This window comes from Schistocerca nitens, chromosome 5 (assembly GCF_023898315.1).
Source record: "Schistocerca nitens isolate TAMUIC-IGC-003100 chromosome 5, iqSchNite1.1, whole genome shotgun sequence".
In the NCBI taxonomy this organism is placed as follows: Eukaryota; Metazoa; Arthropoda; class Insecta; order Orthoptera; family Acrididae; genus Schistocerca; species Schistocerca nitens.
In genome coordinates this window covers 757,514,265-757,586,353 of record NC_064618.1, presented here as the reverse complement: position 1 = coordinate 757,586,353, position 72,089 = coordinate 757,514,265, and the positions used below count along the sequence as shown (strand labels likewise).

At 41.3% G+C, this 72,089-nt stretch overlaps 1 protein-coding gene across 1 annotated transcript; it reads left to right on the top strand.

Annotated features, from left to right (window-relative positions):
- Positions 1-15,640: 15,640 nt before the first annotated feature.
- Positions 15,641-62,435, top strand: LOC126260704 (uncharacterized). The gene is made up of 5 exons (XM_049958039.1): positions 15,641-15,662; positions 26,552-26,859; positions 46,801-47,034; positions 58,688-58,944; positions 62,291-62,435. Exons 1-5 carry the CDS (start codon positions 15,641-15,643, stop codon positions 62,433-62,435), a joined length of 966 nt encoding a protein of 321 aa, XP_049813996.1.
- Positions 62,436-72,089: the final 9,654 nt, after the last annotated feature.

Genomic DNA, 72,089 nt, shown 5'->3' with positions numbered 1-72,089 from the left:
CAGGTAACATCAGTTACATCGAAAATACCATGATCCTCCGCGAGAAGAATGTAAATGCGTTTACGCCTAATTCAGAACCGTTTTATAAATATTGTGATGGTTCAAATCTGTGATCAAGTGGACTGTCAAGAACAGTTAGACAATGACTGATCCAAAATGAAGGAAATGTATGGGGCATTTAATAATTATGTATGTGTTAAATTCTCCAAGTTTGTCTCTGTGAGACACAGCATCATGGCCAAACTGCCACTTTTCCTAAACAGGAATACAGTGTGGCAGCAAGAAGAATACTGAAGAAAATCAGCTAAGAAGCTCTGGAACCCATTTCGAAGAAGTATAAGTATCTTGTAGCTGTACCAGTAAATAGGAACTGGCTGAACTCAAAATGGATGTTCTGATGAATAAACTATCTGGAATATTGGAGCATCTCCATGTAGACTACTATTAACTTACACTACGTCGTGTTGGCGCTTTTAACAAAATGGAGATGGTTAACTGTCTAACTTAAATGCACAACTTCACTGTACAAGAAGACTACCAAGGAAACAGCAATGTGTCGTGAAAAATCAGAAGGTTGTTGGAAACCTTTGTTTAACATGGATAAGCCATAACTGTAAACAAATGTAACTGATTTAGTGTCAGATCACAAGGTCAGGAATAAACAAAGGCATCAGATGTAAAAATCTGGATAAACGTACAGAACACAAGATATGAGAATTTGCTGTAAATACATATGGAAAGTGGTAACACATTGGAGCTCTTAAAGAAAAAGGGGACCTGAGGACGTTTTGTATATTAAGGGGTATACGAAAAATTTGTTTATAAACATTCATTACTATTTGCATCTGCTTCAAAATGATGGTAATAGTGTACCTAGCAACAGGAAAGCCTTTTGCAGGGATCAAAAACGATTGAATAACTACATCTAATGGCAAGTATACTCCAAAAACATGTTAACTTATAGTTTTATGTAGAAATTCTGCAGGAATATGGTGAAGAAGAGCTGACAGTGTATAGCCAAGAAGCTGTGGGATGTTGCAGCAATAGTATGAAGCAGGACATAGAAGTCAATATCAAAATATTTGGAAACTCTTAGCTCGAGGAATTGCAAGGAGGGATACAGGTAACTGTTAAGACCATAAAAGAGATAGTTTGTAGGAGAAGGATGGATGTATATCAGAATTCGAGAACACACCCTCTTCGTATTTCTCAAATTACCGTATGGGGAAAGAATAAGATGATTTGGATATAGAATTAAATCGTAGCTAAAAATTGAGCTAGATGTTGTTAAAACTGCACTGAACAAAAATAAATAAAAAAATTGTTATCTGTGTGTATTTGTGTGTATAAAAAGTAATACTGATTATTTTACAAGAATGTTTGTTTTCTTACTTGTTAACCTGGATGGGGAAAATGTGTAGTTCAGTGACCTTGAAAAGTAGTCATAGGTAAGTAGTCCCAAATATAGTAAACTTTAGTTTTACCAATGTGAATGTGTTTGTTAGACAAAAGTGATTCTGTTTGAGTATAACAACTGACTAAATTTTACTTTATTATGTACGATTCATGATATAACAGTTTGCCTACAAAATGCAGTCAAGGCCATTTCGAATTTCTTAAGATTATATGATTGTCAGAAGTTAATTAGGTAGTGGAGATATTTAAAATATTTATTCAAATTGTAAGAACCTTCTGTTTACAGTAGATCATGTTGTAAAAAGTGAGAAAAATGAATTAGAACGTATATGAATTTCTTATGTTTCCACTGCATATGACAGCATAAAAAGTGATTCTGTTTCAGTATAACAAACCAGCTGTAAGTCTGCTAGGGTATTTTTATAATGTGAAAAATACGAAACGATTAGTGAAAGAGATTTGTGCAATATAAAATCTGAATATTTCTTGTACGTAAATGTGCACAGTCAATCAAATGTGGGTATAACATTCTTTGGAATGTTGTAAATTTTACATGTACAGTATTTTTTTTGTTTGAATTGTGAGTAGGCTGTTTATGTTTTCTTATTGGCAACGTTACGTAGCGCTAAGTATGAAAATCACTGGCTGTGCTGTGTGCAGTCTGTGGCTAGTTTGCATTGTTGTCTGCCATTGTAGTGTTGGGCAGCTGGATGTGAACAGCGCGTAGCGTTGCGCAGTTGGAGGTGAGCCGCCAGCAGTGGTGGATGTGGGGAGAGAAATGCGGAGTTTTGAAATTTGTAAGACTGGATGTCATGAACTGCTATGTATATTATGATTTTTCAACACTATTAAGGTAAATACATTGTTTGTTCTCTATTAAAATCTTTCATTTGCTAACTATGCCTATCAGTAGTTAGTGCCTTCCGTAGTTTGAATCTTTTATTTAGCTGGCAGTAGTGGCGATCGCTGTATTGCAGTAGTTCGAGTAACGAAGATTTTTGTGAGGTAAGTGATTCATGAAAGGTATAGGTTATTGTTAGTCAGGGCCATTCTTTTGTAGGGATTATTGAAAGTCAGATTGCGTTGCGCTAAAAATATTGTGTGTCAGTTTAAGGACAGTCATGTATAATTGTTCAAAGGGGATGTTTCAGAAGTTGTTCCTTTCCCATCCTCCCTGTAATATATTTCAAAGACAGGCGAAATTTACTGATGATTTCAGGCAGTGCCATATTTGGCACACACACACACACACACACACACACACACACACACACAGAGAGAGAGAGAGAGAAGAGAGAGAGGGGGAGAGAGAGAGAGAGAGAGAGAGAGAGGGAGAAACATGTAATAAACTGATGATGACGCTGTGTAATATTTTGTTACAAACGTCAGTGAAGTGTGAAAAAGAAGAAGATGAAATTCGCTGATGAGACAGATGTGAAATGAAATTTACTAGCTTTAGAGTGCAGTATTTGATATAAAACTGAAGTATGAGAACACGTAGAACATTATTTACTGTGAGATGATATTTAAATTACAGTTTTTAACATAAATTTTGTGTGTGTGTGTGTATGTAAGATTTAATTTCACTACCCACCATTATCTTCAATATTTAAACTTCCTACTATCTTTAGTATTTAAATATCCAGCCAGGTTTCAAATATTTCACTATGTGGCATCTTGAATATTTCATGCAACTGCTGCACCATTGCACCATGAATGTAGTATTGACTGGCGGCAGAAACCTGAGCGGGGTGCCAACCAGTTGGTATCCGTAGTACTGACTTAACAAAATTAGTGAAGTCTTCAAGACAGAAACACAATAGAAAAGAAATTAAAAGCTGTGACAGAAGACAAAGATAAACACAACATCTGCAGAATGTCTGAATTAACATATAATAGTCACAACTCTAACTGTATTGGGATGCCTAAAAGAAACTTTAATATCAGAGAGAAAGAACATATAAGGGCATTGAAGAGTGAGTATATTCAATCCATATATACCGAACATCCAACAAAAGGGAATCACCACACTGGGTTAAAAGCAGACATGCCAATCTTGTGCCACAACAACAAAACACACGAAATTTTCAATTTGTAAGCTAAATCCTCTTAACATCAATAAAATCTATAGCAGAACGATAATATTCTCCTTCTTAATCCATAACTTGCCATAAAAACATGCAAACTTTATATATATAAAGTTTGCATATATATATATATATATATATATATATATATATATAAAGTTTGCATATATATATATATATATATATATATATATATATATATATATATATATATATATATATATATATATATATATTGCTCCATTATCCATCATGCCCCCATCCCTACCAAAGCAACCCTCTATACTCTCACCCTCTACACCTGCTATGATCTCTTCATATGCCCTATGGTATATCAACAAGACTATCTGCAATGCACTGCAGGATTTGGTATGGGCAGTGAAATGTTTGAATGTGATCTAGTATTTACAAACTTGTACTATATATATATATATATATATATATATATAGTAAATACAGAAGAACAAATGAGATATAAAAATAATGTTAAAATGATTGCAAATATGAAAAACTTAACCATGTATTTGTAAAAAGATAATTTAAAAGAGTTGCCAAGAATCAATAAATATATTGGTAGTGGGACTGTACCAGTTTGATCTTATGTAAGTAAATTGGCCACTTGCCCTAGCTCCCCTTATGTAAACAGCCCATTCACTTGAGCTCTTAGTTTTCTTTATTTAGGATCCAATTAATGGTCCATAACTGTCACATTAATTACCACAGTTTATGACCCAAGACAGCCACCAAGCAGTGCACTTAGTGTATGTTTACCACCTCTCTGTATGCTTTCAGCATAATCTTAATGACGGTAATTTACAACTCAAAAATGTCAGACTTCCATCGTCCACTCATGTAGTGCATTCCTATTGACGCCCACTTCCAGCCTGCCCCCTCCCTTTCCCCATCGCCACCACCCACTCTTTGGATTCCCAGCACCATGACATGGGACTTAGCATTGATGCTCTGTAGCTCAGTTGATCAGTAGAAGCAGCAGGAAAACCAGGTCATGTTCACAACTTCATTTTTTGCAGTCTCTAGCAGAGTATTGCGCCCGGTAGTATTTTCTGCAGCATGTGACGCTATCGGTTACAATTTTGCTGATTTTCTTCCACAGTTCAAGATGACAGATGTATACACAGAACTTCAGGTTCTAGCCACTCAATAATTTATTCATTAAATTGATTGGTCAAAGTTCCCCCTCCAAAAACGATGAGAGGAAAGGATACTGGTGAGTGTGCCTGTTCAGGAGGTACATACCGTCCTACAAATATACAATTACATTAACTTACTTTAAATGGAAGAAAAAGTTGGTCAAGAAATTGTACAAGGAACGATGATGTATGTTATCACAATTCAGACTTGTCAGTATTCTTAACTTGATATAGGTGTTGGCGATAGTCTAGTGCAAACAACGCTGCACGAAATCAAGTATGCCTCTCTACTACGAGAAGGGGGAAACAAAAAGAACAGATGAAATGTATAATATCGATAAACAAATGGGTAATCGGATGCAGTACGACAACGCCACCTAAGGAGGCAAAGTGGTTAGACAGATGCAACCGTTAAGAAACCTCAATTCGAATGTTTCGGTGCTAAAAAATCAACTGGAACGCCACACACCGGAGCTGTGTATATTACCGATAGCACGGCACAAGGCGGCGTGGTGATGACAGCTGATAATCGTGCTTGGTTCGGCTGCAAGTAGATGGTGAACGACTGAAGCGCGAAAAACCACTAAGTATTTGTCTGGGTAGCGGGACAAGTGAAACTGCGAACCAAATTACTCTGCAGCAAGGGTGGCAAAGTACGCAACTAAATCCTGCGGCGGCGTGAAACCAACTCTCCTCCAATTCTCTTCTGCACCACGACGAGAGAGTGAGGGCTCCGCTCGTCGGAGAACTCAGGCAAACGTCACCGATAAAGAAAGCTTCCGTCAGTTATGTGACCTTACAACAAATTCGTCTAAACTCCCACTACAGAAATCCGTCAACCTAGGCGCCAAAAACGTTTCTTCCCGCTACTTTCCGACTGTGACTGCAAACTTGTTCTAAATTAATAGTCGAGCAGCCGAAAATAGCCACCGCCAAGACGTTGCACAGGAAGCATTTTGGCCATACGCGCCAACGGAAAATGATAGCTCAGGTGCTTCGTGTGCCGCCGTTCTGTTGGTTACACCATGGAGTTCAGCGACCATTTCTCCAAAGTGTCCCAAACAATAGCACAGTCGTGGCGCCGAGCTGTCACGTTCCTGGCCAAAACATGAGGTTTTTTTCGAGAAAATTCCCCCAGCCATTGTAAAAAAACGAGCTTCCATCGCTCCTGCCCCTGAGACCCGACCTCTAAGGAGATAGACGCAAGCCGGGGGTAGGTACTCTGCCTGCGATTTCCAGTGACCCGGTGTCCCCTCATCTCTTGCTATTGTAAGGAGTTGGCCTCCTCACTTCCCAAATGTTCCCGCTCGTCTCCTACGTGAAATGAACAGAATTGAGATATGCAGACGTCTTACTGACCGATCATGTACATGCCGGTATACAGCATCAGATTAAGTGCTTTGCGTGACAGTGCAATAGTGTATCAAAATGACATTAATCTGCGTGCACGCAAATTCAGATTTCAGGAATGAAAGATACGCTGATTTGATGGCCTTCAATAAGTGTATGAAGAGGTCAGAGGGCATGCCGCCTTGCAGTCTATAGCAACCAGAAGAGGCTATAATACGTATTCTAATTCTTATCTGAGACAATATGTTTGTAGCTGTATGATAAAGTGATTATGATAGTATGTAATCCACAGCCTGTCGAAAATGCTATTAAAACTTTGTTCCTATGACGCCATTGTGTCAGTGTGTTGATTGTCCACTAATGTAACCACTCCCACATTTTTATGAGCATACTTCGTTGATGTTACAGCTATGATCAACTATAATTGAATCTCTGAAACCTATATCCATCTGCAAGTTCCAGTGCAGTACAGTGCACCTCAATATGAGGAAATAAAGTTAGCCAAAAGGAAGGTATAATTAATTTTTTATTGGCTCTTTCAAAAGCAAGGCTGAAATTCGAAGAATACTTCAGATGGACAGCATGTGAATAACCGAAAGCGAAGAGGTAGCCAGGTTTCACCTATAGGAATATACAACAGTACAGTGAGTAGGTCGAAGGTTATGGAATCCACTCCTCGTAGAATAATTAAGTGCATCAGCTAAGTTAGTAAAGACTGTCGAGGGGTTCCATACAAGTCACTAAATGGTTTCGCTCTTCAGATTACGTAATAGGAGCTTTATAATAATAGAACTGTTAATAAACAAGACATTGGTCTTAGTAATTCAACCGATCTTTCGCCTAATCACTTTATCCTGTGTGTAATTTTAAACACTTCTTTCATGGACGAACTTTCGTTCCATAACAAAAAGATAGGAATCTTGCTATTTTCGATATTTGTTAATCAAGATGTTATTTGGTCAAATCAAACATTTCAGTACAGCTTTTTAATTACTCTACTGATATTAGGAATAATACGAAAAACACCATGAATTTTAGTTAGTAAAATTGAAATCCACAAACTAATTTGCTGAAAACAAATAAATTGAAAATTAATTTTATTGAATCTGAAAGACTGTTCACTGAAAAACTGTAAATTAATGGGTAAAGTTGACAATACCTTCAAAACTACCCACTATCGATCAATGGTTTTTGCGTCTGCTACATTCCTTGGTTTCACCATTGTGCACTCTAGTGGCTGGAGATGCAGGCTGACAGTTATTACACTACATGAAATAAAATCGTCATAACATCTGAGCGATTTGCGTTAGGATGTTCAAACTGCACATTTGGCCGTGGAGCATGATGAGAATTAGTATGCACATGCGCAGGCGCCCCTTGTTGTTGCCGGCCATTAGCGCTTGAAGGTGTCACGTTGCGGCGTGCCTAAGCGTATAGCGCTTGTGAAGGCCTACTATGCGAGCAATAACAGCCCAACTACGGCTCAAAGGCAGTTTCAGACAGAGTTCAAACTGAAGGCAACCGGTACAACTATGCCAGCAGTCAAAACTTTTATTCGCAAGTTTGAGAGAAAGGGTAGTGTTCGGGATGACAGTGTTGGGAATGTCGTCTGTCCAAAAAGACTCTTTTTGGACAGCCGACATTCCCAACACTATCATCCCAAACACTACCCTTTCTCTCAAACTTGCGAAAAACATTGAGAACACACGCGCAATGATTCAAACCAGACCACGAAAGCGATCAGACGAGCAGCGCAACAAGTGGGGCTCAGTTGACAGACACTGCGACAAATTTTTGTTGAAGACCTGTAACTCTTCCCACACAAAAATCAGCCATTAAGCTATTAAGCCCCAGGGCCATGGAACAGCGATTGTGTTTCGCCATCATTATTGTCCACAGAATTGAGGAACAGGACTTTGATGTGAATATGGTTTGGTTTAGCGACGAAGCTCCCTTTTATTTGGATAGGTTTGTCAATAAGCAAAATTGGCACATTTGGAATACTAGGAATCCACATTTCGCGATCTAGAAGTCTTTCCACGCTCAACGGGTGACTGCGTGGGGTGCAACGTCCAGTCACGGAGTAATCGGTGTGATATTTCTTGATGGAACAGTGACTAACGAATGGTACGTGAAGGTTTTGGATGATAATTTCATCCGTATTATCCAAAGTGACCTTGGTTTCGACAAGACGTGGTTTATGCAGGGCTGAGCTCGACCCCATCGAAGCAGGTGAGTGTTTGGTCCTGGAGGAGAACTCTGGGGATCGCATTCTGGCTCTGGGGTACCCAGAGGCCACTGGCATGTGTCTCGATTGGTCGCCAAATTCTCTGGATCTTACCACATGCTACTCCTTTTTGTGGGGCTATATTAAAGACAAGGTGTACAGCAATAACCCAAAACCATTTCTAAGTTGAAAACAGCCATTCAGGAGGTTATCGACAGCATCGATGTTCCGACACTTCCGTGGGTCATGCAGATCTTCGCTATTCGTCTGCGTCACATCATCGCCAGTGATGGCAGGCATATCGGACATGCCATAACCTAAATCCGAATATCTGTAGTGACGTTTACATGTTGAACGAAGCGTGTGAATTCCGTAGTTTGTAACTAATTTACGTTTTCTTCATATAGATCAATAATTGTCACCCTGTATGTTTGCAGTGCACATCATCACAATGTGATTGTCACCAACCCACATTCCCGATTGTTAATAAATGTTTACGAATATCCTGAAATATTCTACAATGTTCTAGACCCGATTTGGAAGCAGCATATACACAGCTGACCCACACTTCAGAACAAATTTTGCCAATAGATTATTCATGCAGTATAGTAAAGACAGAGAAACACTCATCGAAAAAATGTTTCCACTTACAGATAGAATCCATGTAAATAAAGAATGCTTTTGTGAGCAAAATATGGAGTACTTCAACAAACAAAAGAGCAAATATTGGATGCTACATGAAGAGATGAACGTCATTTAAATCCAATGATATCATGATGAACCAAAACGAAAGATTAAAATTCCCAAAATAAATAAATTCTCTCAATATTCCTATGTCTTCGAAAACCCATTAATAAACAACATCACAGAAGTGGAAAAATGACCAGAAAAGACGAGTCTCTATTCATACCATGAATTCAACTAATTGTAAGTAATATATGATTAGGCTTGAAAAGTTTTCAATTTCCGGGAAGACTAGCGCACAGCAGGATTTCAATAAAGAACATCTGAAGAATCGTATTTCTTGCACGGACATCTACATATAATGTGTTCCATAGTGTGTTCAGGTGTTGGACAAGCACAAAAATTTTCGTCTTGGAACTTAGTCACCTATCTCTGAATATTGGTGCATCGATTTCGATACGGTAAGTGAAAAATATAACACATACAAGTCTAAACGAAAATTAAGTCAGTCTGCAGGCTTTGGTGGTCGTTGTCACTAAAGATAAAATCTTCTGCTTGTTAGGCCGCGTCATATTTCCTTCTAAAATAATAGACGCTTCAACCCCTCTACTGGGATTTTCTTCAGGAAGTTCCGTTGTCCGTTATTGCTAGAATAATACGCACCGCCGGCCTGTGGGGTTTCAGTTGATTTTTTAGCAGCGAAACATTCGAATTGAGGTTTCTTAACGGTTACATTTGTCTAACTACTTTGCCTGCTTAGGTGGCGCTGTCGTACTGCAATTGATTTCCCATTTGTTTATCGATGTTATACGTTTCACCTGCTCTCTTTGCTCCCCCCTTCTCGTAGTACAGAAGTACACTAGATTTCGTGCAGCGTCATTTGTACTAGGTTCAGGCCAACACCTCTATCAAGTTACGACTATTGACATGTCTCAATTGTGATCATATACATCATTGTTCCTTGTGCAAATTCTTGAACATCTTTTTGTTCCATTTAAAGTAAGTTAATGTAATTGTATATTTGTAGGAACGTATTTATTTATCTCTTGAACAGTCCACACTCACCGGTATTCTTTCCCCTCATCATTTTTGGAGGTTGAACTTTGATCAATTAATTTAATGAATAAATTATTGAGGGGTTAGTCACCTCACGTAGGTTCCATATCAGGGCCATTATCAGGCTGCATTACACACGTTGTGTCGACTCAATAAAAAAACCACTAGCGTGTGATTTGCATAACATCATGATTTTGCCCCATAACTTGCTATCAGTTAAGGGTCCCGCGATAACAAACACGTGGCTAATTTACAAGACCCTTGCAAACGTGTAGAGGTGTCGCTTGTCGCGGAATATTGCTTCAGAGCTACTTTCCGCAGTTTGTCATGTGAGGTTTTGTGTCAATGCATTCTATATCAGACACACTGTCGTCAAGTCACAACAAATATGATGGACGGGAGACAGGATGGCAATAGTACTGCTCAGGGGAGTAGACGAAGGAGGGAATAGAAGAAAAGGTTCCTGGAGAATATGGTGTAGGTAGTAGGAATGAAAGAGGAGAAACACCAATTGAATCCTGCAATACATTTCAGATAGTAAGAATCACAAGAGGAGAAGGTATACTAGGGGGAAAAACAGGGAACACGGGAAGATTCCAACATCATGGTCATACTGAAATTCCAAAATCAGATACTGGACTGAAAGGCATACCGAGGAGTAGACACAGATAAACATTTATTAATGGTGAAGGGCAGACTGAATTTTAAAAGAATCGTACGAAAGAATCAATGTAGAGGGAAGTACTACGGAATATTGAGACGCATCTGAAGTTCGCAAAGGATATGGATACTACGGTAATTAATATCACAGTAAGCAGTTCAGTTGAAGAAGAGTGAATATCTTTAAACAAGGCAGTCACATATGTTGGACAGCCAGACATGGGTACGAGGAAGGTAACTCCGAATAAACCTTGGGTAAGACAATAAATACTTCAATTAACCGACGAAAAAATATTCAGGGAAAGGCAAAATAGAGCAATATAAATCACTTAGGGATGAAATAAGTGGAAAGTGCTGACATGAAAGGTCAAATGTCTGTAGAAAAAAATGTGAAGAAGTGGAAGGAGAAATGATCGGCGGGAAGACTGACTCGGCATATAGAAAAGGCAATACAACCTTCTGTCAAATTAAAAGCAAGTGTGTTAACACAAAGTGAAACGGAAATTCCACTGCTCTAAACCCTGAGCGAAGGGTGGAAGGATGAAAAGAGTTACTGAAGGCCTGTATGACTGTGTGTGTGTGAAATCCTCTATAAGAGCCAGAATATAAAAGAACTCTGCATGCTGCAAATAAAATAAAGCAGAAGGTATAGCTAACACTCCATGGAAATCTCTATAATCACTGGAGGAAATGGATTAAAAAAAAAAAAACTACTCAAGCTAGTGTGTAGAATCTCTGAGACTCTGGATTACCAACATACGTTCAGGTAAATATCAGCCACAGAATTCAGAAGATAGCAAGGGCACGTAGGTGCAGAAGCTATCACGCAATCAACTAAATGTGCCTCCAAGCTACTGAAAAATATAAAATGCAGAAGAATGAGAAAGAAAACTCAGGATCTGTTAGATGACGATCAGTTCTGCTTTAGGAAGTGTAAAGGCATCAGGAGGGAGTTCTGACATTACGCTTCATAGTGAAGGCAAGACTGGAGAAAAATCAAGACACTCTCAGAGTATTTGTTGCTCTAGAGAAAGCGTTCCTCAGTGTGAAATGGTACAACATGTACGAAATTCTGAGAAAAATTGGAGTATGCTTCTGGGAAGGACATGTGAAATGCAATATGCACAGGAACCGAGAGAGAACAGTAAGTTCTGAAGACCAAGAACAAAGTATTCGGATTTAAAATGGTGTAAGACAGGGATGCAGCCTTTCGCCCTACTGTTCAGTCTACACATCGAAGAAGCAGTGACGGAAATGAAAGCAAGGATCAAGGTGGGACTGATATTCAGGACGAAAGGATGTCAATGATAAGACTCGCTGATGACATTGCAATCCTCAACGAAAGTGAAGAAGAATTACAGGATTGTTGAACGGAATGAACAGTTTGATGAATACAAAGTAAACGGGAAAAGCTGACAGTAATGAGAATTATCAGGAAAGAGAATAACGAGATACTTTACTTCAAAATTGGTGGTCATGAGGTAGACGAAGTTGAGAAACTGTCCTACCTTGAGAGCAAATCGCCCATGACAGAGGAAGTAAGGAGGACACAAGAAGCAGACTGTCACATGCAAGAGGGCTTTCTCGGCCTAACAATTCGATTGTATCAAACATAGGTCTTACTTTGAAGAATTATGTTCTTTAGAGCACAGCATTCTATGGTAGTGAATCATGTACGGTGAGAAAACCAATGAGGAAGTTCTCCGCAGTATCAGTGAGGAAAGGAATACAAAGTAAACACTGACAAGAAGAAGGGACAGGAGTATGAGAGATGCGCGAAGGCATCCCTTGATGTTGTTCAAAAATGGTTCAAATGGCTCTGAGCACTATGGGACTCAACTGCTGAGGTCATTAGTCCCCTAGAACTTAGAACTAGTTAAACCTAACTAACCTAAGGACATCACACACATCCATGCCCGAGGCAGGATTCGAACCTGCGACCGTAGCGGTCTCGCGGTTCCAGACTGCAGCGCCAGAACCGCGCGGCCACTTCGGCCGGCCCTTGATGTTGTACCAGTGCTTGTAGCTCCAGCTGCTTCAGGTTGTTTCGCGATAAAACCGAGGGTTTCGGGACTGTGATTGTTTTCATTGTGTTGGATCTCTGTCAATTTTTCTGCAAGCTGGATCGTTTAAAACTGCAGCCGTCTTCTCAGTGTATTTGGCTTTGCGGAGACGCAGGGTGGGCTCCCTTGCAGCTGGAGGCACGATTATGTTATTGTCCCGGCCTAGCTTCTTTAGAGTTGCCATTTATGAAAGTGAAATGCTTGATCTGGGAGGTAGCGGTAATTATGATGTAACATGTTGTCCAACGGATTTCCTCGGCCGCTTCTGGTTAAAAGTCCTCTGATCGCCTCCTCTTTGAGCTGATGATCTCTCGACTTTGAAACGTTGTCTGTGTTGATGAAAAGTTCACGTATTTGGCTGGATCCGTAGATGTTGCTCTTTCAATTTCTGTTCCAGTCACGTTGAAGACAGTTCTGCCAACGCAGATCATTTGATGCACTCATACAGAGGAAGCAATTACCAAAAAGTTCCATGTTGTCGAACAGTCGTCCTCCGTTGTCGCAGATGACTTTGGGAGGTGTACTCTGCGCCCACTCAGTCTGGAGAGGAATAGGTAACGAGACAGCAGCTCTCTGATAGTTCTGTCCAGTTCTCTGCGAGTGTGTGGGACGCGCCTTCTTACGAGTCCTGGCGCTGCGGGAGATGTGAAGCTGTGGTTTTGATCGGTGGTGGAGATCAGCGAACCGCGGAATCGTACCTTCTTCACGGCAACGTTGACGGAAAGCCACTGTAAAAAGTAATTTGATTTTCCTTATCCACTGTTTCTCCAGTTGGCCCTCACAGCAAGGTGTCATCCCAGTAGATTGATGGTTTATGATGATTTTGACGGCTTATGAGTCTTCACCAATACGTGTAAAGAGTGTGTAGGCATTCCGATAAGTCAAGTGCACAGTGAGGTCTTATGCAACAAGAAACCTGTGAAGGTTTTATTGCATTGTCATTCCGCGAAAACCTTTCCAAAAACATATGTTAAAACGTTCGTTCGATACCTGCGAGTAATGTTCTACTTTATTAATGCAATTGTTTCACAGTCTGTCACCAAAGCAAGTTCTTTAGGTTTCGCTCACAGCTGTTCGCGAGAAGAAAGCCATCCTGCTGCTATAAATATCTGTGTAATACCTCCAAGCATCTCCCTACTTCTGTCATACTGCCAAGACCAGCTGCATGAAATCCAGTAGCTTTCTTTTTCTTCGATGTTGTTTTCAACATTACGCCCTGTTTATCACACACACTTCAGTAACTAATCGCACAATAGTATCCTATGAGGTCTAATGGTTTGCAGCTGTCTGTTGTTGTGGTCTACCGGTTCAAATGGTTCAAATGGCTCTGAACACTATGCGGCTTAACATCTGAGGTCATCAGTCCCCTAGAACTTAGAACTACTTAAACCTAACTAACCTAAAGACATCACACACACCCATGCCCGAGTCAGGATTCGAACCGGCGACCGTAGCGGTCCCGCGGTTCCAGACTGAAACTCCTAGAACCGCTCGGCCACACCGGCCGGCGTGGTCTTCCGTCCGGAGACTAGTTTTACGAAGCTCTCCACGCTATTCGACACTTATGCAAGTCTCTTCATCTCTGTATAAACTTCGCAGCTTAAATCTGGTTACTGTAACCAGTCTGTGATCTCTTTCTAAAACTGTCAATATCAATTCTCTCTTCCAGCATCAAATTTACTATTACTTGGTGTCTCAGGACGTGTCCTACCAACCGATGCCTTCCTTTTTTAGCGACATGTTATTTTTTCTTATAGAAGCCATCGTACAACCAGGAGGTTATACAGAAATTTCTCTTCAGAAAGGATTAATGCATTTATACCGTTCTTTAGCCCTCTTGGCCCGTAATGTAAAATAATTGAATTTAAGACCACTTGAGGTATCATAACGATGTTTTGTCATCTGCTACCTGCTCTTCGTAAACTTATTTTATCATCTTGTGGAACACTTAATGTGGTAAGTACTGACTGCATCGAACATACAACAAATGAAAATAGTAATAACGACAGTTCAACAATATCGGTTAATAAGTGCAATATGGTGACTAGTGTAAGACATAAGCGTCCGATGTTATTTAAAAATGTTTATTAATCTCTGCAACAGTCTGAAAGACGTCTGTACCGTCTATAAAATCCATAGGCCGTTTTGTGTAGCTATAAACGTGACAGACGAAACTAAGGACGGTCCAAATTTAGGGCACTGTTCGAATAGTTTCCTTTCTCTGTACTGCGTGAAGTATTGACGACGCATTAGGCATCTCCTACTTTTCTAACTTATTATCCGTCGCCGGCCGGAGTGGCCGTCCGGTTCTAGGCGCTACAGTCTGCAACCGAGCGACCGCTACGGTCGCAGGTTCGAATCCTGCCTCGGGCATGGATGTGTGTGATGTCCTTAGGTTAGTTAGGTTTAATTAGTTCTAAGTTCTAGGCGACTGATGACCTCAGAAGTTAAGTCGCATAGTGCTCAGAGCCATTTGAACCATTTTATTGCCCATCGATTGTGTGATATCGTACACGTGTCTGCGACAAGTGCATTGTTAGCAGGCGATCTCCGTTTTCCTTGTTTGAAAACCAGGAAGTACACCTTGAACGATCAGGGTGCAGAGTTTCTAATTAGAGAAGAGAAAATAAAGGTTTCAGAACCTTTCCCGTTACTCTCTTCGACGAGCAGTCATCCAACAAAAGGAATAGAAAGTAACAAATCAAGTTGACCTGGAAGGAATTTTTTTCGTCTGGTCACAAATCTTGAAAAAAATCTGGCCATACAGAGGTCAATTTTTCATTACATCCGTATTCGGAAGAGGTTGATATCGCGTTAATACGAACGCAAAGGGAGAGAGGTGACAGAAGCAAAGGGAATTGTAAATTCTGCCGGTCCGTAGACTTATAGGAGCACTCTCTGAGGAAGCGACATTGCGACTCAGCACTGCGGGCAGGGAACTTCGTCATGTCGAAGCTCTCAGAAGCAGGTAAGGCTGTAAGTTCTGAAGGAGTAGTGTACGAGAAACTGCGCAGTGTATGTAGTTGCGTAGACGCAACTGCTATCAGAATATGATTTCAACTAAATTAAATGCCGAGAGAAAAATGCCTTGCAAGAAAAGTGAACGGCCCCGTAAGCCAAATGAATCCGAAGGACATGATTGTAGCAGCATTTCAAGTACTGAAAGCAGTGCACAATTATCTTTAAGAATACTGTTTTAAAAATAAATGAATTGTGGTTTTACTATTTAAGAAAAAGAAAAATAATATCGTAGTTCTAAGACGTTTGCTAAACATAATGTGATGATCACTCATAAAACGGGGACAAAGTTTACAATGGAATCCCGAAACCCAGCAACGAATGAAATCGATGTGCAACTGTGGATCAGCTGCTGTAAGTAAACACCAACAGTTAGTAGTGAATATTTCTTCAAGTAAATAGTGCGGTGTCGCACAGTATGCAAGATTAACCGACCCTTCAGAAATCAGAGAGACGTATGTAACCAGCTGATTGAAAACAAACGTAATCTAATTTTTATTTGATTATACTAAGACTGTCGAACCGATAAACAACCATAGAATCAGATCTTCCATTCCTTGGTTTTTAAATAGCCGTATTAAAATATGTAACTTTTTAAATAACTTTTATAGCTGTTGGACCAACCAAAATTTTTGTTTTGCAATCGTAAGGCTCATATTTAAGTTACTTATTTGTTGTATTTGTTGGCTTCTTTAGCAGTAATTGTGCTCATGTTAGGTAAAAAACATACAATCCACTCTACGGTCACCCGCACTTGGCAAAATGTTCTGTGCCCAGAGAGAAGTGACGTGGTCGGAACTACGAATTTCAGAAAAGCACTGTACATAAGCGCTCATCACCTACCATAGTGCACTTCATCTCTCAAGTGGAAGTCGATGCAGAACACTCTACCACCATTCAGAGTAACGTGTAGCGTACTGAAATCTGGACGGATGTATTGTCCATTATTATGCGTTATTTAATTGCTGAGATAGACGATGTTACTTGAGTAAAATTTGTGAGTAGTATTGCAAGTGAGTATCTGCTGAGATTCTACCCAAACAAATCCTTCATTTACTAAAAAGTGTTAAGAAATCGAAGTGTTTCAGGTGTAAAATGGTTCTTCTATTAGTGTACAACTTCATGCAACTACAACAACATCATCATATTCGTTTGCACAGCGGCGTGGTTGTTCTTATGTCAGACAGACTGCATAAGAACGCTGCTCTGACATGCCATTTTCAGTTCGCTAGTGACTTCTTGAGCTAGGTTATTTGTGCAGCTCTGCCCAGGATTCGCACATACGGCGCAGTGGTCTGCACCAATAACCCTGCTCCCAGGTACGGTGTGGACAGCGACCCGTTCATCTTCACCTGTGATTTTCCAGAGTACAAACGAACGTGGTCAGGACCTGTTACGTGGATCAACTTGTACATCTTAAAACATATCGCTTCTGTGACGACAGTGACTGATCGTCAGAGAAGTAATTATCCTTTTCCGATGTCAGTATGGAGAGTAATTTTGGGCGTGCCTTAATTGCAGACAATGCCTAAGTTTAGAAGGGCGCGTGCCTTAGCGGGACCTCTGGAAGACTTTCTGAACTCCATAACGGCTAGAAAAGTCCCTTTGTCAGTAACGTGTCTCATTTGAAAGGTCTCCAAATCCGAACATAGTAAGGGATTCGGCAGTACTTTCACTGAATGAGTATTCAAAGAGCTTCAACTGACACCATGGGAAGATTTCTGGTTGTTAATTTGCCAAATGTGGCTATTAATGTGAAGCCGGCATAACCTGTGAGTATGCTCATGGATTTTAAATAAGCTGTCCGATCTACTGCTACGGCGCTGATAGCTTCAAAATCCTGAATGTTCAATAAAGTACGAGACTGGCTCTGAATCGGGAAAGAAGAATTGGAGGTTAAATGCATTTTGGTAGAGTTCCGTCTGTAAGTGGTTCAGATGTGTCAAATCTGTGACTTTTTAATCGTGTCTCGTGGGTTAAAACTATACTTGGAGGCGTACTATTAACTGTTCCAGTTGTACGGAGTGACAGTTACTGAACTATATGACATAAAATCGTCTTAACTTCTGAACGGCTTGCGTTAGGAGGTTCAAACTGCACGATCGGCCTCAGGGCACGATGGGAATTAGTACTCCCGTATGGTTTGGTTTAGCGACGAAGCCCACTTTCATTTGGATGGGTTTGTCAGTAAGCAAAACTGGCGCATTTGGGGGACTAAAAATTCGTATTTCGCGATCGAGAAGTCTCTTCACCTTCAATGGGTGACTGGGACTAAGAATTCGCATTTCACTACCGAGCAGTCTCTTCACCCTCAATGGGTGACTGTGTGGGGTGCAGTGTCCAATCATGGAATAATCGATGCGATATTCCTTGATGGCACGGAGACTCCCGAATCGTACGTGAAGGTTTCGGAATCATTATACAAAGTGACCTTGATTTCGACAAGATGTAGTTCATGCAAGACGGAGCGCGACACCATCGAAGCAGGAGACTGATGTCTAGAAGGAGCACTTTGTGGACAGCGTTCTGGCTCTGGGGTACCCAGAGGACGCCATATTCTCCGGATCTGAACAGATGCGACTCCTTTTTGTGGGGCTATATTAAAGACAGGATGTACAGCAATAATCCCAAAACCACTGCCGGCCGCGATGGTCTAGCGGTTCTAGGCGCTCAGTCCAGAACCGCGCGACTGCTACGGTCGCAGGTTCGAATCCTGCCTCGGGCATGGATGTTTGTGATGTCCTTAGGTTAGTTAGGTTTAAGTAGTTCTAAGTTCTAGGGGACTGATGACCACAGATGTTAAGTCCCATAGTGCTCAGAGCCATTTGAACCATTTGAACCAAAACCATTGCTGAGCTGAAAACAGCCGTTCAACAGGTAATCGACAGTATCGATGTTCCGACACTTCAGCGGGTCATGCAGAATTTCGCCACATCATCGCCAATGATGGCCGGCGTATCGAACATGTCATAAAATAAATTTCAATATCTGTAGTGACATTTACATGTCGAATAAAGTGTGTGCACCCCACAGTTTGTAATTAATTTACGTTTTTTTGGTATAGTTCATTAATTGTCAACCTGTATAACACAGCAGAAATGCGGTCCAGCGGCAAGGATTAACACTAATTGCATTACCAATAGTGATGGCATAGTGAAATAGCATCACGTTACTCGATAAATCACACTAAGGAGAACCGGACTGTAACAATTTAAATGTGGGTATTTAGTGACCAAAACGTATCGTTTGGTTTCTTAAAGTTTTTCGTAGTACAAAAGGACCTTGTGATATTTGTTGTATTTGACGGGATTAGCTGGCAACTTGCATCCAACTTTTCCCAAGCGCCTGAATGGTAATAAAGTTCTGACCCAGGGGAAACGAAAATAAAATAGGGCTCAAATTCTCGAAATTCCCAAACATGCGCAACGGATAACTGACTAAACTGTCTATCTGTGGCCCTGAAGGTGTATCTGGCTGCACGTTAAATAAGACTGGAGAATATACTGAACATGCTGACTGTCGACTGGTAGTGATCACGAGTTATTTATTCAAACTAGTCCACTTTCTGGATAACAAAATGAAGGTAACGTGTAAAATGAAATTTATATAAAACTGTATGACAGTAATTTTTTGTGCTTTATTTCTACACTGAATCTTAAAGTCGTTTAAATAGTCGTCATACTACATTTCTATTATTTCTGATTTTTTTCTGTAATCGTACTAGCGCTCCTATGACTGCCTATATGCTTCTCTATATTCAGTTTTTCCACTATTATTTCCCTACTCTCAGCAACGTGTTCGATTCCTGTCACGGAAAAAGTCTCTTCGATTTTTAGAAAGTTCAATTTGTTTAAACCAGTTTTACTAATATCTTTGTGACCTGTTGCTGTTAGTCCCATTACAACACCAGAATAAACTAAAACTACTCCTAGCACTGCTTCAACTATTACTGCGACCGCAACTATTGTTACTATAATAATAATAGAACAGCATATTACTACTACCAGCAATTTAATTGTACTACATAAACTACTTTTATTACAACTTATATTACAATACTGATTTCATTCTCATGCTATACTTGGACTTCGGTTACGTTTGACGGTCTTCTGACTGGTTTGATACGACCCGCCACGAATTGCTCTTCCGTATCAACTTCTTTATCACAGACCAGCACTTGGAACCAAATACCTCAGTTATTTGCTAGCTGTATTCCAATCTCTGTCTTCCTCTACAATTTTTACTCTCTACGTTAACTTCGATGGAAGTTATTCCGTGATTTCTTAACAGATGTCCTACCATCATGTCCCTTCTTGTCAGTGTTTTCCGTATATTCCTTTCCTCTCCGATTCTCCAGAGAAGCTCCTCATTCCTTATCAGTCCACCTAATTTGCAACATTCTTCTGTAACACCACATTTCGAATGCTTTGATTCTCATCTTTTAAGTTTTCCCACAATCCATATTTCACTACCATACGATTCTGTGCTCCAAAAGTACAGTCTCAGAAATTTCTTTCTCAAATTAAGGCCTATGTTTGACGATAGTAGACTTCTCTTCAACAGGAATACCATTGTTGCCAAACCTAGTCTGCTTTTGATGTCCTCCTTGCTCCGTCCGTCATGGGTTATATTCATTAACTTCATCTGTGTAGACTAAACACCAATCCTGATGCCGTTCTCATTTCTGCCACTTCTCATTACTTTCGTCTTTCTTCTATGTACTCTCAAACCATATTCTGTATTCATTAGACCGTTCATTCCATTCAGAAGATCGTGTAATTCTTCTTCACTTTCACTGAGTACAGCAATGTCATCAGCGAATCTTATCATTGATAAATTTTCACCATGAATTTTAATTCCATTCTTAACCTTTTTTTTAATCCCGTAATTGCTCTTTCGATGTACAAATTGAACAGTGGGGAAGAAAGACTATACAACTCTGTTACACTATTTTTAATCCGAGCACTTCATTCATGGTCTTTGTCTTATCGTTCCCTCTTCGCTCTTGCATATATTGAATATTCGCGTCTTTCCCTATAGCTTACCCCTATTTTTATCAGAATTTTGAACATCTTGCAACGTTTTACATTATCGAGCTCTTTCTCCAGGTCGACAAATCCTATGAAGGTGTCTTAATTTTTCTTTATTCTTGCTTCCATTATTAAATGCAACGTCAGAACCGTCTCTCTGGTGTCTTTACCTTCCCTAAAGCCAAATGTTGCCATCTAATGTATCTCCGATTTTCTCTCCCAGTCTTATATATATTATACTTGTCAGTAACATGGGTGCATGAACTGTTAAGCTGATTGTATTATAATTCTCGCATTTGTCGGCTCCTGCAGTCTTCGGAATTGTGTGAATGATATTTTTCCAGACTCATACATTCTACACACCAAAGTGAATGGTCGTTTTGTTGCCACTACCCCAATGACTTTAGAAATTCTGATGGAATGTTATGGAACTATTCTGCTTTATTCGATCTTAATTGCTGCAAACCTTTTTAGAATTCTTATTCAAATGCTTAATCCCCTACCTCTTATGTATCGATTCCTCTTTCTTCTTCTGTCACATCATCAGACAAGTCTCTCCCTTCACAGATGTCTGCAGTACACTCTTTCCACATATCCGTTCTCTTCTCTGCAGTTAGTTGTGGAATATCCATAGCACGCTTGTTACCAACGTTGCTTTTAAGTTGACCGAAGTTTGTTTCGACTTTACTTTATGCTGAGACAGTGCTTTCGACAGTCATTTCTGTTTCGTTTTTTTCAGATTTATGATGCAGCCATTTCGCCTTAGCTTCCCTTCACTTGCTGTTTATTTCATTCCTTAGTGAATTGTATTTCTGTATTCCAGAATGTCCATGAACGTTATTGTACTTCCTTCTTTAGTCGATCAGCTGATGTATTTCTTCTATTATGTATGGTTTGTTCGCACCTACCCTCCTTGTATCATTGCTATTTTTTCAAGTATACGTAATTGCTCATTTTAGAGAATATTTATTTTTCTTCAACTGTACTTCCTATTGAGCCATTCCTTATCGCGGTATCAATTGCCTCAGAGAACTTCAAGCGTAGCTCTTCCTTTCTTAGTTCCTTAGCACTTCCTTATCCCCCTTCTTTGCACACTGATTCTTCCTGACTAGTCTCTTACACTTCAACCTCCTCTTCATCACTACTAAATTGTAATCTGAGTCTGTATCTGCTCCTGAGTGAGCCTTACAATCCAGTATGTGATTTCGGAATCTCTGCCAAACCGTGATGTAATCTAACGCAGAGCTCCACGTATATCCCGGTCTTTTCCAAGTATACCTCTTCCTCTTGTGATTCTTGAAGGATTATTCGCTATTACTAGGTGAAATTTATTGCAGAACTCACTCTTTCTCCTCTCTCGTTCCTAGTATGAATACCATATTCTACAGTGACCCCCCTTCTACTTTTTCCCCTACAACAACATTTCATCATATTATATCATACTATTAGTTTTTCGCCTCCCTTTCCGCCTGAGCTACCGGTTGAATATCCTCATATACTTCCTTTGTCTCTTCATCTTCGACGTCCGACATTGGCAGGTTTACCTGACCTGACGTTGTCAGTGTTGGTTTACTGTCAGTTCTGATGAGATCACTGAACTGTACACAGGAACTTACTCTCTGCCTTATCTTCCTACTCATAATAAATCCTACTCTTCTTACATCATATCCAGACTCATTAATGTGACAACCACTTATATTTTACGTGAACGTGCAATTTCCCGTCACAGATACAGCTGGCAGCACTAGTAGTGGAGTTTATATACGTTGGTCAGCCAGAACATTGTGACCACAATCCCAATAGCCGGTAAGCCCACCTTTGGCACGGATAACAGCAGCAACAGGTCGTGACATGGAGCAATGAGGCCTTTGCAGGTCACTGGGGGAAGTTGGCACCACATCAGCATACAAAAGTCACGTGATTTCCGTAAATTCCGGGGAGGGGATGGATGAGATCTGACGCCACGTCCAATCACATCCCATATATGTTCGATCCGTTTCTGATCTGGTGAGTGGGCGGGCCAGCACTGGAAGTACCCACTGTGTTCTTCGAACCACTTCATCACAATCCTAGCCTTGCGACATGGAGCATTATCTTGTTGAAAAATGCCACTGCCATCTGGAGACAGAGACGTAATGAAGGGGTGGACGTTGTCTGCTACCAGTGTACGCTACTTCTTGAGAATCATGGTGCCTTGCACAAGCTCCAATGGACTTATGGATGCCCACGTGAGTGTCCCCAGACCACAATGGAGCCGCCGCCAGTTTGTCTCCGCCCCGCTGTAAAGGTCTCTTCCCCTGGAAGATGACGGATTCGAGTCTTCCCATCAGAATGATGAAGAAGGTATCGGGGTTCATCATATCATGCGGCGCTCTGCCACTGCGCCAAAGTCCAATGCCGACGTTCACGTGCCCATTTCATTGGTAGTTGTCGATGTCGTGGTTCACATGCATGGGTCGTCAGCTGTGGAGGCTGGTCGGTAGGAGCGTTCGGTGCACTGTGTTTTCAGACTCAACTGTACTCTGTCCAGCATTAAAGTCTGAGGTTAGTTCCGCCACAGTTCGTCGCCTGTCCTGTTTTACCAATCTGCCCAGCCAATGACGTACGACATCTGTAATGAGGGGTGGCCACCGAAACTGACGACGTCTGGACTTGGTTTCGCCACGTTTTGAAGATGTACACCGCAGCACTCCTCGAAACCCGAAAAGTCGTTTCTGAAATGCTCGAGCCGAACATCCGGGCAATCAAAGTCGGCCTTTCGTCAAGATGAGACAGATTGTGCGGCTTTCCCACTCTATATACGGACAATACGCTCACTGATACTGCATGCACCGTGCGTGTGTCTGACTAGCAGTCGTTCCTCGCCAGGTGACGCTGCTATCGCCTGGACCGGTATATATCGCTAGTAGGTCTGTGGTCGTAATTTTCAGGCTGATCAGTGCAAAGTGTGTCTGAGAGAAACGGGAAACATTGCAGTCGTTGTCGTAATGCGAAAACGGAGCGATTCATCTGATGTCCAAAAGTGACAAAATGGCTCTGAGCACTATGGGACTTAACATCTGAGGTCATCAGTCCCCTAGAACTTAGAACTGCTTAAACCTAACTAACCTAAGGACATCATACATATCCACGCCCGAGGCAGGATTCGAACCTGCGACCGTAGCGGTCGCGCGGTTCCACACTGAAGCGCCTAGAACTACTCGGCCATTCCGGCCGGCCAAAAGTGAGACGATCGGCTTTCGGGCCAAGGGTGAGGCATTTCCGAAATGGCTAAATCTGTGAATAATTCGCGTAGCATGCATTGAAAAATGGCTCTATCCAAAATGGCCGCCGAGGCAGTTGTGGTGCACCACAGGCCATAGATGACAGGTGTAAACGACGGCTGCGGAGATGTTAATGGGCGAATAGAGGTGCAGCTGTTGAGCAACTGACGGCCCAGATGAACGAAGGGGGTAACAATAGTCTCTCGTCAACGATCGTTCAACGAACTTAGCTGTGTATGGGCCTCTGCAGCAGGCGCCTGGTTCATTCACCCATACTGACTGCTGTTCATGGGCGACGAAGGCCGGACTTTGCACGCCAGTACCGCAACTGGAGTTCACTGAGTGCAGACCGGTGACATTTTCAGATTCACTTCTTAAGCTCCACCGGACGGATGGCCGTTGGTGAGTACGGCGTGAAATGGCTCAAAACAATCTCACTGCAACCATAAGGGAGCGTCCTGCTATGGGGAATGTTTTGGTGGCATTACCTGGGTGATCTCGTCATTCTGGAAGGGACAGATGATCAACAAAAGTGTTTACTATCCATAGGGACTATGTACACTCCTGGATGCAGTTTGTTTTTCCTCGGCACGATGATATCTACCATCAGGATAATTCAACTTGTCATACAGTTCGCAGTGTACGTGATGGGGTTTGAACAGCACCAGGATGAGTTTACACTACTGCCCTGACCATCAAACTCTGCGGATCTAAGCCCAGTCGAGAATCTGTTAGGTTGGGCACTGAGCACTATGGGACTTAACATCTATGGTCATCAGTCCCTTAGAACTACTTAAACCTAACTAACCTAAGGACATCACACACATCCATGCCCGAGGCAGGATTCCAACCTGCGACCGTAGCAGTCGCGCGGCTCCGGACTGAGCGCCTAGAACCGCTAGACCACCGCGGCCGGCGAGAATCTGTGGAACGACTTCGATCGGGATATTCGCGCCATGGACCCTCAACCGGAAACCTAGCGCAGCTGGCCACGGCACTGAAATGGGCATGGCTCTACATCCCTCTTGGTACCTCACTGACTCTCTTCCTGAACGTCCAGCACTGCTGTAAGTAGGCTGTTTAGGTTTTCATATTGGTAACGCCACGCAACGCTCTGTATGAAAATCACTGGCTGTGCTGTGTGCAGTCTGTGGCTGGTTGGCATTGTTGAAATATTCGGTATTGTAGTGTTGGGCAGTTGGATGTGAACAGCGCGAAGCGTTGCGCAGTTGGAGGTGAGCCGTCAGCAGTGGTGGATGTGGGGAGTGAGATGGCGGAGTTTTGAGAGCGCCAGAAAGAGTAAATTTGTATGACTGGATGTCATGAACGATTTTTGAACACTATTAAGGTAAATACATTGTTTGTTCTCTATTAAAATCTTTCATTTGCTAAGTGTGTTTATCAGTAGTTAGTGCCTTCAGTAGTTAGAATCTTTCATTTAGCTGGCCGTATTGGCGCTCGCTGTATTGCAGTAGTTCAAGTAACGAAGATTTTTGTGAGGTAAGTGATTCATGAAAGGTATAGGTTATTGTTAGTCAGGGCCATTCTTTTGTAGAGATTATTGAAAGTCAGATTGCTTTGCCCTAAAAATATTGCGTGTCAGTTTAGTGTTGATCAGAATAAGTAAAGAGAGAAATGTCTGAGTAAGTTCAGTTCTGCTCACTTGTTTGAAAATCAAATAACGTAAGAGGTTTATCACCACAGTCATTCATAAATTTTTCTAAGGGGACGTTTCACTACAAAATATGGTTATTCAGGATTTTGACAGGTGTAGTTTGTACAACTTGTTACATAAAATTAATTTATCTTTTGTGGATGACACGTTATGTTTCTTTTGTGTCGCACATCACAACTCCCAACTCCTCGCATGCTAACGTTCTCAAGAATACTAACATTGGATGAATCAACATCTCGTTTCTGAAAGGGTGTTAGGATATATTTTGTTAAAACTGCAGCAAAACCTGTCTCAGAATCTCACAAAAAGCTGAACGTATTGGTGCCGGCCGTTGTGGCCGAGCGGTTCTAGACGCTTCAGTCCGGTACCGCGCTGCTGCTACGGTGGCAGGTTCGAATCCTGCCTCGGGCATGGATGTGTGTGATGTCCTTAGGTTACTTAGGTTTAAGTAGTTCTAAGTCTAGGGGACTGATGACCTCAGATGTTAAGTCCCATAGTGCTCAGAGCCATTTGAACCATTTGTACATATTGGGACTGACCTCATAGGGGAAGTTCACTGTCTAAACTATCTGTAAACGCCTTACGAGCCATAACGATATTTCAGTGATTGCCGGTAAGTTACGTACCTCGTGCTCCTACTAGGTGACACTGACAATCAATTGTCAGTGGCTTACCTTCAAACATTCCTTATCGACGTGGTGGTAAGAAGACTACTTGCGGTCGATGATGGTGAAGAAACACCTTGTCCAATTGTTCGACAATGTTTTACGACTTTATATCAGCCTGAAATTCAAAGTGTGTCTTTTACAATGTATGTATGTAAGTAATGTGTTGGTAAAAGTTTAGTGGTAGTATCTTTTCTGTTTGCCAGCGCGGCTTCGAACAGAATTTGGGGTACAGCTGCGGCTTCTCCGCGCGGCTGGTGCCTGGACACCAGGGAGTGGCGGTGTGGTGCAGGCGGTTTACGGATGCTACTGTGCGTTCATCGTGGTTTCGCTGGTGGTGTTCGTGGTTACCCAGGTCTCCGCCATTCTGCACTTCTGGGGCGATATCATCAGCATCACCAACAGCGTCTGTGTCACCTTCGTCTACATCCTGGCTATCTTCAAACTGGTGATCCTCCTCAAGATGCGTCGCTTAACAGACGAACTCGTCGAGAATCTCGACAGATGTATGGAGGTTAGTCACTACTGGTTGTCAACTGTGTGGCGCTGCCTGCTGCTCCATCACACGGGTGTTTCTTAGCAGCTGCTTTCCGTTTGTTGCTATTTAATAAGTTTCTGCTAGCGAAAATAGTTAGCATTATGTATAGAACCAGAAGCGTCCCCATTACAATAGTTTTTGGACGATACTGATCCAGAAGCGCATAGCAGCCACTGAGATATGTTTACTCATGTCTTGAATCGCGTATCTGCAGTAGAGTGCAAAATGAAACGTTTAATTAAAGGATCAGTGTTTTATGAAATATTTTTTAAAATTTGGTACCATGTTGGAACTTCAGCGACAATCGCTTTATATAAGAAACAATATTAACAAATAGAAATTTCTTTTAATTCAATTGGTAGTGATAGGTTTTGGTTTCTGTAACCACCATCTGACCAAAATTAACCTACCCAAATCTAATAAAGAGCTGGTTCTCAGAGCTGTGCGCACTGCCAGTTGTGCAATAGTTAATATCACAAATAATTTGGAATAAATTTAGCTTCTCTCAGTATTTGGTTGTGTATCTCTCTGTCTGCCATCGTTTATACTGGTGTACTTTTGTTGCTGTTTATCATTGTAATCTGTCCGCCCCTGGTAGCTGAGTGGACGCAGGCACGGTAACTCAGCGTGTTCGGTCAGAGGGTAAGCTGCCCTCTGTAATAAAAAAAACTGAGTTAATGGATCAACGACGAACTGAAACGGGTGTCTTGCGACGTCCGCCCCGAGCAGATACAACGAACGGAAACGAACAAAATAACATTAAAAAAATAAGTGGTCAGCGCGACAGAATGTCAATCCTAAGGGCCCGGATTCGGTTCCCGGCTGGGTCGGAAATTTTCTCCGGTCAGGGTCTGGGTGTGGTGTTGTCCTAAACATCAACATTTCTTCCCCCTCGACGCGCAAGTCCGAAGTCGCGTCAGATCAAAAGACTTGCACCCGGTGAACGGTCCTAGTCACACGACATTTACATTTATCTCTAATCTTAGTTAAATTTTCGCAATGCAATTTAGGCATAAGGACGAAATCAGTGGAGTGTAATTACACTAGTTTACAAATTTAAACATTTTTCCTGAATTAGGTTTGTAAAAGAGTGTATTTACCTAATTTTGGGGTGCTGAATACACTGGTAAAATCAGTTTTTCTCTATGTCACATTTCCTACATACACAGCAGAATAAAAAAATGGTAATAGCGAAAATTGACACAATTAAGTCAAACAAAAATACACATTCAGAACGTTTGAAATAAATATTATTTTGTATGTGTATATGGGCATGATGCCAATTAAAGGTCGAAATTAGTTCAGGAGATATTTTCATCCTTAAGGTCTTTGGTTTTTGGAAAATGCGACGACGGAACTCTTCTTTTGTTTGTCGTTTCATAACTATCCCTAACAGGAACCCAGCATTAGTCACCCATCATCGAAGCGTTCCAATGGCCTTGGTAACGGTGTTCCATTGTAAGAATGTTGGTGAAAGCGTTCACCACACTCATCCCTCACGCCTCCCAAATTTTCCGGGAAGAAATCAAGGTGAGAATGTTAAAAGTGATTTTTAAGCGAAATTCTACACCATGTTCTTAGAGCTGTCCGACAGATCATTCGCAATGTTAACATAGTTTTTGCCTTTTCTGTTACCAAAAAAGCCCTTCACAATTGCTTTAAAAGAAGACCAAGCAGCTAATTGGATATCCGTGATTTTGGCATCAAAGGTTGTATCTTTCAGCAATTTTCTTATTTGTGGTCCAACAAATATACCCTCTTTCAGCTTTGCCTCACTTAATTTGGGAAACTTTTCTTTTAAGTGATTAAAGGCCTCACCTTCTTTATCCAGAGCTTTTACAAAGTTCTTGATAGTGCCCAACATGATATGAAGGAGAGGCAAAATGATTTTATCAGGCTCAACCTATGGGGTATTGTTCACATTTACATTTCCAGGAATATATGACTTCCTTGACTCTATAGTGCTTCTTGGTGTCACGGCTGTCCAAAGGCACAAAAAGCAGCAGTATTTCATGAATCCAGCCTGTAAACCTGTAAGGAGTGCAATAACTTTTAAATCACATCAAAGCTGCCATTCATGATCCTTATATTTGATTGCCTCTAGCAGAAAAGCCATGGTTTCATAAGTTTCTTTCATATCTACTGTGTAAGCCAAAGGTTCCGATGGGAATGCATTGTAATTATGTGACGGCCGAGGTCGCCGAGCGGTTCCAGGCGCTACAGTCTGGAACCGCGCGACCGCTATGGTCGCAGGTTCGAATCCTGCCTCGGGCATGGATGTGTGTGATGTCCTTAGGTTAGTTAGGTTAAGTAGTTCTAAGTTCTAGGGGAGTGATGACCTCAGAAGTTAAGTCCCATAGTGCTCAGAGCCATTTTTTGTCATTATGTAGTAGCACCGCTTTCAAGCTGGTTTTACTGGAGTCAATAAATAGTCACCACTCCTGTGGATTATGTTGCACGCCTAGCTGCATCATCATACCATTGACATCTCTACATACACACATTGAATTCTGCATATCAAAATATTGAACGAAGGAAACACCTCTTGATCTGAAACAGGAAATTTTTGTCCCTGAAGCTAGAAGGTTCCATTGTTGCAGTCTCGACCCCAAGAATTCAACTTGCTATTTCGAAAGTTTTAGATCGCGAACCAAATCGTTCAGTTCCTTTTTATTAAAGAGCTGAGGCGAAGTGTCATGACATTGAGGGCAGTACTCTTCTACATGTTCAATAACGTCTGATTCACTTGACATGGTGTCTGTTTCCGTGGCTTTCAAGTTACAGACAGCAACAGGCAACCCCTCATCATGGGGCACAAGCAAATGCACTGAAGATACATTTGGATACTTTATTTTATGTCTAGTTTTGCTTGAATGTCCCGAAATATTTGTGAGACAGAAGTTGTTGTTGTTGTGGTCTTCAGTCCTGAGACTGGTTTGATGCAGCTCTCCATGCTACTCTATCCTGTACAAGCTTCTTCATCTCCCAGTACCTACTGCAACCTACATCCTTCTGTGTCTGTTTGGTGTATTCATCTCTTGGTCTCCCTCTATGATTTTTACCCTCCACGCTGCCCTCCAATACCAAATTGGTGATCCCTTGATGCCTCAGAACATGTCCTACCAACCGATCCCTTCTTCTAGTCAAGTTGTGCCACAAACTCCTCTTCTCCCCAATTCTATTCAATACCTCCTCATTAGTTATGTGATCTACCCATCTAATCATCAGCATTCTTCTGTAGCACCACATTTCGAAAGCTTCTATTCTCTTCTTGTCCAAACTATTTGTGTTGTTGTTGTTGTGGTCTTCAGTCCTGAGACTGGTTTGATGCAGCTCTCCATGCTACTCTATCCTGTGCAAGCTTCTTCATCTCCCAGTACCTACTGCAACCTACATCCTTCTGAATCTGCTTAGTGTATTGATCTCTTGGTCTCCCTCTACGATTTTTACCCTCCACGCTGCCCTCCAATGCTAAATTTGTGATCCCTTGATGCCTCAAAACATGTCCTACCAACCGATCCCTTCTTTTAGTCAAGTTGTGCCACAAACTTCTCTTCTCCCCAATCCTATTCAATACCTCCTCATTAGTTACGTGATCTACCCACCTTATCTTCAGCATTCTTCTGTAGCACCACATTTCGAAAGCTTCTATTCTCTTCTTGTCCAAACTAGTTATCGTCCATGTCTCACTTCCATACATGGCTACACTCCATACAAATACTTTCAGAAACGACTTCCTGACACCTAAATCTATACTCGATGTTAACAAATTTCTCTTCTTGAGAAACGCTTTCCTTGCCATTGCCAGTCTACATTTTATATCCTCTCTACTTCGACCATCATCGGTTATTTTACTCCCTAAATAGCAAAACTCCTTTACTACTTTAAGTGTCTCATTTCCTAATCTAATTCCCTCAGCATCACCCGACTTAATTTGACTACATTCCATTATCCTCGTTTTGCTTTTGTTGATGTTCATCTTATATCCTCCTTTCAAGACATTGTCCATTCCGTTCAACTGCTCTTCCAAGTCCTTTGCTGTCTCTGACAGAATTACAATGTCATCGGCGAACCTCAAAGTTTTTACTTCTTCTCCATGAATTTTAATACCTACTCCGAACTTTTCTTTTGTTTCCTTTACTGCTTGCTCAATATACAGATTGAATAACATCGGGGAGAGGCTACAACCCTGTCTCACTCCTTTCCCAATCACTGCTTCCCTTTCATGCCCCTCGACTCTTATAACTGCCATCTGGTTTCTGTACAAATTGTAAATAGCCTTTCGCTCCCTGTATTTTACCCCTACCACCTTCAGAATTTGAAAGAGAGTATTCCAGTCAACATTGTCAAAAGCTTTCTCTAAGTCTACAAATGCTAGAAACGTAGGTTTGCCTTTTCTTAATCTTTCTTCCAAGATAAGTCGTAAGGTCAGTATTGCCTCACGTGTTCCAACATTTCTACGGAATCCAAACTGATCTTCCCCGAGGTCGGCTTCTACCTGTTCTTCCATTCGTCTGTAAAGAATTCGCGTAAGTATTTTGCAGCTGTGACTTATTAAACTGATAGTTCGGTAATTTTCACATCTGTCAACACCTGCTTTCTTTGGGATTGGAATTATTATATTCTTCTTGAAGTCTGAGGGTATTTCACCTGTCTCATACATCGTGCTCACTAGATGGTAGAGTTTTGTCATGACTGGCTCTCCCGAGGCCATCAGTAGTTCTAGTGGAATGTTGTCTACTCCCGGGGCCTTGTTTCGACTCAGGTCTTTCAGTGCTCTGTCAAACTCTTCACGCAGTATCTTATCTCCCATTCCGTCTTCATCTACATCCTCTTCCATTTCCATAATATTGTCCTCGAGTACATCTCCCTTGTATAAACCCTCTATATACTCCTTCCACCTTTCTGCCTTCCCTTCTTTGCTTAGAACTGGGTTTCCATCTGAGCTCTTGATATTCATACAAGTGGTTCTCTTCTCTCCAAAGGTCTCTTTAATTTTCCTGTAGGCAGTATCTATCTTACCCCTAGTGAGACAAGCCTCTACATCCTTACATTTGTCCTCTAGCCATCCCTGCTTAGCCATTTTGCACTTCCTGTCGATTTCATTTTTGAGACGTTTGTATTCCTTTTTGCCTGCTTCATTTACTGCATTTTTATATTTTCTCCTTTCATCAATTAAATTCAATATTTCTTCTGTTACCCAAGGATTTCTATTAGCCCTCGTCTTTTTACCTACTTGATCATCTGCTGCCTTCACCACTTCATCCCTCAGAGCTACCCATTCTTCTTCTACTGTATTTCTTTCCCCCATTCCTGTCAATTGTCCCCTTATGCTCTCCCTGAAACTCTCTACAACCTCTGGTTCTTTTAGTTTATCCAGGTCCCATCTCCTTAAATTACCACATTTTTGCAGTTTCTTCAGTTTCAATCTGCAGTTCATAACCAATAGATTGTGGTCAGAATCCACATCTGCCCCAGGAAATGTCTTACAATTTAAAACCTGGTTCCTAAATCTCTGTCTTACCATTATATAATCTATCTGAAACCTGTCAGTATCTCCTGGCTTCTTCCATGTATACAGCCTCCTTTCATGATTCTTGAACCAAGTGTTAGCTATGATTAAGTTATGCTCTGTGCAAAATTCTACAAGGCGGCTTCCTCTTTCATTCCTTCCCCCCAATCCATATTCACCTACTATGTTTCCTTCTCTCCCTTTTCCTACTGACGAATTCCAGTCACCCATGACTATTAAATTTTCGTCTCCTTTCACTACCTGAATAATTTCTTTTATCTCGTCATACATTTCATCTATTTCTTCATCATCTGCAGAGCTAGTTGGCATATAAACTTGTACTACTGTAGTAGGCATGGGCTTTGTGTCTATCTTGGCCACAATAATGCGTTCACTATGCTGTTTGTAGTAGCTAACCCGCACTCCTATTTTTTTATTCATTATTAAACCTACTCCTGCATTACCCCTATTTGATTTTGTATTTATAACCCTGTAATCACCTGACCAAAAGTCTTGTTCCTCCTGCCACCGAACTTCACTAATTCCCACTATATCTAACTTTAACCTATCCATTTCCCTTTTCAAATTTTCTAACCTACCTGCCCGATTAAGTGATCTGACATTCCACGCTCCGATCCGTAGAACGCCAGTTTTCTTTCTCCTGATAACGACGTCCTCTTGAGTAGTCCCCGCCCGGAGATCCGAATGGGGGACTATTTTACCTCCGGAATATTTTACCCAAGAGGACGCCATCATCATTTAATCATACAGTAGAGCTGCATGTCCTCGGGAAAAATTACGGCTGTAGTTTCCCCTTGCTTTCAGCCGTTCGCAGTACCAGCACAGCAAGGCCGTTTTGGTTAATGTTACAAGACCAGATCAGTCAATCATCCAGACTGTTGCCCCTGCAACTACTGAAAAGGCTGCTGCCCCTCTTCAGGAACCACATGTTTGTCTGGCCTCTCAACAGATACCCCTCCGTTGTGGTTGCACCTACGGTACGGCCATCTGTATCGCTGAGGCACGCAAGCCTCCCCACCAACGGCAAGGTCCATGGTTCATGGGGGGGCCAAACTATTTATCGTCCATATTTCACTTCCATACATGGCTACACTCCATACAAATACTTTCAGAAACGACTTCCTGACACTTAAATCTATACTCGATGTTAACAAATTTCTCTTCTTCAGAAATGCTTTCCTTGCCATTGCCAGTCTACATTTTATATCCTTACTTCGACCATCATCAGTTATTTTGCTCCCCAAATAGTAAAACTCCTTTACTACTTTAAGTGTCTCATTTCCTAATCTAATTCCCTCAGCATCACCCGACTTAATTCGACTACATTCCATTATCCACGTTTTGCTTTTGTTGATGTTCATCTTATACCCTTCTTTCAAGACACTGTCCTTTCCGTTCAGCTGCTCTTCCAAGTCCTTTGCTGTCTCTGACAGAATTACAATGTCATCGGCGAACCTCAAAGTTGTTATTTCTTCTCCATGGATTTTAATACCTACTCCGAATTTTTCTTTTGTTTCCTTCACTGCTTGCTCAATATAGAGATTGAATAACATTGGGGAGAGGCACTACCTTCCCAACCACTGCTTGCTTTTCATGCCCCTCGACCCTTATAACTGCCATCCGGCTTATGTACAAATTCTAAATAGCTTTTCGCTCCCTGTATTTTACCCCTGCCACCTTCAGAATTTGAAAGAGAGTATTCCAGTCAACATTGTCAAAAGCTTTCTCTAAGTCTACAAATGCTAGAAACGTAGGTTGGCCTTTCCTTAATCTAGCTTCTAAGATAAGTCGTAGGGTCAGTATTGCCTCACGTGTTCCAATATTTCTACGGAATCCAAACTGATCTTCCCCGAGGTCGGCTTCTACTAGTTTTTCCATTCGTTTGTAAAGAATTCGCGTTAGTATTTTGCAGCCGTGACTTATTACACTGATCGTTCGGTAATTTTCACATCTGTCAACACCTGCTTTCTTTGGGATTGGAATTACTGTATTCTTCTTGACGTCTGAGGGTATTTCGCCTGTCTCATACATCTTGCTCACCAGATGGTAGAGTGTTGTCAGGACTGGCTCTCCCAAGGCTGTCAGTAGTTCTAATGGAATGTTGTCTACTCCCGGGGCTTTGTTTCGACTCAGGTCTTTCATTGCTCTGTCACACTCTTCACGCAGTATCATATCTCCCATTTCATCTTCATCTACATACTCTTCCATTTCCATAATATTGTCCTCAAGTACATCGCCCATATATAGACCCTCTATATACTCCTTCCACCTTTCTGATTTCCCTTCTTTGCTTAGAACTGGGTTTCCATCTGAGCTCTTGATATTCATACAAGTGGTTCTCTTTTCTTCAAAGGTCTCTTTAATTTTCCTGTAGGCAATATCTATCTTACCCCTAGTGAGACAAGCCTCTAAATCCTTACATTTGTCCTCCAGCCATCCCTGCTTAGCCATTTTGCACTTCCTGTCGATCTAATTTTTGAGACGTTTGTATTCCTTTTTGCCTGCTTCATTTACTGCATTTTTATATTTTCTCCTTTCATCAATTAAATTCAGTATTTCTTCTGTTCCCCAAGGATTTCTACTAGCCCTTGTCTTTTTACCTACTTGATCCTCTGCTGCCTTCACTACTTCATCCCTCATTCTTCTTCTACTGCATTTCTTTCCCCATTACTGTCAATTGTTCCCTTATGCTCTCCCTGAAACTCTGTACAACCTCTGGTTCTTTCAGTTTATCCAGGTCCCATCTCCTTAAATTACCACCTTTTTGTAGTTTTTTCAGTTTTAATCTACAGTTCATAACCAACAGATTGTTGTCAGAGTCCACATCTGCACCTGGAAATGTCTTACAAGTTAAAACCAGGTTCCTAAATCTCTATCTTACCATTATATAACCTATCTGAAACCTGTCAGTATCTCCAGGTTTCTTCCATGTTTACAGCCTTCTTTCATGATTCTTGAACCAACTATTAGCTATGATTAAGTTATGCTCTGTGCAAAATTCTACCAGACGGCTTCCTCTTTCATTTCTTAGCCCCAATCCATATTCACCTACTACGTTTCCTTCTCTCCCTTTTCCTACTGACGAATTCCAGTCACCCATGACTATTAAATTTTCGTCTACCTTAACTATCTGAATAATTTGTTTTATTTCATAATACATTTCTTCGTCATCTGCAGAGCTAGTCGGCATATAAACTTGTACTACTGTCGTAGGCATGGGCTTCGTATCTATCTTAGCCACAATAATGCGTTCACTATGCTGTTTGTAGTAGCTTACCCGCATTCCTATTTTCCTATTCATTATTAAACCTACTCCTGCATTGCCCCTATTTGAGCTGGTGTTTATAACCCTGTAGTCACCTGACCAGAAGTCTTGTTCCTCCTGCCACCGAACTTCACTAATTCCCACTATATCCAGCTTTAACCTATCCATTTCCCTTTTTAAATTTTCTAACCTACCTGCCCGATTAAGGGATCTGACATTCCACGCTCCGATCCGTAGAACGCCAGTTTTCTTTCTCCTGATAACGACATCCTCATGAGTAGTCCCCGCCCGGAGATCCGAATGGGGGACTATATTACCTCCGGAATATTTTACCCAAGAGGACGCCATCATCATTTAACCATACAGTAAAGCTGCATGCCCTCGGGAAAAATTACGGCTGTATTTCCCCTTGCTTTCAGCCTTTCGCAGTACCAGCACAGCAAGGCCGTTTTGGTTAGTGTTACAAGGCCAGATCAGTCAATCATCCAGACTGTTACCCCTGCAACTACTGAAAAGGCTGCTGCCCCTCTTCAGGAACCACACGTTTGTCTGGCCTCTCAACAGATACCCCTCCGTTGTGGTTGCACCTACGGTACGGCTATCTGTATCGCCGAGACACACAAGCCTCCCCACCAACGGCAAGGTCCATGGTTTTGGAGGGAGGCAGATGTAACAGTCTGAATAATGGTCATTAGGCTCACACCACACCATCGGAACAGCGATGGCATGGGTCAGCGTTTTCTGTTCAATCACTAGGTTAAGGTTGTAGTACAGGTTATGCAGGAAATATGAGGTGCAAAATTTTTATCTTGAACACCAACAGGACAATCAAAATACAGTTTCTATGCCTTCTTAACCAAATCAGTGATTGGTTTTCTTTGGGCTTTTGGAGTGAAATCCCACACACATAACACAAGTTGTCCGGGTGGTTTAGACAGCAACGAGATTTACTAATTGCCGTTTTTCTTAGTGTAAGTTTTAAACACAAAACGTTTGCACTATCTTTCACAGGAAACACTCACTGACGATCTCTTTCACACCACTGGATTACCATACCAACCATTTACTGACGATTTGTAGATCTTCTAGCTCTCCTCTGCAAATCAAAAATAAACAATTAAACATCAAAACAGAAGAACAGCTAAAAGCGAAATACTAAATACGAAAAATAAAAACAATTGAAACGTCAAAAATGGCACATTTTGAGAGGTATGTTTGGATTCTACACACCAAAGTACATACTTGTTGATGTATCACATTCCAGATGCAAAATGTCTATTGACTAGTGTTATTATAGTTGGTTCTCTCTCACTCTGTTTGTGTGTGTGTGTGATATATATATATATATATATATATATATATATATATATATATATATATATATATATATATATATATGTGTGTGTGTGTGTGTGTGTGTGTGAAACGTCCCCTTTTATCAATTTTACTAGACTGTGCTTAACCGGATGCACAATATTTTTTGCGCAACGCAATCTGACTTTCAAGATTCCCTACAAAAGAATGGCCCTGACTAACATTAAACTATACCCTTCCCAAATCACTTACCTCACAAAAATCTTCGCTGGTCAAGCTACTGCAATACAGCGAGCGCCACTACTGCCAGCTAAATAAAAGATACAAACTATGGAAGGCACTAACTACTGATAGGGATAGTTAGCAAATGAAAGATATTAATAGAGAACAAACAATGTATTTACCTTGATATCATCATATATATAGCAGTTCATGACAAATTACAAAACTCCGCCATCTCTCTCCCCACATCCACCACTGCTGGCGGCTCACCTCCAACTGCGCAACACTACGCGCTGTTCGCAGCCAGCTGCCTAACACTACAATGGCGAGTATTACAACAATGCAAAGCAACCACAGACTGCACACGGCACAGCCAGTGATTTTCATACTGAGGTGGCGTTACCAATAAAAAAACCTAAACAGCCTACTTACATAGCCCCCATGCTACCCACAAAAAATTTTACAAAATTTCTTTGGGCATTGGCCAATACATATTTGTTAAAATTTTTTTTCACAATTACAATAACAAAGAAATCAAATGCACACACTTATTGATACAATGTTGGTCAAAAGCTCAAATTGTCTCACAGTCCATAAAGACAGTCCTGATCGTTCATGACGATAAAATAGCAGTGTTTTTCTCAAAGTCTGAGCAGTAAAAGAAAATACACACGGAAGTAGTGGATTTCCATGCAGTCTTGATGAAGTAGCGTTGTCCTTCCAACGGAAAGACAGTGCTGACTCTTGACATGCTGACAGGTAATGGGCCACAACAGAGCAAACCCACCACAGAGTCAGTCGAAGTTTTGAAGAGTATTGGTGGGTAGGTCATCACAGAGCAGACCCACTGTAGTCCTGGTAGAGATTACGGTATTGGTGGGCCACCAGAGGCGCAGACCCACTGCAGTCCTTGTAGAAATAATGGTACTGATGGATCATCAAAGATGTAGACCCACTGTAGTCCTTGTAGAGATTATGGTACTGGTGAGTCAGCAACGACGTAGACCCACTGTAGTCCTCGTAGAGACGGCCAGCAGCCATCCGTTGTGACTGTGCAGGTGCACAATCACAATTGAAGTGTCTTGCGGATAATATAGCGAGTCCATAACCACCACTTGTGCACTCACAAAGTTTTTGGAATTGTCCTTAGAACCAGCAATGCTGTTATCCAGTCCCTTGCTGAATTATTAACACACATACAAACACTAACAGTCCCTACTTCTCACATATTGTCCATATACTATGACCAACAGAAACGTGTGCAGTGAAATGTAACTTACAAGTTAATAATATGATGAACTGGTGTCAATTACAATTTTATAACATAAGAATACAATTACAAAGGTACAAAATACATCATTAAAGAACATAACAATACAGATAACATTTGTAGTACAGGCTTTACAAAAGAATCAAAATAACATATACAACAGTGTTACAGGAATTATGACATAAGTAGATACATAAAAGATCAGAATAAATTATGAAACGTCCCCTTTTATCAATTTTACTAGACTGTGCTTAACCTGACGCACAATATTTTTAGTGCAACGCAATCTGACTTTCAAGATTCCCTACAAAAGAATGGCCCTGACTAACATTAAACTATACCCTTCCCAAATCACTTACCTCACAAAAATCTTCGCTGCTCAAGCTACTGCAATACAGCGAGTGCCACTACTGCCAGCTAAATAAAAGATACAAACTATGGAAGGCACTAACTACTGATAGGGATAGTTAGCAAATGAAAGATATTAATAGAGAACAAACAATGTATTTACCTTGATATCATCATATATATAGCAGTTCATGACAAATTACAAAACTCCGCCATCTCTCTCCCCACATCCACCACTGCTGGCGGCTCACCTCCAACTGCGCAACGCTACGCGCTGTTCGCAGCCAGCTGCCTAACACTACAATGGCGAGTATTACAACAATGCAAAGCAGCCACAGACTGCACACGGCACAGCCAGTGATTTTCATACTGAGGTGGCGTTACCAATAAAAAAACCTAAACAGCCTACTTACAAGTGGTCGTGCTGGTGTGAAGGAGCGCTTCCGTCTTCGTTCATGTTACCTCTTCTGTTGATGTTGAGTGGTAGTCCTAGTATAGTGGATAACGATTCGCTGCAGAAGACAGTAATCACTTAGTAGTTCTCATTGATTGACTTTTGTGGAATACGGCTTATGACTATTTTTCGAAAGAAAACGTTATCCGTTTTAGGGTATAAAATATTTCCTTTATTTGCTGTTATTGGCCAGTTACGACTGTGACGTCATTATCATGTACATACATAGTATTTCCATGCGGCATTCCGTAGCAGGCACAGAGACACTATTAAAGTTCAGCTACCCACAAAGGTCCAGTGTGGGCTGGAATTGTCATATGGTAGCGAAACTCGTTAGATATTCTAATGAGATAAAGCGGAACCGACTTACGTAAAAAAACCGACTTACGTAAAAAAAGTGCCATTTTTGACCGCCAAGTGCAAATATGTCTCTGTGAATGCAAGAAAGAGGTATAGAAATGTCTTCATATGTAACGTATTAGGAAAGGGACGTGGACAGAAAAGGTCAAACAAGTGATTTTATTATTAGCCACAGCTTACACAGTTTGTTCGATATGAGCACCGGAGACATCTACGAAATGTTGTACAACGCCAGATTTGCACCTGCTGAACAAAGCAGGAACAATTTCTTTCTAGCGTAAAAAAGTTCCGCATTAACGCATTAGCATATCTACCAAGTTTCGCTGCAATGCGATAATTAGAGCCCAAATTGGACCTCCGCGTCATTCCATAATTACAATCCACACTGGACCTCAGTCAGTAGCTGCACTTTAGTTATAAACACCAGGTATATGATTGATAATGGCTTCACAGTGGGAATTTGCCAATAGCAGCAGATAAAGGAAACATTTTGCAGGCTACAACGTTTTCTTTCGGAAAACATCGAGACAGTGAGCACATATACAAATAAGATTGTTTATGTCTGTTTCGCCCTATCAGCCTAAAACCAAAAGTGAAGACGGTCCAACGCAAATAAACACAGTGAATAAAACGTAATTCGTTATTTCTGCCCACGTAATAGTGCACTCATTTTGTTTCATTACGATCCTGTTTCCCGTCTTAGGACAATGAACTCCTATTCGGGAAGACGGCGGTTCAAATTGCGATTTATATCACCATCTGACCAACGAGGTTGTTCGCTTTAGGTGAATTCTGGGATAGTTCGTTTGAAACGGACACCGTCGATGTCCTTCCTCGTTGATCTCTGTCCCTCTTGACGTCGTCACTGAGAAACGATGAACCGTAACCATTCTTCTTCACTTCTTTCCTGTGGCTCTGTTCTGTCCAGTTTATAATTAACTGGCTTGTAGTCCCATGCATACAAACGTTCTGTCCTATTCATTGTAGTAGAGTGGTTTTTTTTGTATTCAAACAGATGCCATTCTTGTTTAAGATATTCGTAATTGGTCTATTGATTACTCTTAATTCTAATCCTTTAGTCCACTATCGATGTTTGTAGTCTTATATTGTATCTAAAATCTCCTAAATATTTAAACTCTTCGCTGTATTTTGAATATTTACATTAGTTTCTCCGCTCAGGAGCAGCTGATTAGGGTATGTTCCTAGTAGCATCTCACGTCAAGGCATGTACTCCACACTGTACAACAAAGGCGTTAGAGAGGCACCCTGATACATACCTCTCAACCGCCGCCCGCAATTCAACGTCATTGGCTGGAGCTCGGTCGTACTTTGACATGAGGTGACTTTATAGTCCAGGCAACAAAGAAAAATCAGCGTAAAAATCGTGTATAGGGGTTAACGGCATGAGCAAACAAACATTTTTTGTGTGAGTGGGTGGGTGGGAACGCGTTTAAAGTTCACTTTTTATATTTTTCCTGACTAACTCGAAAATCGAAGCTGCTAGAAAAGATTTTGCAGTATACAATTAAACCACACTAAATTTCGTACGGAGAACCTCATATTAATTTCTTCTTAAGCAGTAATACTGTATTTTCCGCGTTGCAGGGAACGAAAAATGAGAGATTATTAAAAATTGTGTTTTAATGTTATGATATTAATGTTAACTGTTAACTAAAATGGCTTAAGAATAAATATTAAACCTCTGTACCACATCTAAGTGCGGTACAGCCGTATTAAGGGATATACTGTGGTATGAGGTGTAACAGGATGGAGAGAAGAGGGGCGGGGTGGACCGTAGAAACTTCAGAACGGGTGCGTTGCCAGATCGTGATCACGCACTTTCCTACTTCATAGGCCCGCAGACTGAAGGGCGAGCAGGCGAGTCTCAAATCTCACTATCCCACTACGTCAAAAGGTGCAACTACAGGGTGTTTCACAAAGAGATACCGACTCTGTTACAGCTCGCCCTGCGCTACATGGAATACAGTGATAAGTTATAAATAGTAGTAAAGCAAGAAAGCATATGCATGGGTTCTAGGTAAATCACTGTACTCTGTTCTACACTGCTAGAAGGGAAATTATTTCTTAGTCGTCCTGTACGACAGCAGAAGCGTTCTTTTGGGAAAGGTAACTTCCCCAAACATGAGCACTTCTTGCTGCTCAGTCTAAGAACAGACTACACCTTCAAAACATTTGTCTTACGTGAGCAGTCCAAATATCTTCAGTGGGTTCGTGTTCATATAATGGAGTTTTTTTCATTTTATTAAGTGAGTACTTATTTGCATTGCAATTGTTAAGTAAGCTACTATGTTAAAAGCTAGCCAGTTGGAGCTATCAGCTGTCTATTACTCCCACTATCGGTAGCTGGAATATTTCTCATACCATGAGGGATATCAAATGCATCACTCCAGCCTCAGCTCTTCTCACATCTGAAGAGGCACAGAGGAATATGATGGCTGCTTCTGCAACGGAAGAAGTTATGGAACTTCACATACTTCGTGTAACGCAAGCAATGCATTATAGAAGATCACCGTTCTAGACTTGAACATCATCAATCCTATTTCGTCAGACATATTGATACCTGTATTGTGAGATATACTGTGGCTTCATACGATACAGCCCATTCTGCAAATACAAGCTGTTTCTGACTAGAAGAAACCGATGCTGTCTCCAGTAACAGTAATATTTAGACAGGTGGAGTAACTTTCTAGTCATTCATTAATTCATCACAAAGTGATTACAAATAGTATGAAAGCTATGCAATACACTGTCAAAAACTGACAGCAGCAGGGTACCGTATCTACCAATCCAATTCCTTTCCCACCGATACTACACGGGTCATCGATTACATCACACTTACAAATTAAGCACTTCTTAACTATTGTTTATACAAACGTATTTTACATAAAAGCTCACATAACAACTGCAAATAAGTACTCAGCTAATAAACAGAAAATAATTCCACTACATAAAGATCGGCTCTGTAATGTTATTTTGTCTACTCATCTATGAGAACTAGACAGGAAATGGTGGGGAAGTACAGTCTATCTGTAAAATGAAAAGAAAGCAGCACCCATGGGGAAAGTCGCCTATCGCGGATGATGATGATGATGATGATGTTTGGTTTGTGGGGTGCTCAACTGCGCGGTCATCAGCGCCCAAACAAAGTCACAATTTTTACACATACCAATTTCTTTCGTAGTCGAATCTAGCCACTGTCAGGAATGATGATTATGATGAAATGATGAGGACAACACAAACACCGAGTCCCTGGGCAGAGAAAATCCCCAACCCGGCCGGGAATCGAACCCGGGATCCAGAGGCAGCAACGCTAGCCACTAGATTTCACTGAAGAACGCTACAAATACCATACAGGACGACAGGTAATCGATTCATCTCTAGCAGTGTAGAACAGTGCGCAGAGATTTATGGAGAATTTTTCAAAATGTTTATCTTTGAGTAGTATTTTTAGTAACTCGTATATGTATTCAGTGTTGTGTCAACACACTTTGTGGAAAATAAAAACCACCGATCGCATCCGCACAATGCGTCAAAAGTGAGTAATAAGGTACGCTGTGGAAGAGTCGAGTTGATTTTGTGAAACATCCTGTAGTTTCTTCTTGTGACGTAGTGGGGTATAGATAGTGGAGACTCGTCTCCTCGCTCTTCTGTTCGCATTCCTTAAGAAGGGAGGAAGTAGGTGACCACAATCCAGCGACCCACTTTTCCTCACGTGACTAGCCTCTAGGCCCCTCCTCCCTTCTCCAGCCGGCTCTCCCTAAGCACATAATTACCTCGCATGTTGTTCATGGCACTCCTTCCTAGCATTGTACAAAAATTTGCAACTGCACGAATTTTTACAACCATTTGACATTTTTTGCTCTTCATTGAGTGGGCTCTCAAGAGAGGGGAGGAAGGTATTACACAAGCATTCTTATCTGCATCGATAGTTTCTAAAACCATTTCGTCACCAAGAAAGATGAAGAGTTGCACTCTCTTATCCCATCTGAAGTGCTGCAGGAGCGTAAACCAACGTACATCATTCGGTCGGTTACTGTATCGTTCGCCAGAGGAAGTTGATGGTGCACGTATCAGTTGCTTCACGTCTCATTTCATCCCGTGCTTACGTCTCTCGTCCAGGTACTTTTCGACAAACTCTTACCCCGTCATTTTAAGCACCAATGTACAGCGCAGCTTATCAGTCCCATGCTCCTAGCATCCAGTGGCAGCGTTCATGCAACCCATGCTTATCTTGTGACTACTTTATCTACATCTACGTATATACTATGCAAGTCACCTTACTCTGTGTGGCGGTGGGTATTTTATGTAGTACTGTCACTTCTCCCTTTCCTGTTCCAATTGTAAACGTTTCGGGGATAGTGATTGTTTGGAAGTTTCAGTGCCTGCTCGAATCTCTCCGACTTTATGTTCATGGTCTTTTCACGCGATACACACAGAAATTAGCAATATATTGCTTGACTTTTCCAGGAACGTACGCTCTCGGAATTTTAACAGTAAAGCACGCCGTGATGCAGAACGCCTCTCCTTCCGCGTACGCCACTGACGTTAGCTGACAAGGGAACCTCCCCATCGCACCCCCCTCAGATTTAGTTATAAATTGACACAGTCGATAGGCCTTGAAAAAATGAACACAGATCAATCGAGAAAACAGGAAGAAGTTGTGTGGAACTATGAAAAAATAAACAAAATATAAAAACTGAGTAGTCCAAGTGTAACATATCCAACATCTAGGACTACATAACATGAAGAGCGCCGTGGTCCCGTGGTTAGAGTGAACAACTGCGAAACGAGAGGTCCTTGGTTCAAGTCCTCCCTCGAGCAAAACTTTTACTTACTTTATTTTCGCAAAGTTACGATCTGACCGTTCATTCATTGACGTCTCTGTTCACTGTAATAAGTTTAGTGTCTGTGTTTTGCGACCGCACCACAAAACCGTGCGATTAGTAGACGAAAGGACGTGCCTCTCCAATAGGAACCGAAAACATTTGATCGCAAATTCATAGGTCAACCGATTCCTCCACAGGAAAACACGTCTGAAATATTCTATACGACACTGGTGACGGCATGTGCGTCACATTACTGGAATATGTTGTCGACCCACCTAACTTGCACACTTGGCGAATGGGTAAAAAGATTCTTCTACCTTGCCCGATTTAGGTTTTCTTGTGGATGTGATAATCACTCCCAAAAAAGTGATGAAAACATTGAGTTTGTCGCATAAACGGCAACAAATGAATGCAACAGTTTCACAGTCGCACAGTTTTCCCTGTGTTCTGTCGAAACAAACGTTTTTAACGTTTTCAAGCTTTTCCGTGTGTAGACCGTCAAATCCTGCATGTGTCCAAGCAAATCTGAACATGTCCTGGAATTTTGGAGAGCAAAGTTGATCATGTCTGAGTGCATGAACTTTGATAATTGTCTGAAAATAAAAAATTAAAACTTTTCACTCGAGGGAGGGTTGAACCACGGACCTTCGGTTCCCTAGCTGCTCACGGTAACCACGGGACCACGGTGCTCCTCAGTGAACAGATAACTTAATGTGACATATCTTGCACACGGACTACGCAGTTTGTATATTTTGCTTATTTTTTTCATAGTTCCATACAACTTCTTCCTGTTTTCTCGATTGATCTGTGTTCAGTTTTTCATGGCCTATCCCTGTGCCAACTTATAACTAAATCTGAGGGGGGTGCGATGGGGAGGTTCCCTTGTGAGTATCTCCCCAACGCTCTCGTACCGACTAAATGAACCTGATACAAAACGCGATACTCTTCATTCATTCTTCTCTATTTCCTCAATCTGTTCTATCATTGGTCCAATGAGGTTCTTGTAAACTGCCTCCTTTATGGCTGGACTGCACTTCCTGACAATTCTTCCAATGAATATGTCTGGCATCTACCTTGCCTGCGATTAGTTTCATCTCCTTAACCATGCTCGCAAATATTTTATGGATGTCGCTGCTTCTACTGCAATGCAATTGTGTAATCGTAACAATGGGTGATGTGTGGCGAGCTGAGGTATATTTACGGGTTTTAGAAAGTGTGGTGGCTCACCAACAGCTGTTGTCCGCCATTGAATAGGAAGCTGGTTTGCTGCGCTATGGCTGGTTTATCAGGTGCTGTCACAACGAACGATAGGTTGTCGTGAACCCGGTCCCTGCAACTCGTTGCGTACAGTAATTTGGTCTGGCGGCCGCTGATTTCCTCAGATGAAGGTAACACTACATCCTGACTAGGTGACAAGCGGAAAGTTCGGTATTTGTACTACTTCGGAGATGTAGTAGTGTTTAGTTGTCGGGAACCCTTGATTAATAGCGACCGGTTTGCACTGAAATCGCGCTTCTTGTCGGGTCCGCGCTTGGCCGTCACGGTGACAGACACTGCAAGTTCTGAAGATGTCCTAGTCACGTGACTCAAAGAACCATTCCATATGCCATGGCGACATAGCAGCTGATCTCAATTGTATTGTTATGCTCTTCTGAAATACCATAACCTAGTCTCGACATATACCAGAAACTCTCTTAGTTCAAACATTTTCTTCATTTGTAGTCAACAGCGAAAGTATGTTTCACAAAATTCGTAACACAAAGCTATATAATTGTGCAATGAAAGAGCCAAATACACTTCTGTGTTACAAATTTCGAGGGACTTCTTTTAGTTCTAAAGCACTTGCAGTAGCTCAGTTCAGTTTTCGATTTTGTAAAAATAATAGAGCTAGACTTAAAGTAAAGGTTGCTAAGTAACCTGTAGACGCCAGATATCTCACTTTCCCTTTGATTTTCTTAGATGGATGATTATATTTAATCATTTAGTACTAGCTTTTAGCGTCCCGTCGACTACAGTGGAGGGTAAAGGTGGATGGTTAGGTCAAAGCTGGGAGGAAAATCAGCCACTCTCCGTATTTGTCTTAATCTATTTAGTGAAAACACAGAAACCTAGCTCCAAGTTCCCATATTGCGTTTTGATCCCCTTACTACCAGATCATGCAATACGTTGCCTTAAACCCCACGGCACTTTGCACGGCTTGTGATGTACACTTAATGCCAGCTACCCTAGTTTTTGTTGTTTTTTTTAGTTGTATAAATTATTGTAAATGTTGCTATTAAGGTAGCGATTACGGCGATTTTTCAGCGCTATGGAAGCACATTTGAGCGAGAAAAGGCGTTCGTATTTGGCGAGTGTGCACGCAGAGGCCGCTGGATTTCTCTAATGCAAGCGTGGATGGGACTATGTTTGTACGTGGCCTGGGAAGTGCAGCCTATGTTGCGAGTGCAGAGCTGTTCCACTACAGAGTGTCGCAGCCAGAGTGGCTTCCCCACCGTCGTCTGGTACCCGTTCTCCTTCACGGAGCCACCTGCCTACCAGGTACATTTACAACACGGCATCTTTCCCATTAACAGACGAATTTCTGGATTATTGTAAGACTAGCTAAGAAAAAATTTGATTTTTATTTGCAAAATTTTATTGTAGAACATTTACAATATTACATGGTTTTGCATCTTCATAACACTTTACAAATTGTACACTGGGCATAGTTCAGAATCGACTGTAGCATGATAAATTTGTGATACAAAAGGTAATCTAAAACTGCGAAATTTACAGAGTCTTAGATCAGACAAGTGTTGCCGGGCGGAATGGCCGAGCGGTTCTAGGCACTACAGTCTGGAACCGCGAGACCGCTACGGTCGCAGGTTCGAATCCTGCCTCGGGCATGGATGTGTGTGATGTCCTTAGGTTAGTTAGGTTTAAGTAGTTCTAAGTTCTAGGGGACTGATGACCTCAGCAGTTAAGTCCCATAGTGCTCACAGCCATTTGAACCATTTGAACAAGTGTCTGATGAATAATGTATTACGCTTGAAGTAGATGAGCGTGCAAATTAAATACAGTGATAGCTACAGGAATGTAATTAAATTACTTAATGGAACATCCTGGCAGATTAAAACTCTGTGCCTGACTGGGAAAATCCAAAACCTTCTGGGAAAAGCTCGTACTGACGTAATTAATATTTCTTTACGCTAAAAATATTTAGTTATGATCCATGACATTGAAATACACAATTTTACAGATATTGGTAAAAAGCTTAATCAGTAATAATACATACTTCACACAGGTCACAGGTTGCGGGTAATATACATCCATAGAGTAAGTTAAGTGTTTATCATTTTCTGTCTTTTGCTAGTATTATATTTCGTGCGTGTTGTTCTGTTTAAGAGGTTTAATCTTACGTTTTTGTAAGGGTAAATTCATTCAGTCTGTAGCGCAGTACTTGCGCATTTGTTTTGTTTTGTTTTGGAGGAAAGCGTCTGTTCGTTTAGTAAGCCACTCAGTCAGGCATTAGCTCTCGGCTGATATACATCTACAGAGCGGCAAGTTAAATGTTTATCTTTTCCTGTCTTTTCCTCGTTGTTCAGTGATTAAATTTCGTGCGTGATGAACTGAGTAAGAGGTTTAATCTCACGGTTTTTGTGAACGTAAATTCATTCAGTCTGTAGCGCACTAGTTGCTCACTGAACAGCCAGCTACATAGCTCATTAACGCACCAATGTTCATTCAGGAGACATCAGGAGGGTAGCATGTTACATATCTGGGATTCTGTCTGCTTTTATACACTCCTGGAAATGGAAAAAAGAACACATTGACACCGGTGTGTCAGACCCACCATACTTGCTCCGGACACTGCGAGAGGGCTGTACAAGCAATGATCACACGCACGGCACAGCGGACACACCAGGAACCGCGGTGTTGGCCGTCGAATGGCGCTAGCTGCGCAGCATTTGTGCACCGCCGCCGTCAGTGTCAGCCAGTTTGCCGTGGCAGACGGAGCTCCATCGCAGTCTTTAACACTGGTAGCATGCCGCGACAGCGTGGACGTGAACCGTATGTGCAGTTGACGGACTTTGAGCGAGGGCGTATAGTGGGCATGCGGGAGGCCGGGTGGACGTACCGCCGAATTGCTCAACACGTGGGGCGTGAGGTCTCCACAGTACATCGATGTTGTCGCCAGTGGTCGGCGGAAGGTGCACGTGCCCGTCGACCTGGGACCGGACCGCAGCGACGCACGGATGCACGCCAAGACCGTAGGATCCTACGCAGTGCCGTAGGGGACCGCACCGCCACTTCCCAGCAAATTAGGGACACTGTTGCTCCTGGGGTATCGGCGAGGACCATTCGCAACCGTCTCCATGAAGCTGGGCTACGGTCCCGCACACCGTTAGGCCGTCTTCCGCTCACGCCCCAACATCGTGCAGCCCGCCTCCAGTGGTGTCGCGACAGGCGTGAATGGAGGGACGAATGGAGACGTGTCGTCTTCAGCGATGAGAGTCGCTTCTGCCTTGGTGCCAATGATGGTCGTATGCGTGTTTGGCGCCGTGCAGGTGAGCGCCACAATCAGGACTGCATACGACCGAGGCACACAGGGCCAACACCCGGCATCATGGTGTGGGGAGCGATCTCCTACACTGGCCGTACACCACTGGTGATCGTCGAGGGGACACTGAATAGTGCACGGTACATCCAAACCGTCATCGAACCCATCGTTCTACCATTCCTAGACCGGCAAGGGAACTTGCTGTTCTAACAGGACAATGCACGTCCGCATGTATCCCGTGCCACCCAACGTGCTCTAGAAGGTGTAAGTCAACTACCCTGGCCAGCAAGATCTCCGGATCTGTCCCCCATTGAGCATGTTTGGGACTGGATGAAGCTTCGTCTCACGCGGTCTGCACGTCCAGCACGAACGCTGGTCCAACTGAGGCGCCAGGTGGAAATGGCATGGCAAGCCGTTCCACAGGACTACATCCAGCATCTCTACGATCGTCTCCATGGGAGAATAGCAGCCTGCATTGCTGCGAAAGGTGGATATACACTGTACTAGTGCCGACATTGTGCATGCTCTGTTGCCTGTGTCTATGTGCCTGTGGTTCTGTCAGTGTGATCATGTGATGTATCTGACCCCAGGAATGTGTCAATAAAGTTTCCCCTTCCTGGGACAATGAATTCACGGTGTTCTTATTTCAATTTCCAGGAGTGTAGTTTACTTCCTCCTCTAGCCTTGCTAGGATGGTTAGGACGTGTGCTTGCTGTGTGGGGCCGGAAGAGGAGCTGGCCGCAGTTCGCGAACAGCTGAATGCGCTGTTGGCTACGGTAAGTCCGCTTCAGGCTGCTGCGTCGGGGTGTAGCGATGGCGGAGAATGTAGGCGCGCCGCATCGGACACCTCAGGCGTCGATTGTTTTGCCCATGGGCTCTGCTGCCAAGATGTAACCCGGTGCGGTGCACCCGCCCTCACGGCATCGTGAGTGGCGGGTGGTAACGCGTTAGCCCCGCTCTAGGCTGAGGGCCAATGTGCAGACTGGCCGTCTGTCCTCGCCCATTCATCCTGTGAGTGGATCTGTGGCCACTGCTTTAGCAGGGTTCGACCAGGCACACGGCAGGGAGGGGTTTACTACTTATCGGGAGCCCCAACGTTAGACGTGTTATGAAGCACCACAGACAGTTAGCGTTCAGGGCTGGCAAGGAGAGCCATGTACAGCTGTAGTGCCGAGAACAAGACACGCGATTGCCGCTTTTTAATTCTAATGCTGCTCTCAGTGTCTTCACTCAGAAAGAGTAGCGACCACAACATTGTATACGTCGGAGAACGGAATCTCAGTTTGGCGTGAGTCCTCTCACTGCAAATAATCAGTTCACCAAATAAAATGGTATATCACCAGTCTCCATAGAAAATAAAAACGGCAATAGAAAATTAATGAAATTACACCTTGAGCTAAACAATTTGATCAATACCATAGTGTCCAGTGCCACTGCTGCACAGTCGTCAGGATTAATTACAATAAAATTACACATGCAATAAGAAGTTTTGTTTCTCGTACTGCCATTCATCTCACCGATTTGGTTGAGCAACTTGCAAGTGAGTTTGAGCGGTATTCCATCCATGCTTGTTTTGGAGGGTAGAAGTTTTTCAGGCCGTTAGTAGTGTGATTAACAATTATTTCGCACTAGTTCACTATTAGAATCATTTGGTGCTAATCAGGGCTCTATTTTCTGCCAGCAGATCGTCAGAACATTTTTTTTTTTCTCGTGTGAAGTGGGGACAGGACTATTTCTGTACATTGAGGTTGGACTTTGAGGTACTTTGGCTTCGGGAGACAGTTTATTTCTCCTGCTAATAGACACTCAGGTTGTAGCTTTGCCTGTTGGTTTGCCCCTGTTTATGTGTGAATTGGTATGCGATTCATCTTCGTGTAACCTCTATCTGTGCACACCAGCTATCTTTTTCCAGTTCTTTTAATTTATTTAGTTTCATATAGGGAGTTCACTAACCACTATATTGAGGACTCACGTTACTTATTAACCACTTAACAGATTTGTTGATTTTACCAGTATTCGAATTAATATGAATATTTTGAACACAATAAACCTTATTATTAAAAAATTAAATATTGTGTTATGGCTCGTTATATAACGTAATTTGCAAATAGATGCAGCCTAGTTACCGTTTGTCTTCCTGATTAAAGCCATCAGGGGAAAATTTATTAAGTATTTATTTATTTTGAGTTTAAAATGCACTTAAGGGTAAAGCGACGAAGTATCATTCCTAGCGAAGACAACGAGACCGGTCGTTTATATTCGTCGGACTTAAATAGCCTTCTTAAGTCGCATTCCCTACTTGTGAAGTTGCGAAGAAAATTTATGTTTTAATAAATTCATGTGTTTATTTTATCCGGAGAAAGTTGTATCTGGAATACTTATCAAACAGATGTGATAGGACACATTGAAATAATTTTTGGAAATTTGTGGTAAGTTCTTATGGGACCAGACTCCTGAGGTCATCGGTCCCTAGGCTTACACACTTCTTAATCTGACTGAAACTAACTTACGCTAAGGAGAACATACACACCCATGCCCGAGGGAGGACTCGAACCTCCGACGGGGAGAGCCGCGCGAACCGTGACAAGGCGCCCTTGACCACGCGGCTACACAGCGCGTATATAATTCATAGACGCACTGCAGGGATCATAGTAGGTCTGTCGAGCGTACAGACAATTATAACAGATATTAACTGAAATGCCGTGCGAATTTTTTAATGAAAGGTTACATTGTTCTAGCTCTTATACGAGCTAATTCAAAGAACCAGTTTTAGAGATAGGCTGTGCAAGTGTATGGAGGCACTCACTCCATGCGTGGAACAGGACAGGAAGTTGTTAATACTGGTCCAAAGTTCCAACTACCATGCACATACAGTAGCTTGCTGGGTGTACATAAAGCAACAGATATACCTCGAAAGAAAAGAGGTGTATAAGAAATTCCCAGAGAAAGTATGGATATGGACGACAGAGCAATATTCAGGACGAAATGCCTTGGAAATTTATAAATGGCAAAGAGCTGTGCTCAGTCATGGAACTCAGGCGAGTATCAAACGACAGAGTTCTCTTGATATGGAGATACCATTAATGCATTTTAGTGACTCCGTACAGTAATCGTTACAACAAGTAGAAAAGATGCGTCTGACTGCGGTTAAGTAACTCTACAACAAGTCTCGTTCACGCTTTCCAGAAATCTTTTTGTAAACCCGATTGGATCATAGCTCAGAATCACGTTAGTGTTACCACAATCAAATAGTTACGAACTCTGTCTTCGAGCAAGATGAGCACTGCCATTTTATAGTCTCAGTTCCACCTTTACGAAAAATTAAACCTGTGTGTGACTTACCGAGTTTCTTAGTTTCACCAGCATAATTTACATACTTTGATACATAAAAAACATTGAGATTCTGATTACGTCATTAGATGAGCGCTAAAATTTTAGTCAAAGTTGATATCTCACATTTAACTCTATCTGCAATAGTTCGTCCAGTACTTCAGTTTAACAACTGCAGAACTTCGTTTCAGTGCTCGAAAACGATTCAAATTGCTCGTGCCATCAAATATGAGATATTTCATAAACAGTTAATAAAACACATCATAAAAATTATAAATCTTAAGAACTAAAGGTTGAATGTAATGTGATAGTATGTAACCACCTCCGCCAATGCGTACTGCTTTGCTGGATGTGTACTTGTGTCAGTTTTTATATTAATTTTCAATTAAAATCCATTTAAAATGTGTCTCACAGCTTAATTAATCATGCTACAAATCATGCGAACATAACAGTCGAAGAGCCTCTCCGAGAAATACAAGTTGAGCGCTCGATATTCTTTGTCCATTAAATAATATAAAAGTTATTTATCTTTTTCTGATTTATGGTTGCAAAAACTTCTCGGCGTTGTGTCGTTTTACATTCCTGAGAACAATTAATGGGGGTGTTCCCCTCTTTCCTATGAAGTATCGCTCTTCATTGTGCCAATTACGGTTTACACTGTTTGCGTGCAAACGCGAACAATATGTGAGAAGCTATCGTGCACGAACGGCGGAAATGACATCACATCCGTCTGTTTGAATTTTTGATCGGAGGTCGTGGCCCATCCACCGGTCCGCGGTCATCCGCGAAATCTGGGTCGCAACAACTAAGTACAATGTAACGTACCCAAAGAGATAATAGAAAGCAAAGTACTTGTAACTAAATCACGGCAAATGAGCTGTGCTTTTTGTCTATAAAACAGGTAATATTATCAGTGTTGAGGTCTCTGTGACTCTGATGGTGAAGCCGATTAACTTTTGTGGTAACTTGGGTGTGATCCTTTCTGTGAGTATTTAATGTTATTGTAATAATAATGGAGCTGATTTAAATGTATGTCGTGTTACTAATTTCAAGTTACCCTCCCTTTCAGTACAATAATTTTGGAATAAATGTAAATGTAGCTGTCTTTCATAAACGGTATCGATTCACTGTTGAACGCCATTTCGTTCCATTTTCATTTTCTTGGTACATCGGAAACAGAACCTGCATAATTTTGTAAATGACGTCCGCAGTCGCGTGTGTATTCCATTTCAAAACGAATCGACACCAGAAAGTGATGAGCGTGGCTCTGAACATAAATAATTAACTAAAAGACTATTTCAAGCAAGTAAAGACTTTATTAAAATAATTAAAAGCATATACAAGCCATTGCACAACGGAACATTCAATTCGAAAAGTGTAGGAACTACAGATTTTGTAGCATAAGAGCCACACAACAGGACGGGGCGCGTCCACCGCCCAGGGATGGCTGTTATTGCTGAAACAACCGGTTTTCCGTTATATCGGTAATTTTCCACGACAGTTTAACCTGACTGTTAAAACCACACGAACTAACCGGTTTCTGAAACAACCTAATCTCGGTTTTTTCCTATTATTTCCTGTAGCAAACGCAGAAATCGAACAAACACTGAAAATTTTTGACTCAGTTTCAAGATACATGGAACCAAACTACTAAATGAAATAGGATAATAAGTGGAAACTTAGTCCGCCCATCGTTCTCATGTTTTCTCGAAAATTTCCAGTCATTCTCCTACTGATTCAAATTTTTTGAAACTCTGCTCAAATATTATGCTGTAATCGGGGATAGTACCACTATTTGGGTATTATGAATAGTCAGTGATAAAGGGTGAAAACTGACGTTGAAAAACTTTATTTTTGTCTGTTTTGAAGGGTTATATGCAAATAAAGTCACAGGCACAAGATCAGCTACTTTCTATTTCCATTGTATAATAGGAATGAATTGTTAAGCTTTTAATTTATTATTGTTAGTATACTTTCCTTCCTTATTAGTTCACATAAATGGCTGACAAGTCTTTAATCTTTTAAAGAAAATGAAACATTTTACTTCATTGCTACGCCGCTTCGTAAAAGTATTTGCAGACCTGGTTTGGCGCCGTTCTACACTACAACGGATGTCCGGCGACGAAAGCGAGAAACTACCGTACAGACCATGTGGGGGAAAGTTTTGCACAGTGCACGTACACCGCGTACTTTTAATGACGACACATGGCCACATGGACGTTATTGTCTCAACAATGCTGCACCAGTTTTTATTCCTTGGGTTAGTTGCTCGTTTCTGTCGGCATTGATATTAAAATAGCACTGGTCGCTTTTACCATGAACTAATAACGCAATATTTCAAAACAGTTCAAATTTGTACAATAAAAATCACTCCTTATTTAAACACTAAAAATTTTAGCACTAGTAAAAAATACGAAAGGCCTGTTATAGCCGAGACCAAGTAAGTATCTAAAATACCGGTTATTTATAACTGCAATACCGGTATCGGTTTTAACCGGCCTGTTTTTCCCATCCCTACCGCTGTCTGCCTCTTTGTCGCAAAGTGTGGGCGACTCAAACGCCACTCGCTACCCCACTGAAACCTCCCACTTAAATAACTGTCGTGTCACACGAATCAAGTAACACTTTCTAGTGACATATAATGCTCTTGAAATCCCACGTAAATTTTACACTCAAAAAGAGAAAACTGGATAAAAGCTGGTAACAGAATATTCTCGAGAACCGGCCACTTTAGCTGAGTTACGGAGGAATAAGGTTCCGAGATTTCATCTGAACATCGCTGACATGCTTCTACTATATTCTGCTAGGAAGCCACGAGGGCAGGACTGGAGGTGGAAATTACTTGATGTCTTCACTGCGCTGGTGCGGGCTGAACGCCTTCCGTCATCGTAATTAGATCACTTCCCCTGTGATACGACGGGCATATGTCATGGGGATGATTACATGTATGATCAACTTGTTCGAGTCCCCAGTTACGTTTCTTACTTGACTGGCTCTTGAAAAAGCTAAATAACTGTCTAAGAAGACATTTCTGCTACTGTTCTACATCTACTAGAAAATACTGTAGGTTATAAACGCCAAACGATGATGGACCCTCATTTGCTATCAACAGTTTACTCAAAGTTGTCTACTTTGGATGTGAACTCATTATTAATACGAAAACATTTTCCGACATAACATTCACTTTCTACCCTCAAATGTAGAGTGGGCTGTTCGATTTCTGAGGCAGCGTGTTATTGATGAAGTGCCAGTGTAGTGGCAATGGAGGAGTAGCTTCAGCTGGGAATAGAAGGGGGAGGATGGAAATAAATTCCTGTTCTAACATTCCAACCCCTATACCTAACATAAAGCAATGTCAACGATGTGACATTACTTTTTATTGCGGACAAAAACTGGAATTTTGCCCCCACAAGCAAGCAACGAAGGGTGGAGCTGTTAGAGTGTTAAATGTATGTGGCTTTTAGATAAAGTTATGCTTATCTTGAGGTTGCAGGATGTACAGGTCATGAATGTGTCTTATCAAGAAACCTAGACAGCATTTTAGCTCCAGGTTATACCAGTGTAAGCTAGTCATATCACAGTAAAAACCACGACAATACAGTCCAAAGAAGTACAGAGAAACCGCACCATACAGCAAATAATCTCGAAAAACAGTGCTTAGCTATCCTGGTCATGTGTCGTTTCGTATTTAACAATTGTTACAGTTCTTAACATTATCACATATTTGATTACAATTAAGTTTAACACTTTTCATTAACTTTACATTGTTTATTGCATTATGACTTACTTAGTGTTGTTTTTCTTTCTTTTTATGTAATGTCATAATCTGTAATAGAAATAGCACTTTCTCTGTCTTAAATGGAATGTTTTACATTCGTACGATTTCACTAGTATTGGGACACAATATTCGCCTGATCTATACGTCATGTTTTTAAACAATTTTCTGTATTCATAAGTCTGGCTGGGAACTGTTTCCGATTTACTCGTAATTATGGGACAAGACGTCTAAGACAAAGATATGAAAGCTTAATTTGCATGTGTGAGTAATTAATTTATTTATGTTCAAAACAAATTTTTAAAAATTTTGTACAGTTTTTTTAATTGTCTAGATCGCAAACAATGTTCACATTGAATTTTATACCTAGTTTCTGCTGTTCACAGATCGGACATAGTGTCAACGTACAGGGTAAGGCTAGACCGCAACGTCTCCATACCTTGGTACATTCTTAAACACTGAAACACCAAAGAAAGTGGTATAGGCATGCGTATTCAAATCCAGAGATATGTAAACAGGCAGAATAAGACGCTGCGATCAGCAACGCCTACATTACACAACAAGTGTATGCCGCAGCTGTTAGATCGGTTACTGCTACTACAATGGTAAGTTATCAATATTTAAGTGAGTTTGAACATGGTGTTATAGTCGGGGCACGAGTGATGGAACACAGCATCTCCGAGGTAGCGATGAAGTGCGGTTTCCCATACGACCATTTCACGAGTGTACCGTGAATATCAAGAAGCCTGTAAAACATCAAATCTCCGACATCGCTGCGGTCCGAAAATGATCCTGCAAGAACGGGATCAACGATGACTGAAGGGAATGGTTCAACGTCACAGGTGCGCAACCCTTCTTCAAAGTGCTGCAGATTTCAATGCTGGGCCACCAAGTGTCAACGAACGAACCATTCAACGAAACATCATCGATGTGGGCTTTCTAACCCCAACGCCCACTCGTGTACTGCACTACACAAAGCTGTACGTCTCGCCTGGGCTCGTCAACAACGACACTAGACTATTGATGACTAGGATCGTCTTACCTGGTCGGACGACATCCGTTTCAAATTGTATCGAGCGGATGGACGTTTTCCGGTTATGGGGACAACCTCATGAATCTATGGACCCTGAATGTCAGCAGGGGACTGTTCAAGCTGGTGAGGGCTCTGTACTGGTGTGGGGCGTGTGCAGTTGCAGTGAAATGGCACCCCTGATACGTCTAGATACGGCTCTGGCAGGTGACACGTACGTAAGCATCCTGTCTAATCACCTGCATCTATTCATGTCCATTGTGCATTCCGAAGCACTTGGGCAATTCCTGAAGGACTATGCCGTACCCCACGTGTCCAGAATTGCTACAGAGTGGCTCCAGGAACACTCTTCTGAGTTTAAACACTTCCGCTGACTACCAAACTCCCCGGACATGAACATTATTGAGTATATCTGGGATGCCTTGAAACGTGCTGTTCATTAGAGATCTCCGCCCCCTCGCACTCTTACGGATTTATGGACAGTCCTGCAGGATTCATGGTGTCAGTTGCCTCCAGCACTGGTCCAGACATTATTCGAGTCCATGCCACGTCGTGTTGCGGCACTTCTGCGTGCTCGCGGGAACCCTTCACGATATTAGGTAGGTGTACCAGTTTCTTTGGGTCTTTAGTGTATAACAGACAGTTTCAATAAAGTGCTAGCTGTATCAGTGACATGAACGAGAGTGGTACTAAACCATGCTCTTGATTTTGCAAGTGAGTTTTGTAACGATGTAGTTCAAATGGCTCTGAGCACTGTAGGACTTAACTTCTGAGGTCATCAGTCCCCTAGAGCTTAGAACTACTTAAACCTAACTAACCTAAGGACATCACACGCATCCATGCCCGAGGCAGGACTCGAACCTGCGACCGAAGTGGTCCCGCGGTTCCAGACTGTAGCGCCTAGAACCGCTCGACCACTCCGGCCGGCCTAACGATGCAGTATAAAAAGTTTACACTCAACGGCCATTTTAATAAGCATGTTTTAGTAAGAGTCTTTTCATTTCGTTGTTACAGCCAGTACTTTATTGAAGCTGTTTCGTATATGAGAAAATACCAAAATATGCAGACGATGAGGTCTAGTCTTACTGTGTACGTTGATACCAGGTCTTTAACATGACTAATTTGAGGTTATTTATGTGAACAACCGAAATTAGTTGTTAGATTTAATACGGCATATTTTTTTACGTGTTAGAAAACTTACAAAAGTTTTGTATGAAATATTTAAGATATCTTTCCTCCATTTCCTGATAATGTCAGATATTACTACTTTGTTTGTGTGTTTACTAATTTATTTATGGGTTTGTAAAAAAAATTTGTGACTTAACAGTGCAGTGCCCCTATTATGCTCCCAACCGCAGACGGTGCGATCGATAACTATTATGAGGCAAAAAACGCAACCAGTGTTACTCTTGCTCTGCGAAGACATTCATGATACTCATTTTCTTGATTTCCAAACAGAATCCCGAAATCTTGTATGCTAGAAACAATCTGAGACTCTCGATCATTTTGTTTCCAGGTTGTGTTCATTGTCGTGTCCACGGGCCTGTTCTACGGCAACATTATCTCCATCACGGTACACAGCACGTTCTGCACTCTCATGATCTACGTGGCTGGCCACCTGCGCATCCTCAACCTAATGGCGAGGAACTTGTGCAGCACCCAGCAGTACGATAAGGCAACTGGCGATCACAAACAGCGCAACAGGTGTGATGCAGAAGAGCGAATGAGAGAACATCTGAGGGAGTGTGTGCGCTACCACATCGACATTGAGAGGTACTTAGAAACGTGGTTTCACGCTGTTGGTTTCTCACCTTTAACATCTGACGCATAAACGTTACCAAACAAATTAGGATAGTTATTTTAACATACCCAATAGTTATACAGATCTTGGGGTCACGCTGACCGTGAGACAAGACTATCCTTCTAATCCGAAAGGTGTGGTGCATATTGTTCAGCTGCTCACGGTCACAATGGAGTGGGATGAGGCATCATCGTATTGAAACCATGTCTTCTCCTGCAAAACAGGAGGAGCTACTGCGAAAGTAGACCTTGAAAAAATACCAGGTGACGCAATGAACTGAATGCAATCTTACTGGGAATCAGACGAGAATTCGGACTGGCTTTAGGACTTCCTTGCTTGATCTTCGTACATCCACAGTAGAAATGGAGGACAGTGGGACGTCAGCTGGTATAATTTTTTGTTAAAAATGAAGAAATTCCTCCAGCTGTATTTAAGGTGTCGATTTTATTTTGGCAACTAGTTTCAACGTTGTAACAACGTCATCTTCAGGCCCATACACTTGTTGACGTCAACTGCGTGCGGCTGATAGCAGAAGTCAGTGGTGAGATACGGATACTAACCATCTTCCACACGGAGCAAGTCCGTATCTCACCACTGACTTCTGCTATCAGCCGCACGCAGTTGACGTCAACAAGTGTATGGGCCTGAAGATGACGTTGTTACAACGTTGAAACTAGTTATCAAAATAAAATCGACACCTTAAATACAGCTGGAGGAATTTCTTCATTTTTAATATAAATTCCTTGCTTGGAGTCAACTCGTTGTTCTTAACTGGATGAAATTAACAGAAGTAAAGGTAATTTCGAGAGTGTTCTATGGCTGTTACTGTTAGACAGCGGATAATGTAGGAAGTTCCATGAGGCAGTTGACCAATGTCTATGGAGAGGCTGCAACGCCAGAAGACAATGGCGAAATGGAGGATGACCTGTAGATGATCGATGGTCGGTACAGATTCTAGCAGTTGATTCTCAACGTAAAGAAATGTTTCTTATAACGAATAAATAGTCGAAGAGCTACCTTGTAGTTCTATTGCGTTATTTACGGGAACTCGCTGGAAACTGAACCGATGGTGAGATACCTTGGAGTAACCGTCGCTGCGACCTAAAGTGGAATAACAATATAAAACTTATTATGTGACGTGTAAATCCCAGGCCATGATTGAGTGGAAGAATGTTAAGGGGGTGTCACTCCACGCAAGAAGTGACTTTCTAAACACATGTTCAGTCGATTCTAGAATAACACTATTCAGCCTGGATCCTTAACTGGTTGGATTAATGCTGTTGTTGTTGTGGTCTTCAGTCCTGAGACTGGTTTGATGCAGCTCTCCATGCTACTCTATACTGTGCAAGCTTCTTCATCTCCCAGTACCTACTTCAGCCTACATATTTCTGAATCTGTTTAGTGTATTCATCTCTTGGTCTCCCTCTACGATTTTTACCCTCCACGCTGCCCTCCAATACCAAATTGGTGATCCCTTGATGCCTCTGAACATGTCCTACCAACCGATCCCTTCTTCTAACCAAGTTGTACCACAAACTCCTCTTCTCCCCAATTCTATTCAATACCTCCTCATTAGTTATGTGAAGTCTGAGGGAATTTCGCCTGTCTCATACATCTTGCTCACCAGATGGTAGAGTTTTGTTAGGCCTGCCTCTCCCAAGGCTCTCAGTAGTTCTAACGGAATGTTGTCTACTCCCGGGGCCTTGTTTCGGCTTAGGTCTTTCAGTGCTCTGTCAAACTCTTCACGCAGTATCATATCTCCCGTTTCATCTTAATGTACATCCTCTTCCATTTTCATAATATTGTCCTCAAGAACATCGCCCCTGTATAGACCCTCTATATACTCCTTCCACCTTTGTGCTTTCCCTTCTTTGCTTAGAACTGGGTTTCCATCTGAGCTCTTGATATTCATGCAAGTGGTTCTCTTTTCTCCAAAGGTATCTCTAATTTTCCTGTAGGCAGTATCTATCTTACCCCTCGTGAGGTAAGCCTCTACATCATTACATTTGTCCTCTAGCCAACCCTGCTTAGCTATTTTGCACTTCCTGTCGATCTCATTTTTGAGACGTTTGTATTCCTTTTTGCCTGCTTCACTTACTGCATTTTTCTATTTTCTCCTTTCATCAATTAAATACAGTATCTCTTTGGATTAATAGAACAGACAAAGAAAATCTCAGGAAGAGTGACACGTCTGTTACGCGCGAGCGCGCTACGGAGGTGCTTAATAAATTATTGTAGCAGGTTCTAAAAGGCAAGTTTATTGTTGAAATTCCGGATGAATACGTTCCAACAAGAATAGAGCAACATACTGTTTTACTGTCTCTTCCCACGAACGTGCAGTAAAACGACTACGGTGAGATAACGGAAATTCGAGGTCATGCGGGGATTTACCGTCCATCGTTCTTCCCACGCACCATTCGCTAATAGAAGAGGGAAAGGACAGGAGGATGATTAGTGGTACCAGAAGTACTCTCTGTCACACACCTTATAGTGGCTTGCAGAATATAGATGTACTGCGTTAAAATGGGATGACAGCAAAGAAGTTCGCGTTAGTTAATGTTGTAGAGTTCCAGTTGACAAGTTCATAGAAGACCAACGCTTGTGATTTGGTACGAGTGTGGTCTATAGAGTTCCATCACTCAAGACATGACTAATGTGAGTTAAAAACACCAACGCCGTTGGAAGTGGCCTCTGCCCTGAACTATACAAACCACAGGAAGTTCGATACAACAGTAGTGTACCGGATAATCCATAGACGAAACTGAAATTTAGGTTCAAAGGCAATTGACATCTTGTTGAGCATATTTTGGCTATTGCAGGGTGTGACTGCTACTGGAGTATCAAAACATTCAGGTGACAAAGCAGTTCTTTTGAATCTGTAATTTACGGCAAATTGAAGCGTTTTTATTTATGACAATTTTCTGACACAATTCAATATCATATCTTGAAATTGTAGAGTGCAAACAATTTTTGCTCTAGAACTTTGGCCAGAACTACGACGCCTCGTGAAGCTCTATCTATGGCGATAAATGACTTGCAATTTAAATTCACCTACTTCGTGACCATTAATCCTGATGTTAAGTTTCTCACTGTTCTCATTTATGCTATTTCTCATTACTTTCGTCTTTCCTCTGTTTAGTCTCAATATGTATTGTGTACTCATTAGACTGTTCATTCCATTCAGAAAATTCTGCAATTCTTCTTCACTTGCACTGCTAATAGCACGATACGAAATGTTCATTAGGTTGAGACCATATGTACATGGTGTGCACTTGTCATTGTTTGCTTCCTCGTCAGCCCAACGTTACCTGGTTACAGGATGGTTCAGCAGCTGAGTAAGCTGGTGGGTCCCATACTGCTGGGAGAGTTACTCGCTGACATGATCACCGTCAGCGCCAGCGCCTTCATCACCACAGCCCTGGTGAGTACCAGCTACCAACCACTGTCACTTAACAGTAGGTGATACAACGAGCACAGCACAGAGAGTAGAAACGCTTGCCTTGTTGGAATTGTCGCACTGTCGGCGATCCTCAGCCAAGGTAGACTACACAGATACACCAAGAAATAGAAGGAAGTCTAAACTCGTAATGTCGAAGCGGATCGCGAGGTATGAATTGGTAAGATTTTTGTATTTGTGATTTTCACAAAGTCTTAAAGGAACGAAAACCAATCCAGAGTCGTTAAAAAATATGGAAGCCACAATTATGGCCATTAACAGTTGAAATTATTACGAAGGCCGATTATTTAAATTTTGAATAATCAGACTTATTAGATTTACTGCCTGTAACTGAACATTAAATTCAGCACAAAACGTTCATTGGTGGTTAATGACGAGTTCGGGTGCGAATACTGCGTACGTAGTTGATATTCGTACGAAGGAAACTATTTCGTAATAAATTAATCGAACTTAGTATAAAGATGCAGGCTCGACTTTTAAAAGATAAAATAACCGACGATAGGGGCTTATGGCGTTCAATCTTGCGTCACGAACCAAGTCGCTTCCAACTTAAATTAAATGGACAACAAGGCACTTTTTTCATAAAATGATGACAGGAGACTTGCAAGGTTGGTCATTTCACAAAATAAAAGATAGTTTTGAAACAAAACTATCCAATTGTTACTGACCACAGGTTTAGATGAACGCATCTACATCTTTACCGTGCCGCTGGCAAAAGGGGAAAAAGGAAACAAATTCACGTCGCATTTTAGGTATACAAAGAAATTATAAGCTTGTACAAGTACGATTAGTATTATATAACTGGTTTACAGCGGTTAATTTTTAAAATTTCTGTGCCTTTTATAAGAACTGTTTTTTACTATTCATTTACTCTAACTGTCAGTAAACATCTTAACTGAAATGAAGTCAGAGTTACTACACGAAAGCCCGTAAGCAGAAACATTGTTCTGCCGTTACACTAAAGGGTGTATTACAATTCGGAAATTTAAAAAAAGCAAAATGTAAACCAGAAGAAACACATCTGAAATATGTTTTGGAAAATATTTAACCATTTTAGTTCCCTTTTAGTATACTTCAATAATACTATACTTCAATAATGGTCAAATTTTCTTTGCAACATCTAATATGGTATACTGCGGATTCAATGTTGCATTCGTTTTTGTTTATTCAATAATCTCGAATAAGTTATGTAGAAAGCACTCTTAAGGTAATCCATTGAGACAGAAATCACAGGTAGATGAAATCGTATATGTAGTCTTCCTGTGTATGCTACAGTGTGCATGTGTTTAGAAGATGTTTGGAATAGGTGGTGGTAGGTAACATTTATGATGACAGTGGGAATCATATATCAGGAGCTCGGTTTCTATGCAGTAATCCTTTAGCTGTCGGAACGATAGAATGAGTCTTTTCATTCTACATTTATAACAGCTTCTGACTCTCATTCATTTCTTACTTTCAGTTTTTTGTAGAAGTAATCGTTTGTTTCAAATATCATGCATAATGAAACAAGAAGATATAAACAGATGTACTTCAGGAAGGTGTATTGCATATCTCACAGACTTAAAAAAAATTAACGAGGCACTATAATGGTTGTTCTGTGATTTGTATCCCTTCAGACAAGTTTATCTATTCATTTCTATTGAATGCTGGTGTTGTTGTTGTCTTCAGTCCTGAGACTGGTTTGATGCAGCTCTCCATGCTACTCTATCCTGTGCAAGCTTCTTCATCTCCCAGTACTTACTGCAACCTACATCCTACTGAATCTGCTTAACGTATTCACCTCTTGGTCTCCCTCGACGATTTTTACCATCCACGCTGCCCTCCAATGCTAAATTTGTGATCCCTTGATGCCTCAGAACGGGTCCTACCAACCTGTCCCTTCTTCTTGTCAAGTTGTGCCACAAACTCCTCTTCTCCCCAATTCTATTCAATACCACCTCATTAGTTATGTGATCTACCCATCTAATTTTCAGCATTCTTCTGTAGCACCACATTTCGAAAGCTTCTATTCTCTTCTTGTCCAAACTATTATCGTCCATGTTTCACTTCCATACATGGCTACACTCCATACAAATACTTTCAGAAACAACGTCCTCACACTTAAATCTATACCAGATGTTAACGAATTTCTCTTCTTCAGAAACGATTTCCTTGCCATTGCCCGGCTACATTTTATATCCTCTCTACTTCGACCATCATCAGTTATTTTGCTCCCCAAATAGCAAAACTCCTTTACTGCTTTAAGTGTCTCATTTCCTAATCTGATTCCCTCAGCATCAGCCGACTTAATTCGACTACATTCCATTATCCTCATTTTGCTTTTGTTGATGTTCATCTTATATCCTCCTTTCAAGACACTGTCCATTCCGTTCAACAGCTCTTCCATGTCCTTTGCTGTCTCTGACAGAATTACAATGTCATCGGCGAACCTCAACGTTTTTATTTCTTCTCCATGGACTTTAATACCTACTCCGAATTTTTCTTTTGTTTCCTTTACTGCTTGCTCAATATACAGATTGAATAACATCGGGGTCAGGCTACAACCCTGTCTCACTCCGTTCCCAACCGCTGCTTCCCTTTCATGCCCCTCGACTCTTATAACTGCCATCTGATTTCTGTACAAATTGTAAATAGCTTTTCGCTCCCTGTATTTCACCCCTGCCACCTTTAGAATTTGAAAGAGAGTATTCCAGTCAACATTTTCAAAAGCTTTCTCTAAGTCTACAAATGCCAGAAATGTAGGTTTGCCTTTCCTTAATCTATTTTCTAAGATAAGTCGTATGGTCAGTATTGCCTCACGTATCCATCATTTCTGCGGAATCCAAACTGATCTTCCCCGAGGTCGGCTTCTACCAGTTTTTCCATTCGTCTGTAAAGAATTCGCGTTAGTATTTAGCAGCTGTGACTTATTAAACTGATAGTTCGGTAATTTTCACATCTGTAAACACCTGCTTTCTTTGGGATTGGAATTACTATATTCTTCTTGAAGTCTGAGAGTATTTCACCTGTCTCATACATCTTGCTCACCAGATGGTAGAGTTCTGTCAGGACTGGCTCTCCCAAGGCCGTCAGTAGTTCTAATGGAATGTTGTCTACTCCTGGGGCCTTGTTTCGACTCAGATCTTTCAATGCTCTGTCAAACTCTCGACGTAATATCGTACCTCCCATTTCATCTTCATCTGCATCCTTTTCCATTTCCATAATATTATCCTCAAGTACATCGCCCTTGTATAGACCCTCTATATATTCCTTCCACCTTTCTGCTTTCCCTTCTTTGCTTAGAACTGGGTTTCCATCTGAACTCTTGATATTCATACTAGTTGTTCTCTTTTCTCCAAAGGTCTCTTTAATTTTCCTGTAGGCAGTGTCTATCTTACCCCTAGTGAGATAAGCCTCTACATCCTTACCTTTGTCCTCTAGCCATCCCTGCTTAGCCATTTTGCACTTCCTGTCGATCTCATTTTTGAGATGTTTGTATTCCTTTTTGCCTGCTTCATTTACTTAATTTTTATATTTTCTCCTTTCATGAATTAAATTCAATATTTCTTCTGTTACCCAAGGATTTCTACTAGCCCTCGTCTTTTTACCTACTTGATCATCTGCTGCCTTCACTACTTCATCCCTCAGAGCAACCCATTCTTCTTCTACTGTATTTGTTTCTCCCATTCCTGTCAATTGTTCCCTTATGCTCTCCCTGAAACTCTGTAAAACCTCTGGTTTAGTCAGTTTATCCAGGTCCCATCTCCTTAAATTCCCACCTTTTTGCAGTTTCTTCAGTTTTAATCTACAGTTCATAACCAATAGATTGTGGTCAGAGTCCACATCTGCCCCTGGAAATGTCTTACAATTTAAAACCTGGTTACTAAATCTCTGTCTTACCATTATATAATCTATTTGAAACCTGTCAGTATCTCCAGGATTCTTCCATGTATACAACCTTCTTTTATGATTCTTGAACCAAGTGTTAGCTATGATTAAGTTATGCTCTGTGCAAAATTCTACCAGACGGCTTCCTCTTTCATTTCTCTCCCCCAATCCATATTCACCCACTATGTTTCCTTCTCTCCCTTTACAATAGTATTTTACAGTATATAATCGTTTGATACAGTCATAAGCAATGTTTTAGATTTCTGACAAGGCTGTATAGTCAGTAATGTGATCCTATTTGTAATAGGTTTAGATACATTAATTTTTAACTAGTACGATGTTGTTACAACATGTTATGTAGTGTAAATCCAGATGCGACTGTCATCCGTTAGGAAGGATATTTTATGAGGAGCTTAAAAATTCTCATACTACTTCTTTATTCTACCTTCCAACAGATAGCATTATTAAGTATTTCATCCATCTGACTCATATGATTGTATAAAACGACATTTAGCTTTCACTGCTGAGGCAGCGTTAGTCTGTGTGCATGAGAAAACTTGGTTTGCTTAAAATGGATTATATGCCCGACCTAGTTGTGGGTAATTATAACTTCTCTGTGCAGCTATTCTTTAGAGGAATACATTTTCGCATCTACTCATATTAATATAGTCAAGGGTAAAGGGCTATTAGCATGCCTGATATAGCCTCAGTGACTGTCTGTTCAAGCGCATCCTTCTAAAAGGGCGTTAGCTTTATGCATATAAACATCAGATACCATGTTTTCTGCCATTTCTCTTTTGCTGTAAGTTAAGTGCACATGTACTTATACCACATTTTAGCAACAAAAGCATGCTATACTGGTGTAAGTCGCTAAAACATATATAATATGATCTTAATCACATTTATCATCATTCAGGGTATAAGAATTTTCATTGTTCGTAGTATCGGAATTGAAAACAAAAATTTATATTCCTGTTGTTTAATAAATACCCATATGAATTCCTATTTGCAAACATTTGATTTACGCTACATTTCATTATAAGAAAATGAAATGAAGTTGTGACCAGTAAAGAACTGTGAAAAGTAAAGGGAGGGAACTGGAAAGCAAATCCAGAGGGAAACTTGGCTTCAGCTCTGACTGTTCAGCCAATATACAAGTGGCCTCATGGAATGACAACAGTATGGTGCCAGTGCCAAAAAAAATTGTTAATACAAATTCAGGTGATCCATTAATGCGATATTTACGTCGACAGAAAGCCAAGAGTCTTTTACCATTACAGCAAGCTTGTGGATGGAACTGAAAGAGCTGACCAAAATATTTCACTCTACAGAGTATCTACCAGGGTCCCCCATTAATGCATATTTTGTCGATGTAGCCGAGCACTACACATGGCAGCTACAGGAAGGGTGGTGGTAAAATGGAGCACATGGTATTTCATCGGAGAATCGTCACTTCAATTCTAGAATCTCGAACTCACCACTGTTAGAAAAAATCCACAACACAGTGTATTAAATGTACTGTAACCACTTCATGTTCCTTCTTTCATGCTGTTTCATACAAAATAGCAGAACAGTATTGATCTGACGCTTAAACAGTGAGATTCTGTTAATGCATGTACATACTGCTGAAGTCCTTAAAAGGATAAGATATTATTAAAAAAATTATGCAAATAAAAAATGTTTATGTGTTTGCACACGCAAATTTTATTGTAATGGATTAATTAAGGCTTTCATTAAAATGCAAGAAAGAAATAATTCAGCCTTACTATGGTAAATAATTAATCTGAATCTTTCGTTGTACCCAGAGATACACTTTTTATTACAAGTCGTTTATCCATAGAGAACATCTTCGGAATGATTTCTACAATTTTTGACATCGTTTTTGTGACAGAAGCACGTATTTCACTTCAATCTCATCCTGTGCTTACGCCGATTAACTTAGTAGCGTATGTGTGAGTCGCATGGTTTGCTGCAGTGTATGATTGTTATGTAGTTGCTTTTAGCTTTGAAACACATAGAAAACGTCATAATCTGACACATATCCGGCAATTGTCGTTTTCCATGCACGGATTATGTGACGAATGTTTTATGGATATTTGGTGACTGTTTATGTATGTGATCACTGTGTTGAATTATGATCTTTCCTATTCGGTTTAGGCACGTGGATGTGGTCAGTTGCTTGACCGAAACTGGTTGTTTGTAACTGAAATACAGGTCTAGTGAAAATCGTGACATTTTGGAAACAAATTATCTGGCGAACAGTAGACCAAATGATAAGTCATGTTTGGTTAGCACTACAGTATGCCACAATTAGCGCCCAGATGCGTGGCTAATCAAAGGCATCGTAAGATGCAGCATCTTCGAAATTTAGGAGGTGTACTATATCAAAACAGACATTCTGCCCAAATGAAATATACGTTCATACCCAGAACCATCGCGGAACAGATACTAGAAACTGCAGCATAAATTTCTTCGAGATGCTCTTAAACAAGACAAACATCTAGATCTGCAAGATCATGATCTTTGGTGCAAGTTGTTTATACAGTCATGAAGCTTTTCCACCTTCAAGAGCACCAGGTACTAGAGCGCAAACAGATGTCGTCAATCCATGCGGGACAGCGTCCAGCCCACTGTCTGTAATACAGTTATATTAACGTTACATTACAGTTTCAACACAAACAACGGCACATATCCTAAATTGGAACTCGCTACCACACCCTATCCTAATCAAATTTCCACTTATAAACTGGTTTAAGTTTTGAAAAAAAAATGTAATGTTCGGCCCTGTCCTTGAATGTCAGAGCTGTCTGGTGCGAGGCAATTACACAGACACTTCCGAGGACCATAATCCCCCCCCCCCCCCACCTGTTTCCTAATCCACTTTGTAGTGTTTTGCAATTTGTGTTATTGCTCATGTTTTCTTTTGCCAGGAATCTGTCTTAATTTGGGAAAGGATTAGAAAATGATGGCGTATGCCTCAAGCAACGGGAAACACGAAACATCCTGCATTTTTACTGGAAAGATTTTCCTAACAAAAGACACAATGGTTGAAATGGGTTATCCAAACACTTATCATGCTGAACTGTGAAGATTTGCAACCGAATCCTGCAAGAGTTTCTACATTAGCGTCTTATACAACGTTGGATGTTGTAAGCTCTCCATGAGCAATTCTAATTAAAATTACCACCTTTCTAAATTTTTGGGTATCGGACCCCAAAGAAGATGGCTTACAATAGACCACAACTGACATAAAATATAAACTCTTAGTTAACTTCTGTGACGTGTCTGAAACTATCGGCCACGGAGTATTAATCATAAATGTTGATAAGGGTCTCTACAATAACAGCCGGTGTCCATCAAAAATGGTTCAAATGGCTCTGAGCACTATGGGACTTAACAGCTGTGGTCATCAGTCCCCTAGAACTTAAAACTACTTAAACCTAACTAACCTAAGGACATCACACACATCCATGCCCGTAGCAGTCGCGCGGTTCCGGACTGCGCGCCTAGAACCACGAGACCACCGCGGCCGGCGGGTGTCCATCAATTTAATTTATTTGACGTTCAACAGTATAACACGCCTTGCTTCATCACACTCATTCATGTTGATTGTTTTCCTTTCCGCTGTCGGTCTATTTCTCGCCTTTTCAGCCTGCATAAGAGAAGCATTGGGTGTAGTCTTACTCCTGCTCGGGAACTGTTGCAATCCCTAAGACTTGCTCTTCCTCTAAACCATTTAGTACCACATTCTTCAACACTGTGTTTATATTGCGACGCTTTTCCGTAGAATTCTGTTTTTAAGCAAGATACCTGAGTTATTCTTCTTAATGATATGGTGTCAGCAATCGTATTCACTCTGGCTGTTAACTCCATCTTGATCTTGGCGGTCTCCGTCTCACTGTGCTAGCAAACTATCGTTACTTTTTCTGCCTGTTGCCTCGTTTCGTATAGAGACTAAGTCTGCTCTGAGCTGGCTATAACTGTTGACGCAACTAGTCACTGCTGATTCTATTTACATAATACTTAATTCGCGTTCGCGACTCATTTCTGCACTTTTTATCGCTCATTCTTCGTATTTATGATTTGTTCATTCCATATAGTGATGAATTCTGCTTCCTGTGTCTTTACTTCTCTCGTTTCGGATGCATTTTTTCTCTACCTTGTGCTTGAACTTCTTTCATTTGAACTACATTTTCCTCTGCTTTCTCTCTGACCATTTCATCTGCGTTTTTGTCCATCTTTTTCTGTATCTCAGTTATATTTTACTTTATCTCTTCCTACATATACTTCAAGCCTGACGTCTTCCAGCCATTGCGTGCTTGGTGTTTTCCTCCATCTTCACCATTACTATTGCTAAGAGCGTCTGTATTTCTAATCTCCCTTGCTCAACTGTACTTTCTCGTGTGGGTTCCCACTTGATCTTATTTCCTTCATTTTCTAAGCGTTACTGCCATGGCCATAAAATTCATAAAGTTAGGTTGGTACTGTTTTCCGCTTCTCCTATCTCGTCTATTAAATAAGAGTCTGTTGCACTTGTTGCTAAAATTTCCTAAATCTGCATCTGTCTTTTTGATTTCTGCTTCTAGCTTGTACAACTCAAAATCCTGTTAGGTATTACTCTCAGCCTGTCCTTTCAAGACTTTTACTATTGTAGCCTTCTTGCACTAACTTTCATTTCCCTACGTATCATTAGTTTATTCAAAACGCTCGTGAAAAATAAACTTCAATATCTATTTGACAATTCCTACAGCAACAATGTGTCCTACCATGTCTTTACATCTTTTGCGACAGTTAAATATTCTTCTGCGTGAGAACATAGCTCACTAAACTATCATCAGTGGTGTGTCACGAATCCGATACCTTGTACTTCTGTAATCCTCCTTTCCTGCGAGTATTCGATACATTTCCTTTCCGTGATTGTCGAATACAAAGATGGTGTCGCAGCACGGTACACCACATGTAAGATCTCCCTTAGCAATTCTAATTGAAGTTAACGTGGTCCTGAGGTTTGGCTATAATACCTTCAAGGGAGTGATTTACAACAGATTCCGAAAAAAAAGACTAACTATCTGTGACATGGCCGGCCGGAGTGGCCGAGCGGTTCTAGGCGCTACAGTCTGGAACCGCGCGACCGCTACGGTCGCAGGTTCGAATCGTGCCTCGGGCATGGATGTGTGTGATGTCCTTAGGTTAGTTAGTTTTAATTAGTTCTAAGTTCCAGGGGACTGATGAACTTAGATGTTGAGTCCCATTGAGCTCAGAGCCATTTGAACCATTTTTTTATTTTTGACATGTCTGTAACTATGGGCCACTAGGTGTTACTTATGAATGATTGTAAAAGCTTTTGCAGTACAAGATAACGTCCATCTACTTTGTTTATCGAACTTACAACAACAGAACACCCTTAGCTACGTCCCATTCATACATGTCGATGGGATTCGCAAATTCAAATACATTCACTTTCGAAGCCCACTGTCCGTTGACGTTATCTCTTTACAAAACTGGTAATAAGTCTATTACTAAAATCTTTCCACTTTAATTCCACCGATTCATATCCGCCGGCTTTTTCAGTCCAACCCACAACTGACCTCACGCGCTTGTTACAGCCTAGCATTGTCGGAGCAAACGACAAAGCCCCGTCCGCTGGAACAGCAAAGATTCTGATAGCCAAAGTTCACCATCTAGCGTCTCCTGATAGCTAGCTCGCTCGTAAGTATCGATCACAGTACACTTACAGTGCTGAAACAACATTTCGGAGATAAGGACAGAAAGAACTTGCGTAATTACCAGCAC

Excerpts from the sequence above, each read along its gene's own strand:
- LOC126260704 (XM_049958039.1), top strand. The coding sequence starts at position 15,641 with ATGTCGAAGCTCTCAGAAGCAG. Across the intron at positions 26,860-46,800 it reads ATCTCGACAGATGTATGGAG|CGCTATGGAAGCACATTTGA; the intron begins GTTAGTCACTAC and ends GCGATTTTTCAG. Across the intron at positions 47,035-58,687 it reads CGGAGCCACCTGCCTACCAG|GTTGTGTTCATTGTCGTGTC; the intron begins GTACATTTACAA and ends TTTTGTTTCCAG.